General features: G+C 37.1%; 1 protein-coding gene and 1 pseudogene across 1 annotated transcript; both read left to right on the top strand.

Annotated features, from left to right (window-relative positions):
- Positions 1 to 1,636: 1,636 nt before the first annotated feature.
- Positions 1,637 to 56,045, top strand: LRRC63 (leucine rich repeat containing 63). Its single transcript, XM_037800206.1, has 10 exons — positions 1,637 to 1,804; positions 2,729 to 2,847; positions 7,952 to 8,644; positions 9,125 to 9,193; positions 13,589 to 13,746; positions 32,714 to 32,812; positions 44,312 to 44,448; positions 48,299 to 48,382; positions 51,702 to 51,941; positions 54,886 to 56,045. The coding sequence occupies exons 2-10, from the start codon at positions 2,763 to 2,765 to the stop codon at positions 55,064 to 55,066; spliced, it is 1,746 nt and encodes a 581-aa protein (XP_037656134.1). The 5' UTR covers positions 1,637 to 1,804; positions 2,729 to 2,762; the 3' UTR covers positions 55,067 to 56,045.
- On the top strand, positions 55,425 to 58,953 carry LOC119506911 (annotated as a pseudogene).
- Positions 58,954 to 59,253: the final 300 nt, after the last annotated feature.

Raw genomic sequence — 59,253 nt, 5'->3', positions numbered from 1 at the left:
AAATCTTTAGAGAATGAAGCTTGATGTCTGATTCTGTGACAGCATTTTTTTTTAACAATACTAATAAGCACACTGCTTGATTTTGACTATGCAATATTAGGTATAAATATGAAAGGTCAAGCTTTGCTCAGTAAAACTGAGTCCCAGTAATTCCCACAGTTTAAAGGACTTTTACAAGCATGGAAACATGGTCAAATTTACATATTGGAACAAACACATTTTTATGCTTAAGAATATAAACAATTTTCACTCTTACAAAATACGCACAAATATACTAAATGAAATAAAAACATAAGCATTGAGTTCACACATGGAATTTCTGAACATTGCAGTGACAGAATACAACGTGTCATGCCTGGAGACAAAACCCAACAATCAGCTCTGCCTTTGGTAGCCAGCTTACTTGTCTTCATGGCAAACTAATCAATCTATCAAGTAGCCAGTTAAAAGTGGGAACAATTTATGATCTGGGGCAGCAGTCTGTAAGAACACAATATTCTCACAAGGTAAAGAAGCCGCACAACCAAGGAAACAAGTTGCATAATATTTCCCAGAGTCTGATGAAATAGATATGACCTTTACTTTGCGACTGATTTCATTGATTATTTAAAAATGTATGCTTGTTCTTAAGAAAGAAAACTTGGTTAGGGATAGGAAATATTGAAAGATCCCCCAAGCTAGAAAGATATTATACAGAAATCTCTCATCTCCCAACACCTGTTATTAATGTTCCTGTACCTGGACTTATTAAAAATTTTAAAAGAAACAACTGGAAGGAACCCCAATCTACTGTATTTTGAGTTGGGATTTACACATTTACCTAAAAAATTCTCTTTCTCTCTTTGTCCCTCAAACTTCCAGAGAAACATGCAAAATCATGCAAAGACACACGACATATCTATCGATGTACAGACAGGTTTATCAACAACAGGAGAGCGGAGAAAGCCACGATAAGAAAATCAGAACAAATGACAGTGACAAATGGCTTTCCAAAGCCCGCGTGGACCCCTATTACCCCTACTACACAGTTCCTCTTCAACCAGGAACTTTAAGGGAACAGAAAGACAAAACAGCTTGCATTAAAGGATTTAAAAACAAACAAACAAAAAAAACCAGCGTGTGCACTTTTCGGGGTAACTGCAAACGGGATCCTGATGCTCAAAGTGCAGCGTTAGCAAAAGCCAGCCCAGCCCCTCAATAACGGAATTAAGCAGCGTGTAAGCCAGAAGAGTCAACTAAATAACGGTGGTCATTGCCATTAAGAATAAGAATAGTAAGAACGATCGTCACCACGGAGTTCCATACAGCAGCAGCACGTGGAGATGGCTTCTCCTCCTGCCCCCACCGCCCGCAGCCACCCGGACAGCCCAACGCACCGGCTCAGAGCCCGGGGCGAGCGCGCGCGCGTGGGGCGGGGCGGTTCCGCAGGGCTCCGCAGGGCTCCGCGGGTGCGCGCCGGGCCCTCCCCGGACCCACCCTTCGCGGCCCCGCCCCGCCCTCCCCAGTCCGGCCCCGCCCCACCCTCCCCGGTCCGGACCCGCCTCCCTTCCCCACTCGCCCCTCCCGGCCCCGCCCCGCGAGCCCCATCCCGTCCCGCCCCTCCGGCGCCTGCGCGTCGGCTGGCTGGACCCGACCGGGTTACTAGGGCGGGTCTCCTGGGCCTCTGATCGCACCTTGCCAGGGCCCGAGAGTGCCTCGGGTGCTTTCTTTGGGGACAGTATCCCTAGGGAAGAACCGCGACCTCATTTCAGCCTTACTTCGCTGCCTGAATTCTGAGGAAAAGGAAAGGGAAGACGAAAAACCGGTTGGTTTGAGAAGCAGGTGACTGCCCTCAGGGGAGTGTAGGAGCCCGAGAGCTTCGCAGGGTCCCTCCGGATGCTACGGAAGGAAAAGTACCGGCACCAGGCGGGAAATACTACCAGGGAGAAAAATCCGAGCGCTCGCCTGCAAAGTTGTCTTTTGGTGGTAAATGGCCCATTTGTGCAGCTTTGGAGCGTTGCCTTCTAGGCTGTGGTCGGAATAGCGACGGGCCAGGCACTTTTATGTTGTCCTGCAAACTCGGCGCACGTTGCTTGGGTCCATCAGCAGCCACCCCTTCTAAGCAGTGTAATTTTGAGAGAGCGAGCCCTGGGCGATCGCATTATGTTGAAGCCCCTCTTGTTTTGGATTAAATAGTTATGGCCCAAATACAATGGTCGAAATTGAAAACTAGCCATAGTTATTGTGAATAAATATGTGGGTCCTCAGAGGCTTAAATAATGGAGGGGAGATTTCTTCCTCATCTTTTTGACCCCAAACTCTTTCCAAATTCAAAATGATAACGTTTTGGAGGTAGAAATTAAAAAAAAAGGTTGTCATTTCTACTGTTCTGGAAAATCAGCATTTACTAGCTGAAATAGCACTGGCAGAGTGGATTTTTTACTAACATGGGAAATTTTAGAATGTTCCTGGTTAGCAATAGCATACATTTTAAAAAATTCTGTAATGATGAGAAACCGAAAGTATATCTGGGATTCCTTCTAGAAGTTTTTAAGAATTATTTTCTTATTCTTTTTCTTAAAAGGGAATTCTTCTTAAACTCAGTTGGGTTTAAGATTTCAGAAAGATTTTCATGAAGGCTCAGAAATTTTAGCTCAGATTTTCATTAAGATGTAATCTAGATTCTAAAGAATTATTTTTCAGCAACAATTCAAATATATTTAAAACTTTTCAATTCTCACTTAACCAGTAGTTGTGAAAAACAGCGCTTATTATTAATCAAAATGCAAAAGCACCCAAAACTACTTCGAAGACCCTTGCCTCCCAAGCTCCCCAAGCTGCCTTTGTATAAGATGAAAGTCCATACAGGTATGTCTATTCATCAGATGTGTGTATTAACGTTTATGTATATTCATAGAAATTCCTTGACCTGTACTGCTCAGAATCACAATAAAGATGCCTGCCAATAACCAGTAATTTACAAATGTTTATTATAAGAAGATAGCATCCAATTCAATTCTGCAAGTGTTTTTTTAAGCACACTGCTAGGAATTGAGGATATAGTCATGTGCAAAAATCCTCCCTCTCCCATGTTAAGGGAGATAGTAATCAAACAATTATACCAGTAATGTAAACTTACTCTGTGTTAAGTGGCACGAAGTAAAGAAAAACCACCTTTACAATGATAACTTGATAGAATATTCTTAATCCTCAATTTCTGTGTATGGTATCTATTAGCACCCCATGATATGCAATGATGAAATCAGCATATTTTTTCTTCCTTCCCCTTCTCAGTTTTCTCTACCACCTGAGTTTAGTTGATTGTATTTACTATTTTAGTGTCAATATTTGTACTGTTAAAATATACATATGTCTAGTCTGTAACATGATTTACGGTATTAAATTATTACTGACCTTGGCTGTTAAGGAAGTGTAAAATCAACAGACCTGGTATATACTGTCTCCAATTTCCTCTCCCGTGTACCTCCCAACTTTTGTTATATCATTTCTATATTGCCAGGGATTATATTGACAATCTGTTCTGTAATAGTATCTGCAGTAAGGTCAATTCACTCCTCTTCACCAGGTCTTTTCTTGTGGTTTCTCCATTCAGCCAGGGAGGCGGTCCATTATCAGCCCATGCTCACTTCAGCTGGTACTACCAGGAGAGATTGGTTTTGCATCTTGATGGGTGCCTTTCACTTTGGGGAAGTTGACTGCTTCTTTCTGAGATTTCTTCTCTCCATCCATGCAACCCTGCTTAATCCCCCTGCTTTTGGCCTGGCTTTTACCTATTTTGTTTCAGCTCTCTCTTACTTTTAAGATGGAGTTTGCATTCCTGTTTCTTTCTGGTGGTTTCTGAAAGGAGATGAGACCAATGTTAACTTTAGGCTGCTTTCTTCAAACCAGCAGTCTGAATGGGGCCCAGAACGTTTTTCTAATCTTATCAGAAAAGTTACTACACAATAGTATAATGATTGGTTTTTCCCTGTTTGTCTCCACAATTGGGTTATAGTTTCCTCTGTGTAAAACCAATAGAGTTTTTTTAATATTCCCACTCCCAGCACAAAGTCTGGCACATAGGTTGACTTTGATGACTTTTCAAATAAGAAAATATAAACTACCCTTTTCCATGAAAAACTGCAATTTCCAGTAGAGAATTATGTATTATGTGACTTGTTTTGAGTACTATTCTATCAGAATAGTAACTATTTTTCTTCAAAATTAGATGTTACATAACTTTTTTTTTACTTTTTATTGTAGAAACATAGTACAATTAAAAATTTCCTTTTTTAACCACTTCTGACTCACAATATTATGCTACCATCACCAGTATCCATTATCCCGACTTTTTCATCACCTCAAACAGAAATTCTGTACCCACTAAGCAATAATTCCCTCCCCTGCCCCCACTCCCTGGTAACCTATATTCTACTGTCTAAACAAACTTTTCAATCAATAAATTGGGGCTAAATTGTTTCTCATTCAAACATCTTCAATATTATTATCAAATTATTTAGAAATGTGAGTCAATTAACAGATACGTATTGTGGAGTTAGCCTTTCAGTAACTCTACAACCCTCATTATCATTAAGACTAGTTTATAAATTCCTTAGGGCAGAGAGTGAAGAAGATCTCAGTGCTTCTAATTCCGGCTCTATCACCAAATTTCGGTAACCAGCAAGTAATTTCCTCTTTCTTGGCCTCAGTTTTCTCACCTGTAAAATTCAGGTTAGGACAGGTGTTAGGTAAGCTTCCTTCCACCTCTAAGATTCTATGATTTTGACTAATTATTATTAATCCTTGTCTCCATATGCTCTTGGCAGAGTCCTTTGTACATAGCAGATGTTTGGAAGTAGTTGTTGAATGAACAGATCAATACTTGAAATGACTGGAGTACAATTTATAAAAATATTCAAACACTGAAATAAAACCCACATTCTGCATACATCACTGTGTGCCCTAGGAATCAGTGACATGACAGATCTGGTCCCTTAATTTTCAGAGCCTTTCAAGATCTTTAAGTTAAGTTTTCAAGATGAAATACACATAAAATAAAAATAAACAAATAAAAACTGAAATACTAATACAAAGCAGCTTAGAATTTAATCCAATTAATTTTATGGATAGATGTTCAGAGATGCCAAAAAGCACAGGGCAGGAATAGGACTTGGACTAAGAACTGAGGAATTAGTAAAAGTGGAATGAGATATAATTATAGGGGAGACCTATGTAGTTTTTGATTGCAGAGGAGAATCTATTGGAGAAGTAGAAACCTATTATACTAGAAAGAAAAGAGAATAAACAAACCCACTTTAAATATAAAGACACAGATGAATTAAAATGAAGGGATAGAGAAAGATACACCATGCCAACACTGATCAAAAGAAACCTGTAGTAGTTGAAAGAAGTCTAGTATAAGTGTTTGCTCATGTTATTGGGCTTTGTTTTAACATGGGACGGAGAAAAAGAAGCTGTAGTTCTTGGTGTGACCACTTTATTGAATGAGCTGGCTTTCACTAGTTTTGTAGAAGCAGAAAGCAAGCCTTACTCTTCTCCCACTCCTGCCCTCCAAACTCACATGGCACACATCTGCCCCCCACCCAGATGTGGTTTTCAAATCACTTTCATCTCTTCACCCTGTGTTGTTTTCGGATATTAAACTATTATTCCAATCTAAATCAGTACTTACATCTAGCATCCAATTCAAAGTTTGCTCCTTCTCCCAACTCAGAATAGACAAGTCAGGGGACAGAGGGTCCCTGCTTCTTCCACCTTGTTCTTTTACTTCTCCCCAACTCATAGAATAGTTTCCGGCAAATTCATCAGAGTGGGTAGGAATGGGGGAAGAGTTAAGGGAGGTAAAGTTCTTACGCAAATGGTAATCTGGCATTAGTGTCCTCTGTTTCCAAATACTAACCCTTTTTGTTGGTAACACACTTTTGTGGGTACTTAGGACCACCCCTCACACAGTCCCCGGGGGTCTCGGAACTGCAATATTCCCTGAGACAATTGGGAGCTATTCACCCTCTGGCTGTTTACTTAAAATGCCCCTCACGTCCTGTTTTGACTTGATATCACACAGCTCCTTCTACTGGGCTTGTCTTGTTTTGGCATAAAGTCTCTTGGGGTGCGGAGCTTTGGAGATGGCTTTATGCCCTTTGCATTCTATGACAACCACTTGGCAGACAGGAACACTGAAATCTTTGCCTGGCCAAGGACTCAAAGTGCCAACTACATCCTCTGCAGCTCTCACTCTCTGATCTGCCATCAAAGGCAGCTCCAGCCAGCTTCTGCCCTTTAGATTTTTCCAGATGAGAGTCAAGCATCAGTCTCTGTACCCCTCAAATCTCAGGAGATAGAGATCAAGTTGTTTCAAGAATTCTTTTACCATACTCCAGTTTGGAAACAGCACTAGGTGGGCGAATATGGTTTTGCTACCCTGTATCAGCTGGGGGAGGTGGATGGCAGAGTGTTATTGTGTCCTTGTGGTGGACACTTCCATTCTCCACAAGTTGTTCTCTGAGAGTTCCCCTCACTTGGTTTGAAGTGGGGGAAAATCATCCTTCTCCACCCACCATGGGGACAGGAGGAGCAGGGAAACACAAAACACCTCATAAGCTTTCTTAGGAAGAAATCGTCCCTTTGAACCCAGAGCAATCTCTGGCCATCTCTTTTCTTTAGACAATAGGTGGGCAATGGGCTAAGGGTTGAACGGCTTGTTTTGGCCATCTCTTTGCAAGCTGTGATGGTTAAGTTCATATGTCAGCCTGGCCACTTTATAGCGTCCAGTTGTTTGATCAAGCAAGCACTGCCCTGATTGTTACTGTGAAGGTATTTCGTGGATTTAAATAATCATTTAAATAATTTCAATTAAATAATTTAAATAATTTTGTGGATTTAAGTAATTACATCTACAATCAACTGAGGAAATTGCCTTCAGCAATGAGAGGAGACTCACCCAATCAGGTGGAGGCCTAAAAGGGAGAACTGATGATTTCAGCAGTCAGAAAGAAGAATTTCTATCTCTACTTCAGTCAGCCAACTTCTCCTGGGGAATTCACTGAAAACCTTCATCAGGATTCCCAGCTTGTGGCCTGCCCTACAGAGTTCAGATTTGCCAATCCCCACAGTCACAGTGTGGGCCAATTCCTATAATAAATCTCTTCATATTTGCATATGTATGCATATGTATATCTATCCATCCATCCATCCATCCATCCTGTTGGGTCTGTTTCTCTGGAGAACCCTGACTAATATACAAGTTCTGCCTTGATGAAGCTAATATCTCCTCATTAGAGTGTGGAGATGCTCATCATTTATTGTACTTATCTGAGACAACTGAAAAAACGTCATTTTAACATTCTGTTGCATAGGATATAATGGGGTACCTAAGAATATAGGCACATTGAGCTTTCTGAACCTAAGAGAGAAAAGAATACTTATTGCTATCACCTGCATGAATTGGGATACCCTGTAGCCAGCCCCAGAATGTTTATGTTCTAAAGATACTCATTGGTCTGACATCAATGAGGCATTGAAAAGAAATGTAAATCTTTACTCAAAAAAGTTTCAAATGAGGGGGAGAGAATGCTGCTGTGATAAACAGCAAAAGTTCATCAAAATCTTTTCTCCCATCTTTGTTCCCAGAGTTTTAGGGGCAACTGCTCAGAAATCTCTTTATTTCCCACTCCTTTCTTCATTGATTTCTGTTGTTCCAAGAGTAGATCCCTGCTTTAATTGTAATACAATTTAGCTTTTTTACTTCTCGAATTGTCTGCTCAAACTTTTTCCTGATCAGCTCAACAAAAGTCCTGATAGCTGAGCAGGTATCTACAGAAACTTCTTCAGAGGGTGATAGAGGTGTGGGTAGGTAAAGGAAAGCTATGAATACCAAAACAGTAGTAGTTTTGTGTCTGTCCCCTTGATAAATATGATCTTTACTGTATTTTTTTTTCCTTTTCTGATTTAGCCAAGACCATTGAAACTAAGCCACCAGGTATAGAGTCTACTGAAGATGAAACCACTTCATTTCAAAGAGATGAAACTGCTTTTCCTGATGTTGTTTCTAGAAACCAATCACACGCCCCTATCAGTGTCCAAACCCTCTCTCTTGACCGTCCAATACAAGAAAAAGCAACTGTTCTAATACCAAAGCAACCTTTTCAGAGGGTTTATATCCCTCTTCCAGATACTGCTATTTATTCCCTGTTTATTCCAACTTGTTGTTTAACTTCAACTCAAGTTTTTGGGAAAGACACAAGCCAAATGGAAAGTTCGAGAAGTTCAAAACAAGTCCCATACAAAATAAAAAAGATTTATGTTGATAGCAGAGTAAAAGACGCCTTAATTCTTTCTTCAGCCTTCACCAAGACTTCAAGAATCCCTTCCTCTGTTACCACTTTCAAACCCCAAGAAGTTCACTCTGAGTATCCACCTTTACCAAAGATCTTGGGATCTGCCCTTATCAGACAGCCCTCCCCAGTGGGTTTCCATGCAGCGACGCCAAGTCCTCTACCTAGCATCCTGTCCATCAAACAAGAAAGACCATTTAACCGTACACAGCAAAATACTGCTGCGACACTAACTATTAATGACTTTCCAGCAAAAATTTCCCTACCGTCACCAGTTTTACCAAGAAAACCTCAAAGACAGTCTCTGCTAGGTAAATCCATTGAGTGTGGTCCACAAGGATGGAGTTCAGGACAAGCAAAGGAGAGAGAGGGCAGGCAAATGGGGGCCCCACTTGGGTTTGCAGGTGGGAAGGTGGGATCCCCTTTTTCCTATACCATTAATGCAGGGGCCAGAGGGCAGTACTGGTTCACCGTCAGGCAATAGCTGAGGTCCCGACCTTGTAGGTCAGCTAAGGCCCATGTGGGCGCTCATTCAAGAGTGTGGTGACTGGGAACCAGGATCAGATAAGCTAACAGAAAGGAGCAGTGGGAAGAAGAGTCATTCAGAAGGTGATGAAGATGAATCCAAAGGCAGAATGTCCATGCCCATGGATGTCATCGTGGTCACGTTTCCATGGGTAATCCCAGATCATTTAAAGACGAACAATTAAAACAGAGTCATAGTGCCCTCGGCGTGAATTTCCACAAATATCCCCCCAAACTAAATTTACCCATTTATTTCTTTTATCTAGAAATGCTTGTAGCAGAACCTGAAAATGTAGAAAACATCCGACAGCCAAGCCTACCAGCTAAACCTAAAGGTAAATGCTAGGTTTATGCCATTCTTCCAAAAACTGTACATAAGATGATCTCTCTATAAATTTATTTGTGTTGTGCATGTGATGGTGTGGGTGTGTGTTTGTGTGGCATTCACACGTGTCTCATTTGCAGTTACTCACTTGATAAATATTTTTAAAGTATATCCTTTGTGCTGATGCTAGGAATATACTTCTATGTGGGCAGACATGCAATAAGACGACTAACTACTTGCCACTTGCAGTTCTAAGAGCTTTGCAAACATGAACTCACTTAATCCTCACAGCAGCCCTGGGAGTTAGGAACTACTACTTTTCCCACCTTATAAATGAAGCACTGGTCAGACAGCTAATAAGCAGCAGAACCAGCCTGTCTGGCTTCAGAGCCTATTCTTTTAATAGCTACTCTATGCTTGTGAAATAATTTGAATATGATAACTGATATTAAGAAGGTGCAAACAAAGTACTTGTTGAGGTCAAAAAGATGAAGTAGACTGATTGCTTGAGGGAAGTCAGTGGACAGCCCCAAGAGAGAAGTAAAATGTGCACAGGATCTTGAAATGAGAATAGGAATTTGCCAGATGAATAAAAAAGGGAAAGTATTCTGGGCAGAGAGAATAGCACAGACAAAGGATCAGGCATTTCTGGGGAAGAGTGCAAAGCTGGGTATCATAGGTGTTCAGTCAAGGAATTTTAAGACCACTGTGCCGGTTTGAATGTATTACATCCCCCAGAAAAAGCCATATTCTTTGATGCAATCTTGTGGGGCAGATATATTAGTGGGGATTAAGTTGGAACGTTTGGATTAGGTTGTTTGCATGGAAAAGCACCCCACCCAACTGTAAATGATAACTCTGATGAGATAATTTCTATGGAGGAGTGGCCCCACCCATTCAGGGTGGGCCTTGATCAGTGAAGCCATATAAATAAGCTAACAAGCAGAAGGAACTCAGTGCAGCTGTGAGTGATGTTTTGAAGAGAAGCTACAGCCGAGAGGGACACTTTGAAGAAAACACCGCAGCTGCAGATGAAAGACAGTTTGAAGACGGCCGTTGAAAGCAGACTCTTGCTCCGGAGAAGCTAAGAGAGGGTAAACACCCCAAGAGCAACTAAGAGTGACATTTTTGAGGAACTGCAGCCTAGAGAGGAACGACCTGGGAGAAAGGCATTTTGAAACCAGAACTTTGGAGCAGACGCCAGCCAGGTGCCTTCCCAGCTAACAGAGGTTTTCCAGACACCTTTGGCCATCCTCCAGTGAAGGTACCCGATTACTGATGTGTTACCTTGGACACTTTACGGCCTTAAGACTGTAATTGTGTAACCAAATAAACCCCCTTTTATAAAAGCCAATCCATCTCTGGTGTTTTGCATTCTGGCAGCAATAGCAAACTGGAACAACCACACCTTTGGCTTTCTTTTGGAACAAGCGTACACATGTGCACATAACACATACGTATCTTCTTAAATATGTTAAAATGCACTTGTTTTTCAAACAAAATAAGTTTTCCTTCTGTGCATTTAAAATGTAGTTTATAATTTCATTTTTGAAATACTTTAACTCAACATAGCTGATTGAATTTAGTACGATTTTATTGACTAATTTTTCGGTATACCTCGGAATTCTTCTGAGGAAAGAAAATCAACTGCACCAATTTACAAAAATAATGCATATTTTACATAAACTAAATTTAACAATTCAGGAAGTTGATATACTGTCACATTTTATTGAAATTTAATTTAACATTTATTAATTTTTATTTTCTAGTTGTATTTTCATAGTTTTGATTCAGGAAAATTTTTCAAGTTCCAAAGATTTTCCCAGGCCCTGGAAAGCTCATAGCCCCTAAGTATTATGGCCACAGTTTTCAAAGGATAATATGATCCTAATCTGAAGGTGTATGAATAAGGATAAGCTCTTTGTTTTGTTGATTTTCTCTATTGTTATTCTGTTTTTCATTTCATTGTTTTCTGTTCTTATATTTATTGTTTTCTTACTTCTACTTGCTTTGGGTTTATTTTTTGTTTGTTTTGTTTTGTTTTGTTTTAATGCAGTTTTTTTGAGATATATTCACACAGCATAGAAACCATCTGAAATATACAATCACTGGTTCACAGTATCATCACATAGTTGTGCATACAGCCCCATGATCATATTTAGAACATCTTCATTACTTCAGAGAATAAATAAAAATAAAAAAGAAAACCCAAATCCTCCCATACCCCCTATCCCCCCCATATTATTGACCCATAGTATTGGTATAGTACATTTGTTACTGTTGATGAAAGACTATTAAAATATTACTGTTAACTACAGTCCATAGTTTGCAGTAATATTTTCCCATATTCCTCTCTATTAACTCCTTGTAATAGTGTTGTACATTTTTTCTAGTTCATGAAAGAACTTTTTCATATTTTTATAGTTAATCACAGTCATCGTCCACCACAAGGATCACTGTTATACATTCCCATGTTTTAACCTCCAAACTTCCTTCTGTTGACATACATGACTCTAAACTTTTCCCTTTCTACCACATTCATACACCATTCAGTACTGTTAATTATTATCGCAATAACATGCTACCATCACCTCTGTCCATTTCCAAACATTTAAGTTCACCCTAGTTTGCTCTTCTTTTTCTACATTTTTGAGATGAAGCTTATGTTACTGATTTGCAATTTTTCCTCTTTTCTAGTGTATGCATTTTAGTGCTATAAAAACTGGAGGGGCCTTGGTGAACACATTGGGCTTTCGGTTAAAGACCCAGAGGACCCAGCGTGAATAAGGCCATGTCCTAGGAAGGACAAAACTAAAATAGACCAGACCTAACAAAGTACAAAACTAATCTTTGATAGACTCTTTCTGCCTAATAGAAGAAAACCTAACACTTGATAGATGGAGACAGCATTATCCAGACCCTTTAAAATTTTTCATCTGCAATGTCCAGCACCAAATAAAAAATCACAAGGCATCATGAAAGACAGGATAAAATGTCTGAAAAACAGTGGAAAGAAATAAACAATAGAAACAGCCCCACAGTTGATTCAGATATTGGAGTTTTTCAGACAGGAATTTAAAAATAATTATTATGTTCAAGAAAAATAAAAAAGAGTTGGAAAAACTCTCTAGAGACCTGGAATCTATGTGTTTGTTTCTTTTTAAATAAGAATCGGTTAAGATTCTAGAACTGAAAAATAATATAATTGAGATTAGTAATTCAGTAGATGGGTTTAACAAGAGATTATATGCAGCAGAATGCTCCAACCCTAGGACTTCCTGAGTCCACGATTCCTCCCAGTATTTCTGTATCTTCCTCTGTGACATGAATTAACTTATAGGTCTTCTCCACTTCATGGGCCTAAGCAAGCCATGTTGCCATTTCTGCTTTATTGAGTTTATATTACTCCGGTTGTTCCCTCCTTGATAAATTCCAGATGAGTTTAAGGAGCGTCAGATCCTTAAGGCTATCAAGGAATTTCCAACCACCTCTCTACCTCTATCATGACCTGCTCCCAAACCAACTACTTAACTCACACTCCTTTCCTTCTCACTCCATTACATCTCCTGGGGTAAGGAATCCACATATCATATATTTTCCCTATCCGATGGTTAATTTTAGCATCTATTGATCTGCAGTGGGTATCAATAGATGCAATTAAGTTTGAATTTTGTCTTCTTTGTTCTGAGCTGCTTCTCACTGAAGCAATGCATAAGAATTTCTGAGAATGTAATATGTCACTGTAAGCAGTGCTGCAAGAATGGCTGTGAATGTATGAATGTAAACCATATTGCCTAGAATTTCAAAATGTTATCCTGCCATAGACAGGCCATGTTGGATGGAAGGTGAAACCCACAACTCATGGTAAAATAAATTTAGATGGTTTCTGCTTACTAATTCCTGAGCTTTTTTTTTTTTTCCCCACCTGTGTGGGATCTGCAAACTGAAGGGAGACGTGAACTACATATGCATCAAGGCTATACTGGGGAAAACGTGAGGCTGCCCCTTAGGAGGTGATTTCTATCTGTCTTATACTTACAGGATGTCCTATATTAGTTTAGTTAACCAAGCAATTGGTTATGTGTAGTTCATGGTAAAATATGTTAAAATATTTTTACATAAGGTACAAAAAGACTGAGATTGTCGGACTATAAATTATCATATAAAAACCAGTGAGTATATCATTTTCTTTATGAGAGAGAATTGTATTATGTAGCATTTAAAAACCGTATTGAAAAACAGGGCCAATGGAGATTGGGTGGGGAAGGCTCTGGGGAGTCCCCTCCAGGGGACGTGTTAGGCTAGCCTGTTCCTGGTGCCCCACTGGATCGTAGCATAAATGCCTTCTAACTTTTACTCTAAGTGAAGCCACATTTAAGTTTTGTGTTTTGTTTTGTTTATCTAGATTCCATTAAAACTAAAAGAAATGAGTCACTGGCAGAAGGTATATATGGAGACAGTTATAAGACTATTGAGGTAACACAATATGAAGCAATTATGGCCATAACCAAAATGGCCATAATAAACTGTCAAATATATGGAAGAAATGCACTTAATCTTAAGGTATGTTGGGTATTTTAATGACAGTGCCTTGCTGTATTACCAATCATTTTTTGCTTTACATTTCCCAATGTGTGTTCAGTTTCTATGATATTGAAGGGGTCTCTCCAATTAGAATTGATATTTCCCAGAGACATGTTCAAATTTCATTTTTAAACCTTTCTATTCTAGTTTGCCTTCAGTCTGCCAGCATAGTTTATAAAGATGTATTTGAATGCAGTTAAAAGGGGACATTTTCAGGTTGTATATATTTTACCAGAAGAAAAATTTAAAAAAGAAAACCATAGGACAGCACAACACAAACAGTGAACACTAGTGTAAACCATGGACTATAGTCATTAGTACAGTTATAAAAATGTTCTTTCATCAGTTGTAACAAATGTATCACAGTAATGCAAGGTGTTAATAATAAGGTGGTATATGGGAACTCTGTATTTTATGCATGATTTTTCTGTAAACCTGCAAGTCTTCTAATAATAATAAAATAAGCAATTACAATACTTTATACATTACCTAGCATGATAAGAGATGTAGGGTTCCCAGTTATCATAATTTTCAGTTATCAGTAATCTTTTACCCTTGTGACAACTCTAGCAACTAGGCTGGCTGTTGGCTGAAAAGCCCACTCTGATGAATAGCAATAGTAACAGTTACCATTTATTAAATACCTACTATGTGTAGAGCAAATGTTACTACTAAATTTACAGTTCTGCAAAGGAGGTATTATAGTCTTCATTTTAAGATGTCAGAACATTGAGGCTTGATGAAACTAACTTGCCCAAGATCACACAGCAAGTACAATGGCAGAGCTTGGATTTAAAACCAGAACTCTTTCATCTTAAAATCTATGGCCTTTCTTTTGTAAACTTTTAATTTTGAAAAAATTTCAAACTCATAAGAAAAATAGCAAAAATACCACAAAAAACTTCCATATTCTCTTTACTAGATTCTGTAATTTTAAATATTTTGTCACATTTATTTTATATCCCCCCCCCCCCCCTCAAAACCCATTTAGGAAAAAGCTGTAGACAGGCTATTCTCTTACATAATCAAAATACAACTATCAAATTTACTGCCTTTATTCCAGTTTTGTCAATTGTCCCAATTTTTTAAAAGTGATTTTTTTTTTCTTACCAGTCAGGGATCACATATTTAGTTATCATGAATCACTTCATTTTTTAAAAAATATCTTATGGTGAAATAAAAGATGTAGAAAACCACACAAATCAAATAAATGGCTTAATCAATTATGCTACATTTTTTTTTTTGCATCATATGCCTTCCATAATCCCCTAAACACTGTATATTGACATTATCATGAATGGCACACGTTAATTCACATCTCTAATAAACGTATACTCGCCTGCACTCCTCCAACTTTACAATATAGTTACACATATATCACCATAACACACCAGATAAAAAGATGGTGACTCTTGTCTTGATTTTTTATTATAAGAAAAAGTTGAGTTTATTGCTTACTGAGGTAAGGGTGAACGTGATCTCTGCAAAGAATCAGCAGAGGGAGGATATAATAAACTGCTTAAACCATATACAAATAGGAGAATACATTCTGAATCATCAGCAAAGTGGGTTACTAATAGAAGAGACAGGGGACATATATTATTTTTGAAAAGAATATTTGTGAGTTATCAGGGGGGCAAATAGTGGTGGTGATATTTTTTGAATCTCCCTAAATGATATTACAGACACTTTCAGAACAACCAGATGCAAAAGAAAAGCAAACAAACAAAAAATCTTCAACAAAACTTGATAAAATGTATCCTCTAAACTTCAGAATATGATAAAATGGGACCAACCCTCCAGCAGCAGCACGACTTCACAGGATCAGCAGCTTTGCAAGAGACAGGGCAGGAAAGGAAATTGGGATTTTTGATGGATTTAAGAACTGGGCTAGAAAGTGCAAACTACTCATCCATAAGGGAAAAGTCCCTACTCAGAATGGAAAGCTCAGCAAGCAGATCTGAGAATAACCCCTGAAATTGAGAAAAACACCTTCATAGGCTCCAATGTGCTGGTGAGGGCACTAGGACAACTGAAGTTCTCAAGGCTTTCAGAAATAATCAACAAAAACTGTTCCAGAAACACAGAAGTTCACACAGAGGAAAACCACTGGGAACAGAATCCAAATTGAGCAGGCCAGGAGCTATCGAGATAAAAGAAATGTGAGTGGTGATGGTGGACGACGGGTGGGAGAATCAGAGCACCAGATCTCAGAAAGTACTGTCGAGGAAGCTTCGCAGAGAAGCCTTATTCCTCTTTTCGAATGCTGCTTCTACCAGAGCAGGGACCTTGAGAGCCATGAAGATAGGAAGTTACTCTATGTGAAAAAATATCCCCCTGAAAGTACAAGAAGAGCCATCTTATTTAAACACGAGCAACAGAAAAACCTGTAGTCAAATCACCAGCAAAAATATTTTAGGACAAAAGAGGGTAAAGATCTGAATAATATACTAACAAACAAGGGATCTACAGAATTATGGCCATAAGAAATATAGCTGTAAGGCATAATATAATTGGAACACAGTATTTCAAAATGAGCTAAAAAGAAATTTAGAAAGTGATAAAAGCTGTGAAAGAATGCAGCATAAATCACAAAGGGAAAAACTCAATTTATATGAACTGATAATAGAAGATTAAAAAGAAATACCTGATAGAGCTCTGGAAAGACTTAGAAAAAAACAAACAAACTGAGAAATGAAATTTAAATTAGAAGGAACCACAAAAAGAAACATCACAGAGAAAAAGCAAGAGAAATAAGTAATAGCAAGCAGGAAAAAAATTAACAGAAATAAAGTGATAAAAAGGATGCAGAAGGAAGTGTTGTTTGCATAAGACAGGAAAAGAAGACTCAACAGATTTATAATAGTAATTTCTAAAGAAATGGAGCAAAACAAATATAAGCTACAATTCAAGGAAACATGTTTGAAATTCAAAAAGCTCAACATTTGCCCAAGAAAGTTGATCCAGAATGATCAACACTGAAGCATATTCTAATAAAACTACTGGACTTTTAAAAAAGAAAAAATTATTTGAACCTCAAGGCAAAAACATCATGTTACTTGTAATGATGATATAATTTATTGTCCAAGTCAGGAAACTTTGAAAATTCAGAAGGCAGTGAAATAAGTAAACTATTATGTATTTTAACAATAATTTACTCGGGTGAAACTCACATAATTTAAAATTAACCATTTTTAAATGTACAATTCAGTGGCATTAGTACATTCACAATGATGTGCAACCACCATCCATATCTAGTTCTAAGACACTTTTATCACCACAAAGGAAACCCTGTATCCATTAAGCAGACACTAGTTATCCACCACTCCCCTCCCCCACCCCCAGCCCCTGGCAACCACGAATCTGCTGTCTTTCTCTACGGATTTACGTATTCTGAATATTTCTTATAAATGGAATCTTATAACATATGACCTTTTGTGTCTTTCACTTAGCATAATGTTTTGCAGATTCATCCATGTTGTAGCATGTCAGTACTGCATTTCTTCTTGTGGCTGAATAATGTTCTGTAGTATGGATATTTTGTTTATCCATTCACCCATGGATGGACATTTAGGTTGTTTCCACCTTTTGGCTATGGTAACTAGTGCTGCTACGAACATTTGTGTACAAGTATTTGTATGAATACCTGTTTTCAATTCTTCTGAATATTTACCTAGAAATAGAATTGCTGGGTCATATCATAATTCTATGTTTAATTTTTGGGGAATTGCCAAACAGTTTTTCACAGTGGCTGAACCATTTTTACATTCCCACCAATAATGTATGAGGGTTCCAATTTCTCCACATCCTTAACACCACCTGTTTTGTTCAAAATATTAGTTTTTGAAATATTTATTGACCATCAGATTGGTTTTCATTGGTGAAAATATAAAAATGATTCTATTCAAAATTTTTTGGAAAATGAAGTTCTTTCTAAATATAAAATATTATCTATGTATCTTTAAGCAAAATTATTTTTAAAAAACTTCTTTAAATTGATTATGAACTTAAAGTAACAAAATAATTATTTTCAGTACATGTATCTGTATTTCTCCAAAATCATGTTACTGATGTATTGTCTTGAGAAATGTATTTTTTTCCGAAATAGTCTTATTTACAACAGACTTTGAACAAAATTCAGTGAAAATGGGTGATGATGTGAAAGGGGCAGGAGAGGGGACTTTTAGGGTGATGGTAATGCTCTATTTCTTGGATTTCAGACTGGTTACACAAGTGTGTTCAGTTTGTGAAAATTCAACAAGCTATTCACATATGTTTCATGCACTTCATGCTATACCCAATAAAAAGTTTTATTAAAAGGCATTGAAGGAGAGGATTTCAGTAACTGGTGAGTGCCAAATCAAGAAAGTGTGGCTTAAAAATGGTGGACAAAGCTCATGGCATCCTTGTTGGTCCCTCCTTCAAACCTTCCCCAGCAAAGTGTGGGCCCATGGTCCTGTTCCAGAGGGAACAGAGTAACCCCCATGTGCATACTGGAGTGCCTACATGTTGGTGCCAGTCTATCAGATGGGAGCTTGAAAGACTGAATGAGGAAACTTACCTCCAGGTGGCCCTTCCAGAACTTGCCCTGCAGGCAGAAGCAGCCTGCTGACAGTTTAAGCAGCCTAAAAAACACAACTCAAAGAGGTCTGGGACAAAGAATTACCTATATTAAGTCATACAATAAAGCACTCAGGAAAGGGAGAAGGTCTATATCATAGAGAGTAGAGGGGACATTCAAATTCCTTTAAATGGAAAATTCCTAATGTTAGGAGAAAGCTCGAGCCTAGGACAAAAAGAAGGCTCCATACAAGCACAGTTAAGAAAGAGAGGACCCCGCATTTTGCATTTGCCTTCGGCTAATCCTCATAGGAGGGCTAAACTCTAAAGGAGATAACCGCAAAAGCAGAGCCAATTTGCAAGGACTGTGAAAGGTGCTTTTTGCTTTTATTTGTTTTTGTTAGCTCCTGGCACACAAGGAAATCTCTGTCATATCACCAGCTGGATACAAACTTAAGAAACAGGTAACTCAGAACTAAACCCCAGAGTTAATATTTTAAAATATTAAAATGTACAGTGTGCAACAAAAGATTACAAGACAAACACAGAAACAGGAAATGATGGCCTATCTAAAGGAGAAAGATAAAAATCCAGGAACTATCAGTGAAGAGAAGCAGACTTTGGACGTACCAAATACTTAAAAAAGATGATCCCTGGTATGTTCAAGGAGATACAGGAAAACTACAGTGAAAGAACTAAAGGATATAAGGAAAAAATGAACAATATGAGAATGTCAATAAAGAGAGAAATTTTAAAAAGGAAGCAAACATTCTACTGGAGATGAAGACCACAACAACTGAAATGAAAAAATTCTGAGAGGGTTTCAACTGCAGATCAGAGTTGTCAGAAGATAGAATCAGTGATCTGAAAGATGAGATAACTGTAATGATTCAGACTGAGGAACAGAAAGAAAAACAATTTTAAAAAGCAAACAGAGCCTAAAAGATCTGTGAGACATCATCAAACTTGTGTGCATTTTGGAGTCCCAAAGGAGACGAAAGTGGGAAAGGGGAAGAAGGAATATTCCAACAAATAATGGTAGAGAAGTTCCTAAACTTAATGAAAGACATGAATATGTACATTCAAGAAGCCCAATGAATCCAAACAGGATAAACATAATGTTATTCATGAAAAATCACAGAAAATAATTTATTCATTCAGCAACAGTAGGGCAAGTGTGAATTCACATGGTATAAAACTCACAGAAAATAATTTATTCATTCAGCAATCAGTAGGGCAAGTGTGAATTCACATGGTATAAAACGCATTGGTATCATGAATGAAGGCATATCTTCAGTGATCACTCATTCCTTAGCATTAATATTCTTATGCTGAGGAATCAACAATCCTAAAGTCAATTTAGGAAAATCTTCAGTTAGATTTCACATCAGAAAATTCATAGTACTAAGTAAAATATTTTATGTGGACCCTTTAGCACTCAATTCAGCAAAGAGTCAAGAATTTTGAGCAAGACTTATTTTGAAATTATGTCTGATGACAATGCAGAATTGTGAAGTGTCATTAGTATTATACTGAATGATGAATTTTGTAAGAAGTAAAATGAAGTGAAAAAAATTCCTTAGATTAGAACTTGCATATTTGTAAGCAAGAAATAACGTTGCTGAAGATCCAATATTTTGGCCATGTTTTGTTTTTGTGTTTGCACAGTTCTAAACAAAAATATTTGAATCAAACAGAAAATAACTTTGAACATTAACTCAATCACTTAGAATATAAAATTATTATTCTTAACTATTATCTTAGAATTATATATTATCATGGCAAGGATGAACACACACTTGGATAAATAAACATACTTCAGAAGTAGAGTCATGTGGTACATAAATACTCCTATTTTAAAATGCCATTTTATATTGCCATCAAAATTTAGAAATGAATTGAAAATGAAACTATTTTAAATAAAATCAAATACATCATCAAAAAATGTAAATGGATTAATCTCTTTGATCAAGAGGCAGAGATTGGCAGAATGGATAAAAAAGCATGACACAACTATATACATACATATATATATATATATATATATATATATATATATATATATATATATATATTTTACAAGAGATGCACCTTAAATTCAAAAATGTAAGTAGTTTGAGAGTGGAAAGATGGAAAATATATATACCATGCAAATAGTAACCATAGGAGAGCTGGGGTAGCTATACTAATATCAGATAAAATAGGCTTTAAGTAAAAAAATTGTTATGGGGGACATTGTATACTGATAAAGGGGTCAATTTAAGAAGAAATAAAAATTATAAATATATATGCACCTAACAGCAGAGCCCCAAAATATATGAAGTGAGTATTAACAGATTTGAAGGGAAAAATAACCCCAAGTAGGTAGGAAACTGGAAATCAGATAAGAGTGGAAATCAGTGTAGTATAAAATGGACAAATAATATAGAAAGTCAGCAAAGTCAAAATATGGTTTTTTAAAAAGATTAATAAAATTGCTATATCCATAATAAGATGGATTAAGGGAAAAATAGTGAAAACCCAAATAACCAAACTCAGAATAAAAGGGGAAAATCACTGCATTTCTTACAGACATTTAAATAGAAAAGTAGGTGATACAAAGAACAACATTTGCCAATAAATGCAACCTAAATGAAATGGAAAGATTCCTTTAAAAATACAACTTGCCAATATGGACACAAGAAGGAATAAAAATCAGAATAGTCCTGTATCTGTAAAAGTTCAAATTGAAATTTTAATTAAGAGCCTTTACACCAAGAAAGCTCTAGGCACACTGATCTTCAGTTTTGAATTCTATCAAACATTTAAGGGAAGACACGATACCAATATTAAACAAACTCTAAAAAATAGAGAAGAAAACACTTGGCAACTTATTTTTTGATGTCTGCATAATTCATGCCAAAACCAGAGAAGGATGTTTGGGAAAGGAAAATTACAGACCAATATCTTTCATGAAAATCCTGAACAAAATATTAGCTAATTGAATTTGGCAATATTAAAAAAAGTATTTTAAAAAGGACAATATATTATGACCAAGTAGAAAGTTGTTTTTATATATGAAAATCAGTGGTTAGTCTTGACATCTTCTCAATAGATGCAGGAAAAGCACTTGAGAAAATTCAACACCCATTTAAGATAAATTTAAAAAAAAAAAAAGCAAAACTATAACACACTAAGTAAACTAGAATTAAAAGAAAAATATCTTCAATCAAATAAAGCCTTCCATGAAAAATCTGCAGCCAACATCATACATTATGGGCAAAGACTGAAAACCTTCCCCCTAAGATTGGGAGCAAGGCAGAAATATTTTTCCTTTTATTTTTATTCTACATTGTAACAGAGACCTTGCCATTTGTTCTGGTTTTCTAATGTTGCCTTTACCCAAAATACCAGAAATGGATTGGCTTTTATAAAGGCGATTTATTTGGTTACAAAGTTACAGTCTAAAGGCAATTAAGTATCCAAGGTAAGGCATCAACAATAGGGTACCTTCACTGGAGAAAGGCCACTGGAATCCGGAAAACCTCTGTTAGCTGGGAAGGCACATGGCTGGTGTCTGCTTGTTCCCAAGCTGCGTTTCAAAATGGCAATCTCCAAAATATCAGCTTCCAATGGCCATCTTCAAAATGTCGCCATCTTCAAAATGTCTGCCTCAGCTGCAGCAGTGAGTTCCTTCTATCTGAGCTCTTATATAGGGCTCTAGTAAACTCATCAAGGCCAATGCTGACTGGGCGGGGCCATGCCTCCATGGAAATTATCTAATCAAATTTATCACCTACAGTTGGGTAGGTCACATCTCCATGGAAACAACCTAATCCAAAGGTTCCAATTTAATCAACACTAATACGTCTGCCCCCACAAGATTGCATCAAAGAACATGATTTTTTCTGTGGGACATAATATATACAAACCAGTACACCACTGAAATAAGATAAGAAAAAAACGCATAAAAATTGGTGAGGAAGTCATAAAACTGTCTTTATTAGCAGACATGATTATGTATGAAGAAAATCTTAAGGAATCTGCTGGAAAAAAGTCTTCTAGAACAATTAAGTAAATTTAGCATAGTTGTTAAAAACAAAGTCAATATTTTAAAAATCAATAGAGGAGTAATATGAGGGGGCAAAGTTATGGGAGCCATCTAGAATTCTACCTATTGTACCAATAGAGAAACAAAAAAGAACAGAGAATTTGAACAGACCCTTCACAAAGGAAGACATACCAAGGGGCAATAATCACAAGAAAATAAACTCAACATCATTATTCATCAAGGAAATGCAAACTAAAACCACGAGATACCACAGCACACCCATAAGAATGGTTAAAATTAAAAACTCTAATAACATCTCTTTTAGTCTTTTCAAATCACCAAATTTTGATTGCTGACTCATTCCATTTACTGTTTTTTAGTTTGTTAATATTTTGTCTTTATTATTTATATCCTACTTTGGGGGGGGGGTTTCATTTGCTGTTCTTTTTCTAACTTCTTGATATCCATATGTACATTACTGATTTTTTTAAATGCATTTTTTATTGTGAACTTTAACATATATACAAAACAGTGATAACTTTCAAAGTACAATTTATCAAGCACTTAGAGAGTGAATGTCAAAGAATATCATGGGTCACAGTTCCACAGCTTCAGCTATTTTCGTTATTGTAAAATATAACATACATACAGAAAGGTGTTAACTTTCGATGTACAGCTCAACAAGCAGTTATATAGGTAATTTCAAAAATTGTTATGGGTTACAGTTCCACAGTTTCAGTTCTTTCCTTATTATGCAATATACGGTATATACAGAAAGGTAAAGACTTTTAAAGTACAATTCAATGAGTAGCTATAGAGCAAATTTCAAAGGATGTTATAGGTTACAGTTCCACCATGCCATTTACCTCCTTCCATACATGTATATATATAAAGTTTAAGTATTTATAGACCTTCGTGAAATCTTGTTTGTTGCTACCCCTTCCTCTCACTTAATCTCTTTCTCCATCTTCAGGGGTGTCTAGGCAGTGAGCACCCTAACTTGTTCATATTGAAAGGGGGTGTCAACAGTGTGGGGAAGGGGGCTGAGTCTGATTATTGTTCTTAAAGAAGGTGTTGCCTCTGGGTTTGAGGACTTGTCTGGCATAGGAATACTCTGGCAGATTTAAGTTTCTGAGAGATAAAACTTAGTGAGTGAATCTTTTATAGAATCTCATGTAGGGACTTAGGTATTTGGGGACTATTTTTGGCAAGGGCGTGGTATACTGTGGCCATTTGGGATGTCTAGCTGGAGCTTGCGTAAGAGAAACCTCCTGGATAGACCCTCAACTCTATTTGGGATCTCTCAGCCACATGACCTCAGTTTGTTACTCTCCCCTGCCCCTCCTTTGGCCAAGCAGGCATTTTCAATCCCTTGCTGCCAAGGCCACGCTCATTCCTGGAGTCATGTCCCTTGTGGGAGGAAGGTTAATGAATTTATTTGCTGAGTTGGGCTTAGAGAAAGCCTACATCTGAGCAACAAAAGAGATTCCCTGGAGGTGCCTCTTAGGCATAATTATAGGAGGGCTCAGCCTACCATTTACAACCTTAAGTTTCACAAGTTTAAGCCTCACGTTGAGGGCCTGACTTATTAAGCAGTGGGTTCTTAATTTCACTTAATATATATTCTACCCCAAGCTAAACAGTCAGCTTCTTACATTATCTTCACTTAGTTGTACAATCCTCATCAATTTTGCACCTACCAATGTTTGTATTAGTTAGGGTTCTCTAGGGAAACAGAACCAACAGGATATATCTATAAATAGGAGATTTTATAAAAGTGTCTCATGCAACTGGGGGGATGCATGAATTCAAATTCCATAGGGCAGGATGCATGAGTCCAAATTCTGTAGGACAGGGTGCATGAATACAAATTCCATAGGGCAGGCAGCGAGCTGGCAATTCTAATAATGTCTTTGATGAACTCCCCAGGAGAGGCTGGCTAGCTGGCTGAAGAATTCAAGTTCTCTCTCTTCTCCTTTGAAAGTCTTCAACTGATTGGATTAAATCTAGCTGACTGAATTCTCTGATTGCAGGAGACATGCCCTTCATTGTTATAATCAGCCACAGATACAATCAATTGATGATTTAATAAACCAGCCTTCTGGTTTATTTATTAACCAGCCACAAATGCCCTTGCAGTAATGGTTAGGCCAGGCTTGCCTGACCAAAAACTAGGCACCATCACCTGGCCAAGTTGACACATGAACCTAACCATCACAATGTTATTTACAACAAAAGAATCCACCCTGGGGTCACATGCTGTATTTAGCTGTTTTAGTCTCTTTCAAGCTGGTATGTTTCCCTGCTTTCCTTCACTTTCAAGACTTTAAAACTTTTGAAGACTGCCAGCCAGCTATTTTGTTGAATACCCATTAGTTTGGGTTTGCACCTTTGGTAGAAATATCTCAAAAGCAATGTAGTGTTTTTCTCATCATACATACCAGGTGGTGCACAATTTCAGTTTATCCCATTACTGATGATGTCCACTTTGATTACTTGTTTAAGGCTTCTCCACTATGACTCTTTTCCCATTTGTATTGAGTAAGTATACTGTGATAACTTTTATCCTTTGCAAACATCCTATTTCTCATCAAACTTTCAATTTATTCATTTATTTACTTGCATCACTATTTTAGTCAGTGAGTTCAATCTGTTATATAATTATTTATTTTTATCCTCAGATTTCCCCAGATTTCACTAGAAACCCATTTAAGTTGGTTTCTGTACCTTTTAACATATCTCCATTGTTCTCCCAGGCTTATATTGTACTTTTCCTGTCCCAGCCCTGGAATCTGCCATTTCTCCAAGGACCTCTGGTTATTTTTGGTGGTGAAGCCAAGATCTGGCACTAGGTGTGCTCCTTGCTATTGGGTATCCCAGATTCTTTCAGTGGGCAAAGCTAGTTGATATATGCACACACATACACAAACACACACAAACACACACAGAGAGATAACAGATATAGCTTTACCCTTGTATCTATCTATCTATCTATCTATCTATCTATCTATCTATCTATATAAAACTGTGGTTTCATACTGGCAGTCTGCATTCTGAAACGAGTGAGTAAGCTGGCTGGAAGACCCACAGCCACGCGGCGGTCTGGGGAAGCCAGGGTTTGGCGTTTGGAGACGACGGGCTCTTTTGAAAAAAAAAAAAAAAGGGAAAAACCCAGGAGTGGCTGCAGTTGCGACAGTGGGAATCACGCAGTAAAACACAGCAAGAGGGGGCTGGGCCGGCCTCTCAGTGTCTGGCCTGGAAGATAACCCGCTGCAGATACCCTTGGGGCCGGGGAAATGGAGGGGAGAGCTGGAACCAGAAAGAAACCCCGCAGCTGGCAGCTCGCTCCCGGGAGGGCTGGATAAACTCCTGCCCAGGGCCGTGCCCACAGCCCAGAGCCCCGCCAGTTGTCCTGGAGCTGGGAAGGAAGAACTGTGTGAGGAGGGGGGTGTGGAGACGCCCCGTTCAGCCATGTTTGCATCAGGCTGAAAGTGCCCCTCCATGGCCTGGTGGCCCAGGGCTTCCCTTGAGGGACAGCGCACACTGATGACGTAGCACGGCATTCTCTCGGCAGAGGCCCTGGAGGATCGCAGCTGGGAGGTGGGACCCGCTCGGAGAACCCAGGGACACTATGCCAAGTCTGGTGGTTTGTGGGACAGCGAGAGAGAGAGTCTGGGGCTGAACTGAAATGAAGGCTTAGACTCTTGCGGCAGCCTTGAATCTCCAGGAACCTGGGGGATTTGAATATTAAAACTGTCCTTCCTCCCTGGCCATCCATACACACGCCCCACATTCAGAGCGGATGGCTCCAGCAACACATCCAAACTGAGTTCTCCAGCAGAACCCCACAAGAATCATTTCCCCACACACTGCGGGGACAAGGTGGAGAACTGACTTGAGGAGTATAGGTGACTCACAGATGCCATCTGCTGGTTACTTAGAGAAAGTGTACGCCACCAAACTGTGTTTCTGAAAAATTAGATTGGTATTTATTTTTACAACTTGAAAGAACCCTATCAAGCAAAGCAAATGCCAAGAGGCCAAAAACAACAGAGACTCTTAATGCATATGATAAAACCAGACGATATGGAGAATCCAACTCCAAACACACAAATCACGATATCTGAAGAGACACAGTACCTGGCAAAATTAATCAAAGAACTAAAATCAAGGAATGAAAACATGGCAAAGGATTTAAAGGACATCAAGAAGACCATGGCCCAGGATATAAGCTACATAAAGAAGACTCTAGAAGAGCATAAAGAAGACATTGCAAGAGTAAATTAAAAAATAGAAGATCTTATGGAAATAAAAGAAACTGTTGGCCAAATTAAAAAGACTCTGGATACTCATAATACAAGACTAGAGGAAGCTGAACAACATCTCAATGTCCTAGAAGTCCACAGAACAGAAAATGAAAAAACAAAAGAAAGAATGGAGAAAAAAATCGAAAAAAATCTAAATGGATCTCAGGGATATGACAGATAAAATAAAACGTCCAAACTTAAGACTCATTGGTGTCCCAGAAGGGGAAGAGAAGGGTAAAGGTCTAGAAAGAGTATTCAAAGAAATTGTTGGGGAAAACTTCCCAAACCTGCTACACAATATAAATACACAAAGTATAAATGCCCAGCGAACTCCAAATAGAATAAATCCAAATAAACCCACTCCAAGACATATTCTGATCAGAATCTAAAATAGTGAAGAGAAAGAGCAAGTTCTGAAAGCAGCAAGAGAAAAGCAATTCACCACAAACAAAGGAAACAACATAAGACTAAGTAGTGACTACTCAGCAGCCACCATGGAGGCGAGAAGGCAGTGGCATGACATATTTAAAATTCTGAGAGAGAAAAATTTCCAACCAAGAATACTTTATCCAGCAAAACTCTTCTTCAAATTTGAGGGAGAGCTTAAATTTTTCACAGACAAACAAATGCTGAGAGACTCTGCCAGTGAAAGACCTGCCCTGCTTCAGATACTAAAGAGAGCCCTACCAACAGAGAAACAAAGAAAAGAGAAAGAGATATAGAGAATTTTAACAGACATATATAGTACCTTACATCCCAAATCACCAGGACACTCATTTTTCTCTAGTGATCACGGATCTTTCTCCAGAAGGGACCATAAGCTGGGACATAAAACAAGCCTCAAGAAATTAAAAAAAAAAAAAAAAATTGAATATACTCAAAACACATTCTCCAACCACAGCGGAATACAAATAGAAGTCAATAATTTTTTGAACTGTAACTCCACTATTTACTTCCTACATGATATAAAATACACAAACTCTAATGACAAATCAGTGGTTTTGAACTCAATGTAAAATATGTAATTTTAGACAGCTATATAAAGGTGGGGGAATGGAGGAATATAGGAACATAGTTTATGTGTCCTTTTGAAATGAAGGTGGTATCAAAGAAAAACAAGATTGTTATAAATTTAAGAGGTTAATTTTAAGCTCCACAGTAAACACAAAGAAATTATCAGAGAATATAACCATAGAGATGAAAAGTAGAGTATGGGTTAAGAGAAATGGGGGAAGGGGCAATGGGGAGTTAAGAAATGAGTGTAGGGTTGCTGTTTGAGGTTAAGGGAAATTTCTAATAATGGATGGTGGGAAAGAGCATTACAACATTCTAAATGTGATTAATCCCACTAATGGAAGGCTAGGGAGGGGGTGGAATGGGAAGATTTAGGCTGTATATATGTTTCCGCAACTGAAAAAAAAAAAAAAAAAGACAATCTAAATAGATGACAATTGAATGCCAAGGATGAACTTGGATGGGATTGGAGGATGGAGGACAGGTGGCTCAAAGGGACACAGTTGAGATGTAAGGAAAAGGAAATATAGAATGTAAGCTTTGTATCATTGTTGAATCTCTTGTACTTCATAGCTGCGCTTAATGGGATTGCATAAAAGAATGTTCTTGTTCATGGGAAGTGTATATGTGAATTATAGTGTATGTTCAAGGATGTGTGCAGCTAGCTCTCATATGTTCAGAAGACAGAGCCATAGATGATGGATGATAGATAGGGAGGGAGGGAGGGAAAGAAATAGCGATGTGACAGCATGTTAAAGTTGGTGGATTGAGCTGTTGGGGGAGGGGGGTCAGGGTATGATGGAATTCTGTGTATGGGGTTAGTATTGGTTTTTGGAACTGTTTCTATAACTTTGAATTTATTTCAAAATTAAAAAAAAATTAAAAAAAACAACTGTGGTTTCATACTAATGCATTTAATTCTAATTTAACACTGCTGGGGGCATTCCTTTTCCTGGTTATGATTCCTACTCCATTCTCCACCAGTGAGAAATCTAGTTTCCATTATATTTAATATATTTACTTATGTAATCAATACCCATATATGATCAATATTCTTTCTTTTGCTGTCCTCCCCTCACCTATGTGTACTCCCTCCTTTCCTTGCCTGAGATCTGAGCCACTCCCCTAATTTTGATGCCCTTGTCACCCTGCTTGGACTCTGTCACCATACACTGGAGTGTCCTCATGGATGAATGTCTTCCTTATCCTACTCAGGCTCTAACTGATTGTGCCAAGCCAATCCTGCCATGCTGACGTGGATGCATTTTGTTTTGCTTGAATTTAAGATTTGCTCTTTGGCTTTGATTTTAAGCAGTTTTGCTCTGATATGTTTAGGTGCAGTTTTCTTTGCATTTATCCTCCTGTAGTTCATAGCCCTTCTTGAACCTATGGTTTTATATCTAATCAATTCTAGCAAATTTTTGGCAGTATCTCTTCATACATTGTTCCTGCCCCCGTTTTTGTATCCTCTTCTAAGCGGGCTCCAGTTACATTTATCTTAGATCTTTTCATTTTGTTCCATATGTCTCCTACTTTCTTTTCTTTAATTTCTATCCCTTTCATTCTCATGCTTTATTCCAAGTATTTTCTTTCTTTATCTAAATACTAGTTCAATAATTCTCTCTTCAGCTTTGTCTAATCTGCTGTTAAACCCTTTACCAGGTTCTTAATTTTGGTTATTTTCTTTTTATAATTTAAATTTTTTTGTTTAATAGTTTTAATTTTTCTACTTTAAATTCTTTCTCTTGTCATTTAATTTTTGAGCATATTAATCACAGTTTAAAAAAAAAACTGTGTATCACTAAATCCAGTATCTGAGTTTTCTGTGGGTTGCTTCTATGATCTATCATTTCTCTTGGTTTTTGTTCAGTTATTGTCTTTTTGCATGCCTTTTTAATTTTTATTGCTGTGACAGGGGTTGTATAGATAACCTGAGGCCATTAACGTGTTATCTTCCTCCAGAAAATTGTTATTTTTGCTTCTAGAAGACAGAGAAGCTAGGGAAAGCTCACCTTAACCCAGTCAGAGAAAAGTCTGATTTAAAGCAGGGCTTCAGTCTTTATAAGGGCTTTCCTGTTCACCTTTTCCATTAGGGTGGTAGGCTTTCATACATCTGGTAGATAGTCTGAGGCCCTCCTCCTTGGCAAGCCCTGAACTCCAATTTTTGTCTCCCCAACCCCATGAGATTAGCTCTAGTACTCAGCTTCTCAACCAGAGTTTTAGAAAAGGGAAATGCTGTGTGGGGAAAATAGCACCAACTCTCATGCTTATCACCCTAGGATTCCCTTCTCTCTGGAATTCCAGCCCACAAAGTCCTTGGTAATTCCCCAAGTCCTTGTTGTTGCCATTGTTTTATTCCTTTTTATTCAGATTATCGGGTCTGTTCTAGTTTGCTAATGCTGCTGGAATGCAAAACACCAGAAATGGATTGGATTTTATAAAGGGGGTTTATTTGGTTACACAGTTACAGTCTTAAGGCCATAAAGTGTCCAAGGTAACACATCAGCAATCGGGTACCTTCACTGGAAGATGGCCAATGGTGTCCGGAAAACCTCTGTTAGCTGGTAAGGCACGTGGCTGGCATCTGGCTGCAGAGTTCTAGTTTCAAAATGGCTTTGTCCCAGGACAGTCCTCTCTAGGCTGCAGTTCCTCAAAAATGTCACTTTTAATTGCACTTGGGGTATTTGTCCTCTCTTAGCTTCTCCAGAGTAAGAGTCTGCTTTCAATGGCCGTCTTCAAACTGTCTCTGATCTGCAGCTCCTGTGCTTTCTTCAAAGTGTCCCTCTTGGCTGTAGCTCCTCTTCAAAACGTCCCTCACAGCTGCACTGAGTTCCCTCTGTTTGTCAGCCCATTTATATGGCTCCACTGATCAAGGCCCACCCTCAATGGGTGGGGCCATGCCTCCATGGAAGTATTTCATCAGAGTTATCACCTACAGTTGGGTGGGGTGCATCTCCATGCAAATCTAATCAACACTGATAACATCTGCCCACACAAGATTACATCAAAGATAACGGCATTTGGGGGGGACATAATACATTCAAACTGGCACAAGGTCTTAAAGTGAATTACTTTAAATTAGAGGATGGCAAACTTTTTCTTTAAAAGGCTAAATAGTAAAATCTTCAGCCTTGAGGACCACACATTTTCTGTCACAACTACTCAACTCTGTGGTAGAGGGCAATTTAAAATACCTAAAAATTTGAACATGGCTGTGCTCCAATAAAACTTTATTTACAAAAACAGGTGGAGGCCATAGTTTGCTGACCCTTGCTTTAAATGGAGGAGAATACGGCTTTGAATGAATCAGAGAAAAGGTTCATTTCCTGACATTAGTATCATTTTTTTAAAAAATTGACCCAGGAGCATAATGCTGAACTCTGAGGGTAATATAAAAGAATTAAAAGTCATAAATCCTGACATCTTAGGGGATTATTAAAGAAAGAGGATTTATATGAACATGACTTTTACACCAAAAATATACCAATTAGTATAATACAGACTCAGTGCATTTATAAAGGTTGCCAGTAAAATTCAAGAGTCTGAGAAAGCTTCCACATTCTCAGTGCTCTTTATTCTTCACATCCCTTTCATGATAACCCATGGAAAACAGGTCTTATGGTTATACAGGAAGAGAGAGGCTCCAGGGTACCTGAGGTGGTAGGCCTTACGGTGTTTCCAAGGTGAAGGTCCCTGGGGTTCCATGGGGCAAAGTGAAGGTCCTAGATAGTCACTCATTCTGCTAACCTTTATTAAGAGCCCACTGAGTACCGTGAGTAACTTGTATATCCCACTATGCATCAGCAAGCAAACCAGACAAAATGCCTATGTCACAGAGCTTATACTTGAGTGGGGTGAGTTAGGTCATACACACACACACATACAGAGTATGTCTGACATTGGTAAGAGTTATGAAGAATAATAAAGCAAATGAAAGGGACAAAGAGCCATAGCCCTGGCTTGAGCAGTGGCTCTTTTTGATAGGTTGGTCAGGAAAGGCCTCTCTGGTTCGATGACTTCTGAGCAGACAGCTGACTTTAAGCAGGTGGCTAAATGAAATGAGAAGATTATTCATGGGAATAGACAGAGGAAGAGTTCTCTAGGCAGAAGGCAATGTTGAGGTACTTATGATCTGGGCACACTAAATGGAATGATTAGAGCCTGTAGCAAACAAATTTCTGCTACATAATTTAGCATACCACTAGTTCTGCAGAGAAGAGAAAAAATGTTTTACAACAAGGAGCAAGGAGAAAAAGCAGCTGCTTTTGTCTACTCCTAATATACAGATATTTACAAATATTAATACCTTAATAACAGGTCAGTGTTGAACCCAGTCCTGTTAATTCTGAGGTTTTTAGTTTTACAAAGTCCAGGCCTCACATAATGCATTGGCAACCATGGGCCCCTTTACTCCATGCTGAGGCTGAGGGCTGATCCTCTAGCATGGGAGTTCCTTGGCTCATTTAGCTGATCTACTGAGTCCAGGATCCTTAAAAACAAAACTTCTTACTTTACTGGAACATTAGTGATACTGGAGGCCACCAGACATGAGTTTTCCTCAATCTGAAACTGGCAAATTTGAGCAAGAAGTTATAGATAGATGTTAGATTAATAGATAGATAATAAAAGAAATCTAGGCAGAGACATGAAAAATATAAAGCCTAAAAGAGGTAATTAAATATAAAAGATTAAATTACTGAATATTACAGTGGGCATTCAATAGATGTTTGCTCGTTATTAATTGAAATAATGTCTGCCATAAACATTATAATACATAATACATACATAAATAATACATACGTAAATACTTAGCAATGTGTCTATTTTGTTTTTATCCTTCATATATTGACCATATATATTAATAATCAATATCAACTATTGATTCAGGCCAAAAGAATCAAGAATGAGCACAGACTTGTTACTGTATTGTGCCAAGCATTTTCATTCAGATTATGTGGTTTCTTTTTTACTGTTGTATAAAATATTTTGTGCATTATTAGTAATTAATACCTTACTCCTTGTCAATTTCTTTTAGGGCTTTTTCCTCCTGAATTGCCCAGACTTAACACCTTTGGCTTACCAATTGATGTATCTTAATTTGTCATTTAATGATATACGTTACTTTCCCACAGAAGTGAGTCCATTTTATTATTGTATATATTGCTAGAATTTCTAATTGTGAATAATAATTATAACAAAAAGTAAATATCTTATGATGTCCTGGATTTACTACAAAGTAAATACATTTTGGATGGCATCCAGAAAGGCTTATTTTCAGAAGTGTTAAAAGTATAGTACATCTTTCTTAGAAAGTTCCATGACATGATTCTCAAAGACTGTCTTGCAGTCAGGCTTTCAAATGTGTTCTCATAATTGGACAATATATATTAAAAAATTCATTTAGTCTTCTAACACTAGATAAAGCCTAAAATAAACCTTATCCATATGCAAATCATAAACTTTAAAAACAATATTAGTGACCAAGTAATATAACATATTTAAATCACTGTAGTCTGAAATAAAATATTCTGCTTAATAAAATGTATCAATAGTCAGTTATAATGAGCCACTAAGAATATTTACAGATGATTGTGTTTTCAAAGGTTTTAGTCATTGCTTTATCAGTCTCTGTGTGATTGGTTGTTTTGTGAATTGTCTTTTAGAGTATTGGATTTTGGTGAACTGATATTTAGCAATTGACTTGTCTCCTATTTCAAGCATATAGTATTGAAAACATATTCACCATTCTGTCTCTATAATATTGCATTTTTATTTTCACTAAGAAGACTTGCTTTTTCTTTTCCAACACATAACAGTTTTATTAACTTGATTAGGACAAACTGACAAGAATTCCCAAGGAATATAGGGATCTTAATTCTTCATGTTAATTTTTAAATGTAATTTTATTGAGTTATATGCACACAACCTTACAAACCATCCGAAGTACAGAGTCGGTGGCTCACAGTATCTTCACATAGTTGTGCATACCATGTTAATCTCTCCTTTCTTCCAAATGGAAAGAGACAAGGCTTGTGTATCTGTCAAAGAATAGTCCATCCACTTTAAAAAGTATGTAAGATATTCAGATATCTTTTAATACAGAATTTTTTTATTAGAGTATAAATTGCTCATTTTTAAAGAGTGATGGAAATTGGTAGAACTTGCCTTTGAAAATGCAGATATATGTTGTATAGTTGTATATAAAATATTCCAAAAGAGAATAGTAATATCCACGCTTAGAAGGCCTGGACTTGGGGTGGGCTGATAAAGAGATAGAAATTTTTTAAAAGAACCAAATTCTGGTGTTCTAAAGTCCAATTACTGAAATGAAAATTTCATTAGAGAGGCCCAACAATAGACGTGAGCTGGCAGAAGAAAGAATACATGAACTAAGAGATATAGCAATAGAGATGATGCAGTCACAAGGATAGAGAGGAAAAAGAATAAAGAAAAATGAGCAAAGCCTCATAGCAGTGTGTTAAGTGCACCAAATATGTGCAATGAGTATCGGGAAGAGGAGAAAGAGAGAAAGCAGAAAAAATATTCATGGAAACAATGACTGAAAACTCCAAATATGATGTAAAACATTAATCTACATATCCAAGAAGCAGAATGAAGAAGCAGTTAGAGATCCACACGCAGCCATATCATAGTAAAAATGCTGAAACACAAAGAGAAAGTCTTGAAAGCAACAAAAGAAAAATGACTCATCAAGGACAATGGAAACAATGGAGGCCAGAAAGCAGTGGGAGAACATTTCAAAGTGCTAAAAGAAAAAAAAAAAAAACTAACCAAGAATCTTAAAACTGTATTTCAAAAATGAAAGTAAGACATTCACAGATAAACAAAAACTGAGAATTTACTGTAGCAGATCCACCTTACAGGAAATGCTAAACAAAGTTCCTCAGGCTAAAAGCAAGTGACCACAGACAGTAATTCAAATCCACTTAAAAAACAAGAGTGCTAGTAAAAGTAACTATGCTGGTAATTTTCAAAGACAGCCTAATTGCATTTTTCTCCTCCTTTCTTCTCTTAACTACTTTAAAAAGCAATTGTATAAAATAATATGAACATAATTGTATTGTTGGCCCTAAACATATAAAAGTGTAGTAAATTTGACAGTAACAGCACCAAAGAAGTGGATGGGAACAAAGAAAATGCTACCAGATAGTAACTCAAATTCACAGAAAGAAATGAAAAGAACCAGAAATGGTAAGTAAGAAAGTTAATAAAACAAACCCTCTAAATATATGTTTGCTTTCCTTATTCCTCTAAGCTTCTTTAAAAGACATAAAATAATATATGGTGATAATTCTAACAATATATTGTGCAGTTTATAACATTTATGGTTGTAATATGTATAATAATGATAGTGCAGTAAAGGAGAAGAGGGAATAGAGCTATATAGGAATAGCATTTCTACATCTCATTGGGCTTAAGTTACTAGAAATCTGAAATAGATTCTGATAACTTAAAATGTATAAGATGACTCATAAAGCATCAACTAAGAAATTAACTTTTAAAATTTAGTGAAAAAAATCAATAATGCTACACTAGAAAATATTCACTTGGTGCACAAGAAGTTAGTAAAAGAAGGAACAAAAGGACATGAGACATATAAAAAACAAAAAAAAAAGAGCAAATATAAATCCAACCATATTAATAATAATAATCCAATCCAAAGACCCAGATTGTCAGAATGGAAAAGAAACAAGCTACAACAATATGCTATCTACAAGAGACACCCTGAAGATTGAAAGATAAGAAAGAAGTTGAAAGTAAAAGAGTGGGAAAAGATGTATCATGAAAGAGCAATGGAGTGGCTATACTAATATTGAATAAAATAGATTTTAAAATAAAAAAAAGTTACTATAGAAAAAGAAGGACATTTTATGATGAAAGAGTCATTCATCAAGAAGCTGTAACAATAATAAACATATATGTACATAACAACAAGTCACAAAGTACATGAAGTAAAATCAGAATTAAAGGGAGAAATAGACAATTCAACAATAATATCTGGATGCTTCAGTACCCCTTCTTTCCCTAATACACAGACAAACAAGACAGGAAATCAACAGGGAAATAGAAGACTTGACCAACACTGTAAGTCATATAGTTCTAATAGACATCTTTAGAATACTCCAGCCAATAACAGCAGAGAACACATTATTTTTCAAGTGCACATGGAGCATTTTTCAGGATAAACAATATGTTAGACACAAAACAAGTCTTAAGAAATTTAAAAGAATTGAAATCATATGAAGTACATTTTTTTACTACAATGGAATGAAATTAGAAATCAATTAACTGAAAGAAATTTAGAAATTCACAGATATATGGAAATTAATGCGCCTCTAAATACCCAATAGGCCAAAGAAGAAATCAAAAGGAAAATTAGAAAATACTTTGAGATGAATGAAATTATAAATATAACATACCAAAATGTATGAGATGCAGCTAGGGCAGTTCTCGGAGGGAAATTTATAGCTGTAAATGCCTATATTAAAAAAGACAAAAGAGGACTGTGGGAAAATGGCAGAGTAGAAAGCTCTAAAAAAACAGTACGTCCACCAAAACAACTATTGAACTGGCAGAAACGGAGTCAACTATTTTGTAACTCCAGAGTCTAGTGGAAAACTGTGTAGCATCAAAGGAAGAGTGGGAAGAAGAGGCTGGTAAATTGTAGAAATACCAATGAATTTCGCCCTCCCTGTGGTAGCTGCCATGCCCCCTACCCCAGCCCCATGGCAGGCAGCAGTGAGGACTGCACTTCAGGCTCCTGGTACACCTTGCTGGCACCAGGGTGGAATATAATACCTAGTCCTCTAAACTCTGGTACTGTTGTGGTCTGACCAGTGAAATCCCTGCTTTTGATCATCTACATCAGATCACTGGGGACTGGCTCTGGGGGTAGCCACTGTTCCAGCCCTCCTCAGGCAAAATCAGCAGAGGAATCCTAAAGAAAGCAACCTTCCTCAAAATTATGGAAAAGAGTTACAGGGCTGTATCAGCTAGGCAAGTGCTGAATCAGGAAAAGCCCTTCAAAAGCCATAGAAAAGCCTCCTGGCACCCTTGCTGGCCCTTCCCAACCTCTCCCCACCCTCAACACAGGGTGGAGCCAGCTTTTGCTCCCACTGTGGGTCCTTGACCCTGTTCCAGAGGAAGCAGATTAATCCCTATGCACATGTTGGGGTGCTTGTGTGTCAGTGCCTTCTATCAGGGGGAAGGCTGAAAAACTGAACAAGGAAATGTGTCTTGGGTTCACCCTCCTAGAATTTATCTCGAAGGCAGAGAAGCACATTGCAGACATTAGAGCAGTGTTGAGAAATAATTAAGTTGAAGTGGCCTGGGGCAAAGGACAACATGCATCAGGTCACACAAGAGAGCACCCAGGAGGGGCTGAAAGTCTATTTCAAAAGGAGTCAAGGGAACATTCTTTTGAACTCATGTAACTATAAATAGGGACATTCCTAAGGCCATTAGCAAGGACAAGCCCAGGAAAAGAAGCAGGCTCCATGGCTCCACACAGACTCAGATAAGACAGACGGGACCCTGCAGTTCACATTTACCTGGGGTAACTAGATGAATATCAGACAAAATAGACTTTAAGTCAAGAACTGTTACGCGTGACAAAGATGGTCATTATATAAGGATAAAGGGGCCAATGCAACAAGAAGATATAACAATTATAAAAATATATGCACATAGCAGTACAGTCTCAAAACATATGAAACAAATACAGATTTGAAGGTAGAAACAGATAGTTTTACATTAATACACCAATTTCAGTAATGGATAGAACATCTAAACAGAAGATCAATAAGGAAATACAACATTTGACCAATACTCTAAACCAACTAGACCTAACAGACATACATAGAACACTTTACCAACAAAACCAGATCACACATTTTTCTCTACTGCACATGAATCACTCTCCAGGATAGACCATATGTTAAGTCAGGAAACAAGTTTCAATAAATACAAAAATACTGAAATCATACTATGTATCTTCCAAAATGGAATGAAGCTAGAAATCAATAGTAATGGAAGAAATGGAAAATTCACAAATATGTGTAAGTTAAATAATGTATTCTTAAACAACCAATGAGTCAAAGAAGAAATCACAAGTGAAATTAGGAAATACCTTGAAGCAAATGAAAATGAAAACACAACATACAAAACTTATGGGGTGGGATGCAGCAAAGGCAGTGCTGAAAGGGAAATTTATAGTTCTAAATGTTTACCTTAAAAAAAAGAGAACTAGATCTCAAATGAGAGACCTAACCTCAAAACTGCAGGATCTAGAAAAAAGAACAAGCTAAACCTAAATTGAACAGAAGAAAGGAAATAACAAAGATTAGAGTGGAGATAAATGAAATAGAGAATAAAAAAAGTAAAATCAACAAAACCAGAAGTTGGTCCTTTGAAAAATATCAATAAAATTGACAAACCTATAGCTAGACTGACAAAGAAAAAAAAGGGGGGACACAAATAACTAAAGTCAGAAATGAAAGGGGGGACATTATTACTGCCCCCACAGAAATAAAGAGGACTATAAGAGGATACTATGAACAACTGTATGCCAAAAAATTTAATAACCTGGATGAAATGGACAAGGTCCTAGAACAACACAAACTACCTATGCTGACTCAAAAAGAAAGAGATCTCAAGAAACCAAAAACTAATAGAGAGTGATGGCTTCACAGTGGACTTTAACTAAACATTCCAAGAAAAATGAACACATTTTCTGCTCAAACTTGTCTGAAAAAATTGAAGAGGTGGGAGCACTCCCTAACTTATTCGGTGAGGCCAGCATCACCCTCTTGCCAAATCCAGATAAAGACACCTACAAGAAAAGAAAATTACATGCCAATATCCCTTACGAATATAGATGTAAAAATCCTCAACAAAATACTATCAAACCAAATCTAGCAGCACATTAAAAGAATTGTACACCATGATCAGGTGGGATTTAGAACAGGTATGCAAGGGTGGTTCAACATAAGAAAATCAATTAATGTAAAACAATCACTTTAATAGAATGAAGGAAAACACCACATGATCATCTCAATTGATGCTAAAAAGGCATTTAACAAAATCCAGTACCGCTTCTTGATTTAAAAACAACAATGACAAGAACAACAACTTAGAAAACTAGAGGGAAACTTCCTCCACAATTTCCTCAATATGAAAAACCCACAGCTAACATCATACTCAATGGTAAAAGACTGACAGCTTTCCGTCTATAATCAGGAAGAAGAAAAGGATGCCCACTGTCACCACTGCTATTCAACACTGTACTGGAAATTCTAGCCAGAGCAATAAGGCAAGAGAAAGAAATAAAAGGCATCTAAATTGGAAAGGAAGAAGTGAAACTTCTTATGGTTCAACATGAGAAACCCAATGTAATATACCATATCCATATAATAAAGGGGAAAAAAACTACTTGATCATCTTGATAGACACAGAAAACACATTTGACAAAACCCAACACCTTTTCATGACGGAAACACTCAGCACCTAGGAACAGAAGGGGGCTTCCTCAACATGGTAAAGGGCATCAATAGAAAAATCCACAGCTAACGTCATACTTAGTGGCAAAAGTTTTCTTCCTAATTTCAGAAACAAGATGCATCTGTCCAGTCTGGCACTTTTATTCAACATTGTTCAGAAGACTCTAGTCAAGGAAATCAGCCAAGAAGAAGAAATAAAGTTATCCAGATTAAAAAAGAAGGATTGAGCCCCTCTGGATAGCAGTTCTGGCAATGGGGTGTGCGTTTCCGCCGTCCCGGGCCTAAGCCCCACTGAGCAGACCAGAAATGGCTCTCTGGACGGAGCCGAGGCTGGCTGCCCAGAAGAAGGGGCTCACTGGGGCAGGAGCCGCGGCCACCCGGGCAGCCTGTGCCTGAGGCCCGGGGAGCGCCCTCCTCCTTGGCTGGGAGCCGCCTTGTGCCAGGTCAGAGGGAGCCGGCCTTCCCGGACGGTGAATTTTGCCTTCAAAAGCCTGAAGCTGGAGGGAAGACGGCGGCATAGAGAGGAGTGGAAGCTAAGTAGTCCCCCTGGAACAACTGAAAAAAAACAGAAACAACTAGTGAATGATTCAGAATAACTGCAGGGGGGCAAACGAGACCGTCCACTCATCATACACCACCTGAATTGGGAGGAATGCCCAAGATCACAGCATAAAATCTCACCGCTCACATGCCACAATATCAGCCGTGGACAGGGGCCTTGAATACACCCATGGCTGATTGTCCTGGAGCTGGGAGGGCAGAGCTGTGTGGAAGGGGGAAGTTAACATGTCCCATTCAACCGTCTTTGAAAAAGGCTGGGAACGCCCCTGCATGGCCCGGCATCCCAGGGCTTCCCTGGAGGCCAGTGCACACTTGTGACGTGGCAAGGCCCTCCCTCTCTCAGCAGAGGTCCGGGAAGAGCACAGCAGGGAAGGGGGAACCACTTGGAAATCCCAGGGAACCTACGCCAATACCAAGGACTTTTGGGTCAGCGGCAGAGAACAGCCTTAAATCTCCAGGAGCACTTGAGAGGTTTGATTATTAAAGCTGCCCTTCCTCCCTAACCACTCAGACACACACCCCTCATACGGGGTGGACAGCACTGACAGCACACCCAAATTAAGTGCACCAAGTGGACCCCATGGAGGTCAGATCCCCACACACCACGAAGACAGGGTTGGAAACAGCTGACTTGAGGGGAACCGGTGACTCACGGACGCCATCTGCTGGTTGGTTGGAGAGACTGTACACAACCAAGCTGCAATTCTGACAAATTAAAGATCAAGTAAAGCAAATGCCAAGAGGCCAAAAACAACAGAAAATCTTAAAGCTTATGATAAAACCAGATGATATGGAGAACCCAAACCTAAATACCCAAATCAAAAGATCAGAAGACACACAGTACTTGGCGCAATTAAGCAAAGAACTACAGACAGCCAACGAGAGCATGGCACAGGATATAAGGGACATGAAGAAGAGCATGGCACAGGATATAAAAGACATAAAGAAGACCCTAGAAGACCATAAAGAAGATATTGCAAGAGTAAATAAAAAAAACAGAAGATCTTATGGAAATTAAAGAAACTGTAGGCCAAATTAAAAAGACTCTGGATACTCATAATACAAGATTAGAGGAAGTAGAACAACAACTCCACCTCCTTGAGGACCACAGAACAGAAAATGAAAGAACAAAAGAAAGAATGAGGAAAAAAATTGAAAAAATTGAAATGGATCTCAGGGATATAACAGATAAAATAAAATGTCCGAATTTAAGACTCATTGGTGTCCCAGAAGGAGAAGAGAAGGGTAAAGGTCTAGAAAAAGTATGCAAAGAAATGGTTGGGGAAAACTTCCCAAACCTTCTACACAATATAAATACACAAAGCATAAATGCCCAGCGAACTCCAAATAGAATAAATCCAAATAAACCTACTCCAAGATATATCCTGATCAGACTGTCAAATACTGAACAGAAAAGCAATTTACCACATACAAAGGAAACAACATAAGACTAAGTAGTGACTCAGCGGCCACCGTGGAGGCAAGAAGGCAGTGGCATGACATATTTAAAATTCTGAGAGAGAAAAATTTCCAACCAAGAATACTTTATCCAGCAAAACTCTCCTTCAGATTTGAGGGAGAGCTGAAATTTTTCACAGACAAACAAATGCTGAGAGATTTTGCTAATAAGAAGACCTGCCCTACTTCAGATACTAAAGGGAGCCCTACTGACAGAGAAACAAGAAAGGAGAGAGAGAGATGGAGAATTTTAACAGACATATATAGAATATTACATCCCAGGTCACTGGGACACCCATTCTTCTCTAGTGATCACGGATCTTTCTCCAGAATGGACCATATGCTGGGACATAAAAACAAGCCTCAATAAAAAACAAAAAAAAAATGAATTTGTTCAAAGCACATTCGCTAACCACGATGGAATACAAATAGAAGTCAACAACCATCAGAGACTTGGAGAATTCACAAACACCTGGAGGATAACAATGAGGGAGAGATGAAAACATTCCCAGATAATCAAAAGCTGAGGGACTTCATCACCAGTAATCAGTCCTATAAGAAATGCTAAAGGGAGTTGAGCAGGCTGAAAGGGACACTAAACAACTGACTGAAACTACATGAAGAAATAAAGATTTCCAGTAAAGATCACATGGTAAACATAAATACCAATACTACTGTATTTTTGATTTATAACTCCACTATTTACTTCCTACAGGATCTAAAATACATAAACTGTAATGATAAATCAGTGGTTTTGGACTCAATGTAAAATATGTAATTTTTTACAAGAACTACACAAAGGTGGGGGAATGATGGAGCATAGGAACATAGTTTATGTGTCATACTGAAGTTAAGTTGGTATCAAAGAAAAACAAGATTGTTATAGATTTAAGATGTTAAATTTAAACCCCATGGTAAAGACAAAGAAAGTATCAGAGAATATGACCATAGAGATGAAAAGTAGAGTAGGGGTTCCAAGAAGTGCGGGAAGGGGCAATGGGGAGTTAAGAAATGAGAGTAGGGTTTCTGTTTGGGGCAAAGGGAAACTTCTAGAAATGTATGGGGGGAAGGTGACAGCACTGCAACGTTTTAAATGTGATTAATCCCACTAATGGAATGCTAGGGAGGGGGTGGAATGGGAAGATTTAGGCTATATATATGTTTCCACAATTTAAAAAAAAAAAAAAAAAGACAGTCTAAATAGATGACAATTAAAGGCCAAGGATGATCCTGGATGGGATCTGAGGATGGAGGAGAGGAGGCTCAAAGGGACACAGATGGGACACAAGAAAAAAAAAAAGGAAATACAGAATGTAAGCTTTATATCAATGTTAAATTTCTTGAACTTCTTAGCTGCGCTTAATGAGATTGCATAAAAGAATGTTCTTGTCCATGGGAAGTGTATATGTGAATTATATTGTTTGTTCAAAGATATGTGCAGCTTGCTCTCATATGTTCAGAGGACAGAGCAATAGATGATGGATGATAGACAGGGAGAGAGGGAGGGAAAGAAAGAAACGGTGGTGTAACAGGATGTTAAAGGTGGTGGATCGGGGTATCGGGGGAGTGGGGTCAGGGTATGATGGAGTTCTATGTATGGGGTTTGTACTGTTTCTGCAACTGTTCCTGTAAGACTGAATTTATTTCAAAATAAAATTTATTAAATTAAAAAAAAAAGGAAGGATTAAAACAAATGTCCATTTTCAGGTGACATAGTCTTGTAAATAGAAAATCCTAAGGAATCCACTAAAAAATAAGTTCATCAAGGTTGCAGGATACAAGATCAATATGTAAAAATCAATTGTATTTTCATACACTAGCAATGAACAATCCCAATAATAAAATCAACACAACAATTCCATTTACAAGAGCATCAAAAAAGCATGATATTTAGGAGTAAGTTTGACAAAAGTCAAAACTTGTACTCTGAACACTACAGAAGAATGTTGAAAGGAATGAAAGAAGATGCAAATAAATGGACAGACATCCCAATGTTCGTGGATGAGAAAACATTATTTTTAAGATGGCAATACTCATAAATTATTCTACAGATTCAATGCAATCCCTGTAAAGATTTCAACTGCTTTTTTAGCACAAATTTCAAGCTGTTCCTATATTTTATATGGAAATGTGAGGGAACCAGAATATCTAAAACAACTTTGAAAAATAAAAACAAATTTGAAGAAGTCATGATTTCTGACTGCAAGAATGACCATGCTCTAGCTGAGCAATTTTGGATCTTTATGATGATTAAAAATATTTAAGTTAATGTTAAAGAGAGCTAATGTAAAATCATATTAAATTTACCAGAGAACAGATGAGTAGAAAAATGAGGACAAAGAGTAAATAATAGGGATGGATGGGGGTATGGGATGTTTTAGGTGTTCTTTTTCACTTTAATTTTTATTCTTATTGTTTTGTGTGTGTGTGGTTATGAAAATGGTCAGAAACTGTGGTAATGAATGTACAGCTATATAATGGTACTGTGAACAATTGCTTGTACACTGTGGATGATTGTATGGTTTGTGAATATATCTCAGTAAAATTGAATTAAAATTAAAGAAAAAAAAAAAGATTTACCAGAGAGCAAGAAATCTATTAATCAAGCAAAGATTATAGATTTAAATGGTACATTCTATTTTTAATTTGATTTGAAAAATCAGAATGAATGAAATTATTATGATATCAGAGTGAGACCAATCTGACTATATCTGACACCCACTGATTGTTATGGTTAATTCCACTTATCTACTTGGTTCTTCAGATATCTCGATCCTCCCTCATCATTGCATAATTGCCTCCTAATAAATCATTATTTTGGTCAAATAGGGTGACTTTCCCATTTAGAAAAGGACTAAGGACTCAAGTCAAGGGCAGGTGAATGCAGTAGTTGTACTATTTCACTGTATCATATACGTGAATAATAGTCACTTATTTTGAAAGCTTACCAAAAGTATTTATTGAGACATATAACATATCCAGTTAAATTTACTATATTGATTCTACTACATTAGTTGAAAGAGTTTATAAAAGAGAACAAGGATTTGCATGCTTAATTATTCTACTCATGTTGGTTCCTCTTTTCTGCTCCCCAGGTATTTTGTCTTAAAAATTTACAAATACTGATACTGAGAAATAATCCCATCAAAGAAATCCCTTCTGAAATTCAACAACTTAAATACCTTAGAGTTTTCAGCATTGCATTTAATTTGATTACTTCTCTTCCACCTGGGTAAGGTTGATAGTCCAGGATTACAAACATGGAAAATGAAGTTTCTAGTTTGGGATATAATCAATTACCCCTTTTAAAGCAGCTAGCAGCTTTTTAGGCATTTATTAATTCTGTTTTAGTTAGATAATTTGCTTCTTATTGTGGTGTTAAAAATAATCCTACCACCTACATAGATGACAATTAATATAGGGTTAGTGAATATACATCTGGAGATCCATTATTTTAGGATTAAATGGGCACAAATTACATAAAGCAGTTCAGGCGAGAAATATGCATTTACCCCTTGACAGCCTTTTGGTGTTTGGAAAGAGCACTGAACTTGGAATTAGGAAATCTAGACTTTTAACTTCAAAGTTACTGGTAATTATCAATTTGATCTGGGGAAATTCAGTGAACCATTCATGGCCTCAATCTCCTAATCAATAAACAAAGGGGATTGGCCTGTATAGTATCTAAGATTTTTTCAACTCGAATATGCATATTGTTATTTGGGATTTCTTCCGAAGAATGGATTGGTATTTATTTAACTCCTATTGAAAGTGTTAAACCAAAATGTTAACCAAATGAAAACCAATATACCTTGTGATGGTTTGAAGCTTTATGGACCCCAGAAGATCATGTTTTTAAAGCTGATCCATTCCTATGGCTGTAGACCTATTGTGGGTACGACCTTTTGATTAGGTTATTTCAGTTGAGGCATGCCCCAGGGGGGTCTTAATCCTTTTACTGGAGTCCTTTATGAGAGGATGAAATTCAGAGAAACACTCAGAAGCTGAGAGAAAGCCACAGAAACAGAGGAAGCCACTGGAGCAAGAAGCTGAAAGCAACGAAGCCCAGAAGAGAAGGGAGAGACCAGCATAATAAACATAAAATACATGTTACATAAATTACAATTTATGTAATAAAATATACCTTTATTTTACAATTTGTGTAATAAAATTACCTTTTCTATATAAAAATACACATATACACATCACACACATATGCATGACATATAAAAAAAGAAAGAATAAACACTAAAGAAGCAAGAATGTTGCATTATTAGCATTTTGTTTCTGTCTGACTTATCTGTATTTTTCCACAATAAAATAGATCATCTTTAACCTGCCCTGGTCCTAGAGTTAACCATTTTTCCAAGGGAACCTTGTTTCCTTTTATTGGAAAATGGTATTTAAAAACAAAGATCTTGGCATTGGGTGTGCCTGTTGCTACTGGGGTGTCAGTGCTTTTAGCCCTCTCCGCCAACAGAGCTAAGTAATATATGTATGCACACTAATGTATGTATACACACAAATCTATAATTATTTCTGTATCTCCCTACCAATATCTATATATTAGGCCAAAGATGAATTCATACTGAATAATCTTATAATCATAATGAGATATTTTTAACCATAAACTGTCATTTAAACAAAATACAAAAATTCCTAAAGAAACTGAAACATAATTAGGACTAAGGGGTCAACATTTTGTTCATTCTTTAGAGACTGGGTAAATTAGCATGAACTATTGATTATAATAAAAAGTTTAAGGGGGATATTTTCCAAAAATATTAGCAGTAAGTTTTGATTAAATAACTTAGTATTTGTCTGCACATCAAGAGAACACTGACAGCATACTGAAGCCAAGAATGGAAAACATAATGAGATAATTCAACTTCGTGGACCTCGGAGAAGAGTTAAAGCAAGCTCTGGCATAAGTAAAAACGTTCACTTGCAGAGCTTGTTAAGTGAAAACTTACCTAGAACATTTTTACAGTGAAGAATGAAAGTGTTGAATTCTTTCTATTTGAGTCTTGCTTTGTTGTCAGAAGTCTGGTGTTCCTGTTTCCTAATGCTGCCATTATGCAAAACACCAGAAGTGGATTGGCTTTTATAAAGGTGGTTTATTTGGTTACAAAGTTACAGTCTGAAGGCCATAAAGTATCCAAGGTAAGGCATCAACAATCGAGTACCTTCACTGGAGAAAGGCCACTGACATCTGGAAAACCTGTTAGCTGGGAAGGCAAACGGCTGGCATCTGTTTGCTCCCAGGTGGCATTTCAAAATGGCATTCTCCAAAATGTTGCTCTTGGGGTGTTTCGTCCTCTCTTAGCTGCAGCTGCTCTTCAAAATGTCACTCTCAGTCGCTCTCTGTGTCTGGGCCTGTGTGGCTCTTTTTAAAGTACTTCAGTGATCCAATAAAGACCCACCCTGAATGGGTGGAGCAACACCTCTAGAAATAATCCAATAAAAGGTCTCACCCACAGTTGATTGAGTCACATCTCCATGGAAACAGTGAACCAATAGGTTCTAACCTAATCAATACCAATACATCTGCCCCCACAAGACTGCATCAAAGAACATGGCTTTTTCTGGGGGACATAATATATACAAACTGGTACATCTGGCTTGCTGAGCAAAGAGCTAACACAGAGTGGCAGGAGTTCAGGAGGAGCAACTGGATGAAACTGAGAGAAACGCAGTGAACCAATTACATACTATATTTGAGATAGTTCTGGCTCCATGGGAATTCTGTTGTTTGGGTGTTATCACTATCACACCCAATTGCACTGATTCACTCTGAATGTTACACTTTCCTTCTCATAAGTAATTAGGCAGGTGTTAATGAAACATCTTCTGTGTGCTTCTAAAGAGATCACAACCCAGGGGAAGGCAGACAATTGAATACAATGCAGTAAAGTAAAATAATGGAGATGCACACTGTAACACTTGAGAGTTGCAAAGAGTGGCATAACCCATTCTGGGAGATCAGAGCTGGCTCCCTAGAACAGATGATAGTTGATCTGAGTGTGACTGAGTATGAATTAGCCAGGTTAAAGGAGGGAGAGAGAGAGAGCTAGGGATAGTTGGGCTGGTGACAGGGTGGATATTTCTTCAAGTGACAGTGACAACATATATGCAAAGCAGAGAGGTGTGAAACAGCATATACAACGTGGCATGTTTGGTGTTTTTGGAGCGTAAAGGACAAGGCCAAGGAATGGGAAGTGAACCTGGTGAGGTAAGCAAAGACCAGATCACCTGTGGGCCTTGTGAGGCACGGGAAAGAATTTCTACTTTTAGGTTATATGCAATGAAGAGCCATTAAAGGGATTTTCCACAAGGAGTGGCAGAGTCAGACTTCCATTGTAGGTCCTGCTGTTGGCATTGTGGAGGAGGGACTTAAGGGAATAATTAGAATCTGCAAATACATAGCAACAGAAAGTAAATTAGAGGTTACCAGGGCCTGAGGGTGGAGGCAGAATGGGGAGTTATTGATTAGCGTAAGGTATAGCGTTTCTTTTTGTGGTGATGGAAAAGTTTGGGTAATGTCTGGTGGTGATGGTAGTACAACATGGTAAATGTAATTAATATCACTGAATCAACACTTGAAAGTGGTTAAAATGTACAATTTTGAGTTGTATAAATATTACTACAATTATTTTTTTTTTTTTTAGAAAAAAGCAATTCCCATTTCCCCCAGTAAAAATGTTCTCTTTGTTCTTTGCTTCTTATTTCTAAGTACTTATCTTAATGGAAAGAAAGACAGAAGATATTTCACTAGGAACATCTTAGTGCAACAGAGAAAAAATACATCTTAATGTTGTTAAAGAGTTTGTCAGGTGCCTTTTCCTAGCCAGGGCGTTACCTAGACTAAACATCTCAAACCAGGCTTGATGAATAGATTAATAATTTCTAGGAATTTTCATGGGAATTATATCATCCATAATGAAAAGTATATGTAAATTTCAAGATCTTAGAAATATAGTTTCTCTGGACTTCTACATATTTACTCAAATATTTAATGCCTTATTATTAATTCCCAGTAGATGACAAATTGTCTTTACAATTAATTTTCTCTTCTATTTAAGGTTGTTTTCCTTGGCCTATCTTGAGGAACTTGATATTTCCTACAACGATATTGCTTCTATTCCAAATGAAATCCAGAAACTCAGGTATCTTGGAAGTAATAAGTGCACACAGAGTCTCATATTCCTCTTAATTGTTATTTGTAACAAATCTGCTGGAGAAAATGGAATCCTTTAATTTATTTAATAGCCGTAAAATATAATATGTGAAGTATAAAATTTACTAAAATTATAATTCAAATTATTGGTGTACAGTATTTTTAAGACATAACATTTTCATTAATTATTTAAAAGACAGTGCAAATGACCATTTAATAGAATGACAAACTATCTTTGTCTATTTTTGTCTGTGTGATGTGTAGCTCTTATAGGTTTTATTCATTCTTTCCAAGGAAATACATATACACAAAATGCTGATAATACACAGCGTAATTTTAATGTATACCTCTGACTGTTTCTAACATTAATCAAAAAAATTCTAAGTCAGGATCATATTATTTTGATTATAGCAGAGTAATTTTTGACATCTCTCCAGGAGATTATTTTTCAGTAATAGTCTTTTAACTATTCTCATTAAATCATGAACTTTGAGATCAATTAATATAATTGCCAGCCCCTTACCTACCCACGTATAAACATAGGTTGAGATTTTAATTGGAATTGCCTTGAGTTGACACACATTAATTTTGAAGAATTTGTATTTTTAATGATAAGAAATCTTCTCATCCTAAAACATAGTATATTTTTTCATTTGTTCATCTCTTGTTTTATGTTCTTCAAAATAATTTATGACTTGCTTCATAAAAGTCCTTTATCTTTCTTGCTTAACTTTAAATATTTTATAACTGTGTTGCTACTGTAAACCTAATGTTTTTGCTAATTTCCATTTCTAGCTATTTCTAGCTGTTGCCAGAATAGACAGAAGCTATGTATTTCTTGATTAATTTAAAATCAAGCCACGTAACCAAATTCTCTTATTAGTTCTGGTTGAGTTTTACTAGATTTTCTTTGGTTTTTCCAGAAACATAATCTTATCTTCAACAAAATGAGACAATATTATCTCTGCCTTTCTAAAATTTATGCCAATTACTTCATTTCCCATGTCACACTCTCTGTGTTTGAATAGCAGAGTTCAGTCTGTTCACCTTTGTTATGACTGATAGATTTCATTTTAAACTTTCCATCTACTACTTTTTTACTTTCCTGTTTCCTATTTCCTAGTTTCTCGTGCTTTGTTTAAGATGCTGTTTGCTCCCCTCTTTTCTTGTTAACTTTGGAGTTCTATTGGACTTTCCCAATCTATCAATGGTATCTTCCTTTCCCGAAACTCATAATCAAACACATTTTTCTTTAATTGTTTATGAAGCAAGATAAAGGCGAATTCCTCACTGCTGCCTTCTGCCAATAGTTGAGACCCAGAAAATTCTTATTTTCCCACTCTTCCTCAAACTCATCTGTCCATTTTCTAACTCTAGGTTTTGCTGAGGCAGTTTAGAACTTTTGTTTCAGATTCTGATTGGTATTTTCCTTTGCATTATGGTCTTATTTAAAGAACATCCAAGCACTTAAATTTCCCATCTCCCATCATTCTCCATTTATATTTAACTCTGTGTATTTCAAGATTCACTTCTTACTTCTGTTTTCTCTCCTCTCATCTCCTCTTGAATCTGGAACTGTCTCTTTTGATTCATTTGCTGTCCTTCCTTAAGTGTTTTCCGGAGGTGGGGCCTGAGGGTAACTTATTGATTCTCTAACCCTAACAGATAAATGATGTCTCCATCACCGCAGCCTCATCTCGCTTCCAGTATTGCCAATGGGGCACCTGATTTCATTTTCCTTGTTTGTAGCTCTCATTTTTAACTGGAAAGATTTTGGTTTTCTCATAATCCGTGGTTTCCAGGAATTTTAGCAGGATATACTTAAGAGTGCATCTTTGTTTTTTTAACCCCTCTTTCCTGGAATGCATTGAACTTTTTCAATCAGCCCATCAGTCAGCTCAAGTTATTTTTTTATTTAATTCAAACATTTTTCTTCTATAATATGTTTAAGTGCCACCTCTCCTTCATCTGTTTCATTTTATGTTTCTGAAACCCTGACTATATGCTAGGTCTCCTAAATCTCTCTTCCATGGCACCTTTTTCCTCATGATTTTTCTCAATCTTTTTGCTCTGTTTTGAGGTATTTCTCCTACTTTGTCTTCACCTCTAATTAGGATCATCCACAAAAGACCCTCTTCTCCTTCAGTTCATCCACTTAATTTTTTTAGCTTTACTCAAGAAAGTCTCCCAGTGTGTGTACTGGATTTGAGTCTTAATTTTTTTCCCCCTCAATTTCTGATCTCTCTCTCTCCTCAGAGTCTGCTAGCCGCAGGGACACTGTTTTGTGCTTTCTTTTCTCATGTATCCTGAGAAAATGCTGGCAAAGGTCACCAGAACCCCTTGGGCAAGGCTACCCCTGCCTGAGCTGGTTTAACATAGAGGAACCCCAGTTTGGGTGCTCCACAGTTGACTGGGGGACCTAAACAGGCTGAGCAATCCCAAGGCTGGAAGACGTGCGAGTTCAGAAAGCTGTGGTGCTGAACATCCCGGGATCCCAGAAACATCCTCCTGGTCTACCACTGACATTCTAGATGCCCTGGAGGGTGCTGTGTGACTGCTATGGGGCCAGAGCAGAAGTTAGAGCCGTCTACCTTTCAGCCCCTCATCCCCAATGCACTGGACAAGCTGAACCAGCCTTTGGTTTGATTTCTCTATGTCCCGGATGAACAGCTACTTTCCTGTCTTCTTCCAGCACTAATTAGAAAGGGGATTTGTGACTTTGCAAAACACCATCAGAGAAATGGTATACAATGAAAACATCAGTAATGTTGGTTCTCTTGGAATAAAGGAATAATGGTTACCAGAAGCAACTGACACGTAAAAACCAAGTGATGAAAAGCCAAAGCACAACCTAGCTCATAACACGTTTTTGCCACTATAAATCTCACTGTTTTCATTGGGTCTGTATGAAAAAAAAATATATGTGTTGATGTTCAGTTTTTTTCTGTGAAAACATATTCCTGCTGTGTGTAATTATATTATATTATACTTTATGTAATATAACATTTATTTCTCTTGCTGTGCCAATGGATATTATTTCTTTTTCCATAATGATTAAGACATGTTTCAAAGATCCAAAATACATTCTTTAATGGTACTATTCACACAAATGTATTTATTTGCTTAATAATTTTGGTTCAGTTGCTTTGTAAGTAAATTTCTTGATTCTAAGGAAATACTTAAATATATACTTGTATTTTATTTCTACTGAGTTTGATACAAATTCTCAAAAATACTGGGGCAGAATTTTACATCAACATTATAAATTGCCTGAATACATTTTAAAATACAGTTTCCTTTATATGCAGGTCACTTGAAAAACTGATTTTGGATGGGAATGATATAGTTGCTTTGCCATCTGGAATTCTGAGGCTTAACCTGAAAAAAATTCAGCTTGAGAATACTTTCACTCACCCTAATTTTTGGAAAGAGAATTCTTTGAATACTCCATGGCGTCTTGTTGAAATTATTTCTTTTTATATTGTCAAAAATAATCTACGTATGTACTATCATGCAATCCCACGGGATGTTCAAAAGATACTACAAAGGTGAGCAAACTCCGAAGCCCATTTAACCGAAATGCAGCATTTAAAATGTTCTTCAGGACAGCCCCAGGTATCAGTTTTACTATTAACACACACACACACACACACACACACACACACACACACTTCCCCAAATTGCTCCTTCTGGCGCCTCAAACATAACAATGTAGCCCAAATTCTGTCCCATTTTCTAATATTCTGAAGTGTTTACTTCAATCCAATATGCAGTAAGGATTGCTGAGGTGTAGCCGGTACCATCTATACAGCTGTCACATAAATCTTTCTATGAATTGCTAAGGACATGGAAGTTGGCTTTTCAAAAAAAAAAAAAAAAAAAAAAAAAAAATTAGATCCAGGGATCTATGTACCAAATGCTTTATTCTACTCTCACTTCCTGGAGACCAGGGATAGAGCAGACATGCATAAAACTTCTCTCCCTTAGGGATCAATGAGGAGCTTTGGAATCCCAGCCTAATCTCAGGACAGGCGTCTTTTGTCCCCCACACTTAAACATATAGTCCACTCAGGGTCATCTCTTACTTCCTTCAGGTGGTGTAAAACCATTTCTACTGAAGTATTAATCATCAGTGCATGGATTGTTGATTTAACAAATATTTGTTGCATACCTAAATAAAATGATTTCCCAGGAAAATATAAATTTCCAACATTGACTCAATAAAAGGTAGAAAATTTGAATAGGCTATTAACCACAGGAGGAACTGAGAAAGGTAACTAAAGATCCATCATAAAGGATCCAATTTTAATGCACTGAGATATCAATGCTTATGAGATTTTAGTGCACATGAGAAAGTTAAGAAAAATCTCCAAGGGCAAACTATTTTTTAGAAGAATTAAAACCTAATTAATGAGTGGTAAACAAACATGGGGCCAATGAGAAGGAATGGAAAGAAACTGGAAAGTATGTAGTTAAACAAACATGATCTGTATGAAAAAAACAATAAGAGTATCTACAAAGTGAAGTTAAAAAGAAAATATAATTAAAACCAGACTTCAAACAGATAGAAGTGTAATTTTTAAAACATACTTTTTATGATGGCAAGAAAAAAAACGAATGCACATAGGAATGTATCTAGTGAAATACTTGCTAGATATTTATGGAGAAAAAATAAAACTTTACAAAAAAGGTAGAGGAGACTAAGTTAAATGGAAGAGACACATTTATTCAGGAATAGGATGATTCAATACCAAAAATATATCAGTTCTCCCAACACTGAGCTTTAAATTCAAGGTAATTCCAGTCGAAATCCCCATAGAATTTTCTGAGGAACCATGCTAAAAGCAGAGGCTCCAAAGTAGCCAAGACAATACCTGAAAAAGAAGCCTAACTTAAGGGGCTTACCTATCAGATATCAAGACATCTTACAAATTTAAAGAAAGTAATACATGTTGGTATTAGGTACAAGGAGAGAGAATATATAGCCCAGTTATTATGTTCTCATGCCTGTGTGAAAACTTGCTATTTGACAGAAGTTGCATTGTGGATGAGGAGGAAATGGATAGAAGTTTCAATAAATGATGCTGAGACATCTAGTCATCCAAAAGGAAAAATACAGTATTGGATCCATGCTATGTACATGTCACCATCATATATAAAAATCAATTCCAGATGGCGTAAAGATTTAAATATGAAAAGCAAAACTTTAAAGCTGTAAGAAGCGAGTATTATAGTCTATTTGTTTGACCTCACGGTAGGGAAAGGTATCTTAAATGAAACATAATAAATAAAAACAGTAAAGCAAAAGTTTTATAAATTTGACAATAAAAGTCATGTTTCCATATGACATGAGATACCATCAATGAAATTAAAAGACAAAGCACAGACTAGAAGATATTAAAAGATATATAAATCTCAAAATATATACATATATATTTCCCACAAATCAATAACAAAAGATATAATCCATAGAAAATGGGTTATCCGTATTGATTTATATAACTCTAGTTCATTCATTTTAACTCCTGTATAGTTTTCTCTGAGTGAATATTCCATAGTCTATCCGTTCTCTTGCTGGTGGGCATTTGGGTTGTTTCCAATATTTTACTATGACCAATAAGTCTACAGAAAGCATATTAAAGCATGTCTCCTTATGCAAATGTGCACGAGTTTTTCTGGATCACAGAGTATGTGCATCTCCAGCTTAAGTAGAAATTGTCAGATTGCTCTCCAAAGTGGTTACCCCAATTTATACTCTTCCAACAGAGTCTGAGAGTCCCTGTTGGTTCTCACTCTCACCAAACTTTATATTGTCAGACTCCTACATTTTGGCCAATCTGAAGATTGTGAAATAGTTTTTCTTTGCTTTTTTATTTTGTATTCCCTGATTACTAGTGCATTGGAGAAGCTTCACCTGTGTTCTGTGGACATTCAGGTTTCATATCCTGTGAATTGTCTTCATGAGCTAATGTCAATGTAATGGGTTCTTGGCTTTATTTTTTTCCTTAACCAATTTTAAGCATTTAAAAATATATTATGATACTACTCTTATACTGTATTATGGAAGTTCCTTTATTTTTAAAATGATACATTTATTTTTAATTACAAAATAATATATATTTACTACAGAAAATTTGGGACATACAGAAAAACATTATAAAGAAATGAAAAATTTCCCATGATCACATTGTTAAAGGATATTGGCTGTTTTCAATTAAGGATCTAAGTTTGTTTGTTTGTTTGTTTTACTATGCATAGGTACTTTTTTGTTTTCAAAAACTGGGATTGTATTACATGTATAAATCTTCTTGATTGTTAAGCTTTCTTAGCATTTCATTTTTCACTTTTGTATATCTTAACTGTTAATCTAGATGGTAAGTTTGATAAAGTACATATTTTCTACTACTTTTGAGTCATGCACAGCATCAAGCATAGTGACTTTCATTTAGTAGACATTTTTCAAATAATGACATGATATTTCCTCCATTTCAGAGCTTCCAAATGTGAATGGTGCTTTGGTCCCATGTTTGCTGGAGGTTTTCGCATCATCCAATCTTGTGATATTTTTGGAGTAACACAACTTCCTGTTATGTTTCATGTCTGTTCTTCTACTTGCTATAGGAAATTAAAAGAAAACAATTTGGCTTTAAATGCTACTACTAGTAAAAAATAACTTCAAGTTCTGTGTTGACATAAGAATGGTACCATGATTTATCATTCCCAGTATAAAAGCCAATATAGTTTGTGTATATAGTAACTCATCTCTTTGAGAATACTGATTATGTATGGAAGTCATAATTGTCTTCTCACATGAATCCTCTTTGTAATCCTAGTACCTTTGAAAGTTTGTGACTGTTAGCAAATTGTTGCAGACTGATGGCTCAAGAGGGAGTTTGTAAGGTCCCTTGGATCTTGTAGGGACCCGAAAATCTAGAAAATTTATTTCGGAGTAGGTTTACTGTAAAAAGAAAAGTGTTATAATCTCCTTTGCAAAACAGTATCATATTTTACAGCTTACAACTGGTCTTCCCATGCCTCCACTGTAAGTGACAAGATAGTATTCAACATGAACATTGGGGTTTATGTCTCCTGTGGGTTCAGAGTCGTGCATCCAAGTTCTCAATGTTTGTGCATTTCTGTGAGAACCTGTCCAGTGCCAGTCATCTTCATTGTGCAGTGCTTTAGGGAATAAAAGATTAATTACAGTCCCATTTTTAGTTGTTTGAGTTCATTACCCAAGCTCATAGGAAACTGCTACAATCCTGAACAGTGACCTTGACCCTTGTCTCCTAAAGCTGAGATCCTGGGCATTAGCCCCACTTCCGTAGGCTAACACCAGCATTCTCCAAGGCCTTTAGTGATAGCCTGACAAGACAGTAGAGTAAAACTCACAAAATTACACTGCAAAGCAACATACACATACAGTAGAATTTGAGGCTTTAAGAATTAATGTTTGGTAAGAGGTAAAAAAGCATTGTGATATAACAAATTTAGAATGGCATAGGATTGTTTCATACAGGGAACACCTTTTATGCATAGTTAAGTTAAATTTAAAATGTCATTGCTAATAAAAATTGATGAAAACAGAAGAATATATGGGAAAAATCTGCCTATTGCACACAAGGGATTATAATTAATAGGAATATATTACTGGTACCAAAAGGAAAAAAATTGATGAAATGAAATAATTTTTAAGATGTCAGGCTTGTGTGTATCATTTAGTAATACCATTTAAACCAAGGATAAAATAAACTGGCAGAATAATTTTTCTGACTATTGATTTCAATAAATTGTGATGTTTACATTCTTCTCCTTGAGACTCAATTTGGTTTTAAACAGAAAATAGGTAAAATGTTGCCTGAGAACTATGCACTGTATTCTCCGGCAAAAAACAAAATTATTTATAAAATCATAGTGGGAAAGTAGTCGAAACAGTGTGGTACTACATAAAGAAACACATATAGACCAATGGAATAGAACTGCGAGCCCAGAATGAATCCACATTTTTGTGGCCAACTGATTTGAGACAAGGGTGCCAAGTATATTAAATGGAGAAAGAATAGTCTCTTCAACAAACAGGCAGAGAAAACTGCCTATCCATATGTTAAAGAACAGAATTGGGCCCCTACCTCACACTGTATAAAAATATTAAGTCAAAATGGATTAACTACCTAAACATAAGACTAAAACCATAAAACTCTTAGAAGAAAACAGGGGAAAAGCTTTGACCTTGGATCTGGCAGTGATTTCTTACATATGATACCAAAAGCAGGAGCAACAAAAGAAAAGAATGATAAAATAGATTTCATCACAATTAAAAACTTCTGAACATCAAAGGACATTGTCAAGAAAGTAAAAAAACAACCTATAGAATGGGAGAAAATAGCTTCAAATCATGTATCTGATAAGGGTTTAATAGCCAGAATATATAAAGAACTCTTACAAATCAACAACAAAAATAAAAATCCAATTTAAAAAATGGACAAAGGATTTGGATAGACATTGCTCCAAAGAAGATATACAAATGTCCAATGAGCACATGAAAAGATGTTCAACATCATTAGTCATCAGAGAAATGTAAATCAAAACAACTACGAGATACCACTTCACACCTACAAGGATAGCTATTATTTTAAAAACCAGAAAATAACAAGTGTTGGTGAGGATGTGGAGAAATTGAAACTATAGTACATCATTGGTGGGAATGGAAAATGGTGCAACCACCATGGAAAACTGTTTGGTGGTCTCTCAGAAAGTTAAACATAGAATTACCATATGACCCAGCAATCCCACTTCTAGGTATATATCTAAAAGAATCGAAACTCTTGGACTCAAACAGGTATTTGCACACCAACATTCATAGTAGAATTATTCACAATAGCCAAAAGGTAGAAGCAACCCAAGTGTCCATCAACAGATGAATGGGTAAACTGTGGTACTTACATACAATGGAATATTATTCAGCCATTAAAAGGAATGAAGCTCTGATGTATGCTACGACACGGATGATGTTGAATGAAATGAAATAAACCAGACACAAAAGGGAAAATATTGTATGATTTCCTTATATGAAACATCTAGGATAAGCAATGTAAAGTCACCAAAAAGTAAACATAAAAAGGAAGAGTTAAAAGACTCTCTATATACAGAGAAACGAAGTCAAGAGTGACAGCAACAGTGCAATACAGAAGATAGTACAGGAATATCTTTAAAGTACTGAAGGACAAGAAAACTATCAGTTTAGAAGTCTATCCCCAATGAAAATATATTTCAAGAATGTAGTGGAAGAAAATGGCTGACGCTTTCTCCACTGAGCTGAAACAGGGACAAAAAGTCCCCGTCAGGGCTACTCCGCGGCACCCTCCGCTCTCCAAGTTCTTTAAGGAAAAACAGTAGTACTCTGCATAGTTTACTGAAACAAGTGGTCAGCACTATTAGTAAGGACATGGGAGAACTTGCTTCATTTTCGGAGTTTATGAGACAAATTGTAAACTCTGACACAATGGATCATTCAAAAGATGATGACAATCTGTATTCTTTGTTGGACAATGTAGTTGGACTTAAACAGATGCTGGAATCATCAGGTGATCCTTTACCTCTTAGTGACCGGGATGTAGAACCAGTACTTTCAGCTCCAGAATCTCTCCAGAATCTGTTAAATAATAGAACTGCGTATGTGCTAGCTGATGTCATGGATGATCAGTTGAAATCTATGTGGTTCACTCCATTCTAGGCTGAAGAGATTGATACAGATCTGGATTTGGTAAAGGTTGACTTAATTGAGCTCTCCGAAAAAAATGCTACAGTGACTTTGACTTGCAGGCAGAATTAGAGCGCTCGTTTTTCTCAAAACCATCATCTCCAGGATGAACCAAAACTACTAAAGGATTCAAACTTGGGAAGCACAAGCATGAGAACTTTGTAACTTCAAGTGGAAAATCTGAATACACTGAACCTGCCAAACGAGCTCATGTTGTGCCACCACCAAGAGGAAGGGGCAGGGGAGGATTTGGACAGGGTATACAGCCCCGTAATATCTTTCATCAGAGAAAACAGAACACAAGTAGACCACCATCTATGCATGTGGATGACTTCGTTGGCGCTGAAAGTAAAGAAGTGGTTCCTCAAGACGGAATACCCCAACCAAAACGGCCACTCAGAGTATCACAGAAGATTTCTTCTCATGGTGGGTTTTCAGGCAATTGAGCAGGACGTGGTGCTTTTCACAGTCAGAAAAGGTTTTTCACACCACCTGCTTCAAAAGGAAACTACAGTCGTCGGGAGGGAACAAGAGGCTCCAGTTGGAGTGCTCAAAATACGCCTCGAGGAACCTACAACGAAAGTTGTGGAGGCCAGACCAATTTTAACAGGGGTCCTCTTCCGCCATTACGACCACTTAGTTCTACAGGCTATCACCCTAGTCCTCGTGACTGTGCTTACAGAGGTCGTGGGGGACTTGGACCTTCCTGGGCAAGTGCAAATAGCGGCAGTGGAGGCTCAAGAGGAAAGTCTGTTAGTGGAGGCAGTGGAAGAGGTTGTCATGTACCGTCCTTTACATGATAAAAATTCTTTGGGGAACATCTTAAGTGTATATGAACATTTCATGAAGACAATAAAAATAAAATAAGACATTGAAGGACCAATTTAGACTTAGCAGTTATCTGGAGACATCTGAGAGAATATTATTATCTGAAGAAAGCAGATTTTGTTTGATACCTAATATGAGATTTCAATAAAAGTCTGAAACTTAAAAAAAAAATGAAGTGGAAATCAACACTTTTTTAAAACACAAAAGCTGATAGAATTCATCACCAGAAGATGTAAACTACAAGAAATGCTAAATGAAGTACTTGAAGGAGA

Source organism: Choloepus didactylus, chromosome 12 (genome assembly GCF_015220235.1).
Source record: "Choloepus didactylus isolate mChoDid1 chromosome 12, mChoDid1.pri, whole genome shotgun sequence".
Classification (NCBI taxonomy): domain Eukaryota; kingdom Metazoa; phylum Chordata; class Mammalia; order Pilosa; family Megalonychidae; genus Choloepus; species Choloepus didactylus.
Note: the sequence above shows the minus strand (reverse complement) of the source record. Positions and strands in the feature narration are given on the sequence as shown.

Coding starts and splice junctions, on each gene's coding strand:
- LRRC63 (XM_037800206.1), top strand. CDS start 2,763: ATGCAAAAGCACCCAAAACTACTTCGAAGACCCTTGCCTCCCAAGCTC. Junction 9,194..13,588: donor CCTACCAGCTAAACCTAAAG/GTAAATGCTAGG, acceptor TTGTTTATCTAG/ATTCCATTAAAACTAAAAGA. Junction 48,383..51,701: donor AATGAAATCCAGAAACTCAG/GTATCTTGGAAG, acceptor CTTTATATGCAG/GTCACTTGAAAAACTGATTT.